This window comes from Phyllobates terribilis, unplaced genomic scaffold, assembly GCF_046119375.1.
Source record: "Phyllobates terribilis strain yellow unplaced genomic scaffold, ASM4611937v1 Scaffold_2__4_contigs__length_985480577, whole genome shotgun sequence".
Taxonomy (NCBI): domain Eukaryota; kingdom Metazoa; phylum Chordata; class Amphibia; order Anura; family Dendrobatidae; genus Phyllobates; species Phyllobates terribilis.
In genome coordinates this window covers 967,703,717-967,775,805 of record NW_027362762.1, presented here as the reverse complement: position 1 = coordinate 967,775,805, position 72,089 = coordinate 967,703,717, and positions in this window count along the sequence as shown.

Sequence of the window (72,089 nt, the reverse complement as noted above, 5' to 3'; positions counted from 1 at the left end):
AACCACTGCGCCACCGTGCCGCCCAGGGTAAGAAAAATAGACAAGCAAGAGCTACTGTGGCGCCCCTACGGGTTCAGTCGCCACAGAGGTACTGCATCTCACCCAGAGGTGTGGTATCCCACTCTCAGGTAAGGATGGAGTGCTGCCCGGGACCCTAACACCTGCATCCAACACTACACTAATCCAGACCAGCAGGAGGGGCAAGATGAATTGCTGCGCTGCTGAGCCCTGTCCCTGGCTGGAGTGGGGGGAACCAAGAGAAGGGGAACCATGTAGTGGGTGTGGGTGGAGGAAGAAGTTCAGGGGAGCACTTGAGAAGGAGGATATAAAAAGGGGAAGCCATCTTGGGAGTAGTGAGAACAGTCTGAGGGAACAGTGAGGAGAGAGTGTGTGGAGCTCTGCAGGAGCTCTGCTCAGGAGGAGGGCCTAGTGAGAGAGGCCCAGGACAGACTGAAGAGAGGAGCAGGAAGGAAGGCTCCAGAACAGAAAGGATCCCAGGGGCACGGGCAGCGCGGATGCTACCCGTGCACCCGAACCCACCAGGAGTGGAAGGATCAGGCTGCAGAGAGGGGACCGGCCCCTAAACTAGCAGAGTTCTTCAAGTCTCAACTAGATAACTGGAGGGTGCAGCATTTCAGGTGCTGCAGCCAAAAGCCACATCTAATCGCTAAAAAGGTGGCCATAGAGGACCAAGGGGACAGAGAAGACGTCGCCCGACAAGGTCCGCGGTCACTGGCTTGGGACACTGGGTGTGAGGTGCAGGGAGACGGCCAGAAGGAACACACAGAAGGGGGTCCCGCTATGTACTCCGGAGGTACCTGAGGGTTGGCTGAACCCCTCCCTGAGTAAGCACAGGACGACGTGGGAAGTTACCCTGGCCCTGGTAACTTGGAGTCTAAAAAAATCATGAGTAAAACCCTGAAGACTGCACCCCACAGGTCTCTGCGAATTATTACTGCGCCATCATCCCCTGCACCACCCTGCACAACAGCAACATCTATTACATCCCCACTACTCTGCCCTGGAGCTAAGCTCTACCTGTGGAGAGCTGAACCAACTCTGCTGTATTAACAACAGCTCCAGAGAGGACCTGCTCCGCAGCGGCGGCTCCCTTTGGCCGCATACCACAGGTGGCATCGCGAACATTAAATACAAAAACTATAAATAGCCCCTTTTATTGACCGCCCTGGGTCACGGACCGGATCACCGCCACTGTGACATCTCCCCTAGCAACGACCGGCCCGGCTACCGAGTACCCCACGACCCAGGGGGTGCGTCACTACCATCAGCCTATTAGTGGATGATGCTCAATTAATCCACATAAGGAATGAGGATACAGCAAAGGGAATGTGGGAAGCACTAAGAAAGCTACATGAAAGACGCAGCTTAAATCACAAGTTATTTCTAAGAAAGCTTTACAGTATGAGACTAATTGCAGACAATGACATGCAGAAGCATATATTCTCTATTATGGAACTGATATCACAGCTGAGATCAATTGGTGAAGATATTAAGGAAAGCCATGTAGCAGCAATATTATTGTGCAGTTTACTGGATTCATATACAGCTTTGATAAATGCACTAGAGACAAGACCTGAAACAGACATTACATTAGAGTTTGTGAAGACCAGACTCATAGATGAATATCAAAGAAGGAAAGAACAAACACATGATTCTTCTACTGGAAAAGATAATGGAAATGCTCTTAAAGCTACAGAATCAAAAAGACCCTATAATAAAGAGACAAGAGAATGTTTCAGATGTAAGAAAAAAGGACATTTAAAGAAAGACTGTATTATATGGAAAGCAGAACAACAGAAATTACATCATAAAAAGAATACACAGAAGGTGAAAAACACAATTTCTGATTCATGTGAAAATAATTGGAATGGCACATTTAAAGTGACTGATAAGAAATCATCGTTGGGTTGGTTTATTGACTCAGGAGCAAAAAGTCACATGACAAGTAATAAAAATTTCTTTACTGAACTTAATTTAAATAAGAAGGAAGCCATTTATCTTGCAGATGGAAGCAAAATAACTGCAGAAGGTGTTGGACAAGGAATGCTAAACTGTTCTAACAAGTTTGGGCATGATTCAAAAATATTTGTACAGGATGTGTTATATGTTCCAGGATTAGAAGGAGGATTGTTATCTGTAAAAAGTCTAACAGCTAAAGGACTTACTGTACAATTCAAAGATGATGAGTGTATAATCCTAGCAGGAAACAAAGTAATAACAAATGTCAAGGCAGATGAACAATTATATCATCTAGACACATTAAAGGAACAGATGAAGTTGTGTACACATGATCACAAGAATTGTATTCACATGTGGCATAGACGTCTAGGACACAGACATCCTGAAAGTATAATGGAGCTACAAAGGAAATAATTGACAAAGGATCTATTGATATCTGATTGCTCAATTACCGTAAGATGTGAATGTTGTATAAAAAGTGAAACGAAACGCACAAGACCACTTGATTTGGTGCATACTGACGTATGTGGACCCATGAAAGTGAATACATCAGGAGGCAATAGATATATGGTGACTTTTATAGATGACTACACAGTCAGATACTTGATCAAGAACAAAAGCGAAGTTTTCAATAAACTAGTAGACTACATGACAAAGTCAAATAACAAATTTCAGAGGAAGCCAATTGTCTTTAGAAGTGATAATTGAGGTGAATTCACAGGACACCAAATAGAAAACTACTTAAGAAAAAATGGTATAGTGCATCAAAAGACTATTCGATACACACCTGAACAAATGGGAGTAGCAGTAATGAAAAACAGAACTCTGAAATGATAAGGTGTATGCTGACAAATTCCAAACTATCAGAGAAATATTGGGGTGAGGCAGCAATGACAGCTACATATCTACAGAACCGACTTTTTTCTAGAAAACTGAAAAAAAAACATATGAACTGTGGCAAGGTATGAAACCAAGTGTCAATCATTTAAGAGTTTTTGGTTGTAAAGTTTTTATATTCATTCCAACAGAAAAACGTTCCAAACTTCAAAATAGGTCCATGGAAGGAATATTTATTGGATATAGTGAAAATTGCAAAGGATATAGAATCCTAGATCCCAAAACAGACAAGAGTTATGGTGAGAACAAGGGGGACATTCATTGAGGATCTAAATGAAGACACTATAATTTCCCTGGAAACAAAAAATGAGAAAAACAGCAATGATATAGCTGAAGGAATATCTGATGAAAAAGAAGTTGAAATTAATAAAAAACAGAATTCTGAAAGTGAAGAGAAACAACTACAAACAGACACAGAACCAAGACGTTTAATAAGAGAAAACAAAGGAAAACCACCAATACGCCTTTCATACAAGGCAAGTACAAGTAAAATTTATGAGCCCACCTCTTGAGAAGAGATATCTCGGCTTCCTGAAGAAGAAGCCAATAAATGCATAGAGGCAACAGAAATAGAAATAAAATCCATGCATGACTCAAAAACATGGACACTAACAGAATTACCAGAAGGAAGAAAAGATATAGGATGTAAATGGGTTTTTAAAGTAAAGTACCGAACAGATGGCACAGCTGAACGATACCGAGCAAGACTCGTAGCTAAAGGTTATTCTCAAAAATATGGAGAAGACTATGATGAAACATTTGCTCCAGTTGTCAAACATACTACAATAAGAACTTTGTTTGCAGTTGCAGCAATGAAACAAATGGAACTGAAACATCTGGATGTAAAGACAGCATTTTTGAATGGAAGTTTAACAGAAGATATTTACATGGAACAACCTCCAGGATTCAAAGTTGAAAGTAACCCAAACATGGTTTGCAAATTACAGAAAAGTATATACGGTTTAAAACAAGCTGCTAAAGCGTGGAATGATAAAATCACGGAGGTGCTCACAAATGAAAAATTTAAAAGAAGCAAAGCTGATCCTTGCCTGTATACAAAAACACTAATGGACAGATGGATCTATGTACTCATATATGTTGATGACATTTTAGTTTGTTTTGAAAAAGAAAGGGATAAAGATGACATACTAAAAATCCTGAATCAACATTTCGAGATCAAAGACTTAGGAAATGTGAAACAGTACTTAGGAATACAGATAGAAAGAGAATAAGATGGAAGTTTCCTACTTGATCAAAATCACGATTCAAGACATAACCGAAACTTTTGGATTGAAGGATGCAAAATCAGCAAAGTCTAGAATGGAAACTAATTATCTTAAGGAGATGAGTAGTGAAAAAAATGTGTTACCAAATAATGAAGAGTGCAGAATGGCGATAGGAAAATTACTGTATCTAGCGACTGTTAAAAGGCCAGATATTGCAGCAGCAGTAGGAATTCTGAGCAGAAAAGTGTCCAAGCCAAATAAAGCGGATTGGAATGCTGTGAAGAGAGTAATACGTTATTTGAAAGGAACCAGCAATGTTAAACTGAAACTGCCTACAAGTGATAAATGCATTTTAACGGGACACGTTGATGCAGATTGGGCTGGAGATCCAACTGACAGAAAATCTACCAGTGGCTATCTTTTCTTTCTCTCAGGTGGACCAATTAGTTGGACTAGTAAAAAACAATCAACAGTAACACTGTCGTCAACAGAAGCAGAATATGTTGCAGCAGCACATGCGAGTCAAGAAGTTCTATGGTTAAGACAATTGCTAACAGACCTAGGACAAGCACAGTTGTAACCAATAAAAATAAATGAGGACAATCAGGGATGTCTTGTTCTTGCTCAGATGGAAAGAGTTAACCCAAGAACCAAGCACATTGATGTGAAGTATCATTTCTTGAGGGACCATCAGGAACAAGGAATCCTGAAATTAGAATATTGTCCAACTGAAGATATGACATCAGACATTTTCACAAAGGCATTGAATGCTGAAAAACATCAGAGACTAATGAAGAAATTGGGTTTGACTGAATAAGTTCTTATTGTTGAGAAAGGGTGTTGGTATATGCAACAGTTGTGGACTTCTTTGTTTGTGTGAAGGAGGACTTTATGCTGATCTGACAGTAGATGGCGGTGTTGTGTAAAGTTTCCTTGTTTACTGTCTTGTAAAAGAAAAAAGGTCTCTCTTGTATTTTCTGTTTTGTTCTTACTTCCTGGTGCAGTACTGTGTGACTGTGTGTTTTTTCCTTTACCTCATGTTCTGAGAAGTAAAAGCTTGTTATCCCATGTAATCTGCTCTGTGAAGTTTCTACCGCAACTGTGGGTATCCAGAAGCTGTGCAACAGGACTCACTTTGTCTAACACTAGTCCTGCTTGATTCCACAGGATTTCTTTCTGATCTCTGTGTGTCTGATCCTGGAACCCACAGCGATCCCAATAGTGGGAATCCAGAACTCAGGAACTGGGCTGGACAGAGTCTTGAATTGAGTAGAGGTATGGATCCTCGATCTCCACTCAATTTATGATCTCCTTCCTTGGACCACATTTTAGGAGGTACTAACCACTGAAAACAGGGAAACTATTCATAAAATCAGTTTTATACTGGGAACACCCCACAAAATTGGCCAAATACCGGGAATAACCAACAAGACCTGCAGTATACTGGGAACACCCTGTTAGACCTGCTGTATTTCAAGTACACACAAGACCGACTGTACTAAGGGAACACCCAAGCAACCTGCAGTATACTGTCACCACCCCACAAGATCTGCATTATACAATTTATATATCACAATACCTGGAGTATACCAGTACCAACCAAGAAGATCAGTCGCATACTGGGAACACCTCACAGGCTCACCATATAGCAGGTATACCCCACAAGTCCTGTAAAATAGCAGAAACATACCACAAGAGCTACCGTAAACCATGGAAACCCCACAAGAGCCGCTGTATATAAGGAACACCCCACAAGACCTACTGTATAATGAGAAAATCCTACAAGTCCCTTTGTTTAGTGGGAATATTCCACAAGACCTGCAGAATACCAGTAATGTCCCACAAGACCCGCCATATCCTGGTCACACCTCAGAGCACCCATCGTATTCTGGTCAAAAGACCTTCTGTATAATGGTAAAACAACACAAGACCTACCTTTAACTGGGAACACCCCACAAGACCTGTCATGTACTGCGAACACCCCACAAGATCTGCCATACAAAGGAAACCCCCGCATGACCAGCTGTATGTCAAGAAAACCCTAAAAAATCTGCCGCATACCAGGAACACCCTACGAGACCTGCCATATACTGGAAACACCCTAAAAGACCTGCTATACACCAAGAAAACCCCCACAAGACCTGCCATACACCGGGAACCTCCCACAAGACCTGCTCTATACACAAAACATCACAAGATCTGGCAACCTACACTACTGCAGTATGCTATATTTAGTTTATGTAAGAGTGCAGTGATATAAAAGATAAGTTCATACAATGATTAGTTGTGAAGTTATAAAACTCAAATGAGTCCCCCTACTATACTAACTGAACTGTGAGTGACTTCAGTTTGTCCGCTCCGTCTCCTACTTGTAATAGGTGTCTGGAAAAATTACAAGCAGGAGGCAGAGAGATAGGCTGAAGCTGCAGCACACAAAAATACACTGACTCCACAAGATACATCACATAGGATACACTGAGACTATGCTGTACATGCATCACAAAGGATACACCGAGAATGCCAAATACAGTGGCTTATGAAAGTATTCACTCCTCAGCATTTTTCGAGTTTTGCGGCCTCACAACCTGGAATTTCACTATTTTTTTTGAAGGTTTGCATCAGTTCATGTAAAGAACATGCCTATAACAGTCTACATTTGGTGTTTTTTTGTGAAGCAAACAACAAATAGGACTAAATAACTGAAAACTTCAGTGTGCATAACTATTCACCCCTTAAAGTCAGTACTTTGTAGAGCCTCCTTTTGCAGCAATTACAGCTGCAAGACGCTTTGGAGAAGTCTCTATGAGGTTTTCACATCTGGCCACTGGGATTTTTGCCTATTCCTCAAGGCAAAACTGCTCCTGCTCCTTCAAGTTAGATGGTTTCTTCTGGTGAACAACAATCTTCAAGTCTGACCACAGATTATCCATTGGATTAAGATCTGGGCTGTGACTCGGCCACTCCAGAACTTTTACATGTTTCCCCTTAAACCACTCGAGTGTTGCTTTAGCAGTATGCTTTGGGTCATTGTCTTGTTGGAAGGTGAATCTCCATCTCAGTCTCAAATCACTGACAGACTGAAACAGGTTTTGCTCAAGAATATCCCTGCATTTCGCACCATCCATCATCCCCTTGACTCTGACCATTTTCTCTGTCCCTGCTGTCGAAAAACATCACCACAGCATGATGCTGCCACCACCATGTTTCACTTTGGGGATGTTGTTCTTAGGGTGATGAGCTGTGTTGGTTTGGCGCCAGACATAGCATTTACCTTGGTGGCCAAAAAGTTCAATTTTGGTCTCATCTGACCACAGCACCTTCCTCCGTACATTTGGGGAGTCTCCCACATGTCTTTTGGCAAACTTAAATCAAACCTTAACATTTTTGTGTCTAATTAAAGGCTTTTTTCTGCCCACTCTTTCATAAAGGCCTCCTCTATGGAGTGTACGGCTTATTGTTCTCGTATGGACAGATACTCCAGTCTCGGCTTGGGAACTCTGCAGATCCTTCAGGGTCACCTTTGGCCTCTGTGCTGCCTCTCTGATTAATGACCTCCTTGCCTGGGCTGAGAGTTTTGGTGGGCGGCCTCTCTTGGCAGGTTTGTTGTGGCACCATGTTCTTTCCATTTGATGATGATGGATTTGATGGTGCTCAGAAATTGGGAGATTTTTTATAACCCAACCCTGACCTGTACTTCTCAACAACTGTGTCCCTGACTTGTTTTTAGATCTCCTTGGTCTTCGTGGTGTTGTTTGGAGACCTCCTCAGTCTTCGTGGTGTTGTTTGGAGATCTCCTTGGTCTTCATGGTGTTGTTTGGAGATCTCCTTGGCCTTCATGGTGTTGTTTGGAGATCTCTTTGGTCTTTATGGTGTTGTTTGGAGATCTCCTTGGTCTTTATGGTGTTGTTTGGAGATCTCCTTGGTCTTCATGGTGTTGTTTGGAGATCTCCTTGGTCTTCATAGTGTTGTTTGGAGATCTCCTTGGTCTTCATGGTGTTGTTTGGAGATCTCCTTGGTCTTCATGGTGTTGTTTGGAGATCTCCTTGGTCTTCATGGTGTTGTTTGGAGATCTCCTCGGTCTTCATGGTGTTGTTTGGAGATCTCCTCAGTCTTCGTGGTGGTGTTTGGAGATCTCCTTGGTCTTCATAGTGTTGTTTGGAGATCTCCTTGGTCTTCATGGTGTTGTTTGGAGATCTCCTTGGTCTTCATGGTGTTGTTTGGAGATCTCCTTGGTCTTCATGGTGTTTGGTTAGTGGTGCCTCTTGTTAATGGTGTTGCAGCCACTGTGGACTTTCAAAAAAGGTAAAGTGTATATACTGACAGACATGTGACACTTAGATTGCACAGGTGGATGTCCTGTCACTAAGGCTATGTTCACACATCATGTTTTTTTCAGCATTTTTTGATGCGTTTTTTTATGCAAATTTTCATCTACGTTTCACAGTACCAGCAAAGTCTATGAGATTCCAGAAATCTCATGCACACATCATGTTTTTTTTTGTTCAGGATTTTGTGCTTTGCATATTTTTTTGCAAAATAGAGCATGTCACTTCTTTCTGCGTTTTTTCACCCATTGGAAGTAATGGGTGGTGAAAAAAATGTAGGAAAAACGCACCAAAAATGCAGGTGTCAAGTTTTTTCAGCGTTTTTGCAGCGTTTTTTGTGCCTAAACCAGAATGAGATTTTTTTTCACTGAACTTTATGTACATGCATTTCAGAGACAAAAGGACAGTAAAAACAACGCTGAAAAAACGTACCAAAACAAACAAGCAAACAAACAAGACAACAGCAACAAAAATCCTGAAAAACCTCCTGGCAAGAGATCAGGTTTTGCTGCAGAAAAAGAACGCTGAAAAAATCATGATGTGTGAACATAGCCTAAGCATGAGACTTATGAAGGTAACTGCTTGCACCAGAAATTTTTAGTGGCTTCATCGCAATGGGAGTGAATACATACGCACATGCTAATTCTTAGTTATTTGGGCCCATAAAATTGAATTTATGCCGATATTTTTCTCACTTCACCAACTTAGACCATTTAGTGCTGATGCACCAAAAACAAATCAGATTGCAAAAATATTTACACACAGGTTGTAATGTAACAAAATACGGTAGGTAAAAAGCCAAGGGGCGTGAATACTTTCACAAGCCGCTGTACAATTGCATAGGATGCACCAAGACTCTGTTGTATACATCACATAGGATACAATGAGACTCTGCTGTCCATACATCACGAAGGATACACCGAGACTGCTGATGAAACAACCACAATTTCCCCAAAAAGTTGGGACGTTGTGTAACATGTAAAGAAAACAAGAATGCAATGATTTGGAAATCTTTTTTTTTCTTTAGATGTGTCGCTGCCATCAATTTCTAAATTAGATACATTTTTTCAAATGAAATGGAAAAATGTCCAATGTTCAACTTCTGACCTGTGTCCTATATTCTGCTGTGAATAAAATAAGGTGATAATCATTGCATTCTTGTTTCTTTACATTTTACAGTGCATGATAACTTTTTTGGAATTGGGGTTGTACATCACAAAGGATATACTGAGACAGTTGTAGACATCACATTGGATACACTGGGCCTGCTATATACACATCACAAAGGATATACTGAGACTGTTGTAGACATCACATTGGATACACTGGGCCTGCTATATACACATCACAAAGGATATACTGAGACTGTTGTAGACATCACATTGGATACACTGGGCCTGCTATATACACATCACAAAGGATATACTGAGACAGTTGTAGACATCACATTGGATACACTGGGCCTGCTATATACACATCACAAAGGATATACTGAGACTGTTGTAGACATCACATTGGATACACTGGGCCTGCTATATACACATCACAAAGGATATACTGAGACTGTTGTACACATCACATTGGATACACTGGGCCTGCTATATACACATCACAAAGGATATACTGAGACTGTTGTAGACATCACATTGGATACACTGGGCCTGCTATATACACATCACAAAGGATATACTGAGACTGTTGTAGACATCACATTGGATACACTGGGTCTGCTATATACACATCACAAAGGATATACTGAGACTGTTGTAGACATCACATTGGATACACTGGGCCTGCTATATATACATCACATAGGATATACTGAGACTGTTGTAGACATCACATTGGATACACTGGGCCTGCTATATACACATCACAAAGGATATACTGAGACTGTTGTAGACATCACATTGGATACACTGGGCCTGCTATATACACATCACAAAGGATATACTGAGACTGTTGTAGACATCACATTGGATACACTGGGCCTGCTATATACACATCACAAAGGATATACTGAGACTGTTGTAGACATCACATTGGATACACTGGGCCTGCTATATACACATCACGAAGGATATACTGAGACTGTTGTAGACATCACATTGGATACACTGGGCCTGCTATATACACATCACAAAGGATATACTGAGACTGTTGTAGACATCACATTGGATACACTGGGCCTGCTATATACACATCACAAAGGATATACTGAGACTGTTGTAGACATCACATTGGATACACTGGGCCTGCTATATACACATCACAAAGGATATACTGAGACTGTTGTAGACATCACATTGGATACACTGGGCCTGCTATATACACATCACAAAGGATATACTGAGACTGTTGTATACATCACATTGGATACACTGGGTCTGCTATATACACATCACAAAGGATATACTGAGACTGTTGTAGACATCACATTGGATACACTGGGCCTGCTATATATACATCACATAGGATATACTGAGACTGTTGTAGACATCACATTGGATACACTGGGCCTGCTATATACACATCACAAAGGATATACTGAGACTGTTGTAGACATCACATTGGATACACTGAGCCTGCTATATATACATCACATAGGATACACTGAGACTACTGTTTACTCATCACATAGGATACACAAAGGCTGCTGTATATACTGTGTGTGTATATATATATATGTATATGTGTGTATACAGTATATATATATATATATCAGTGTATATTTATGACACAGGATACACTAAGACTGTTCAGTGTGATTACTTTACATTGATGTGTGAACATTAGAGATGGGTGAATTGTTTCTAACCCAAGCAAACCGGTGCTTGAATTTTTAAGAATCAGCAGCAATTTTCACATAATCAGGTACAGTGCAGCCAATCAGATGAACAATCACATGTATAAAAGTTGAGGCAGGGAATGCAGCAGCTACTTTGTGATGTATGTGGATACTGAGAAGACATCACAATTCACAGCTTAGTAATAAGTAGGGAGAGAAAGCCATAAAGCACTGCAAAACTGTATAGCTTGTGTGTAACAACAGTGAAGATGATTAGTGTGCGAGGAAAAGAGAATAAGTCAGATGTAATTGATTGTAACAAAGAGATAGGAGATTCACTATGTCTGTGTGGCGCCCCTGAGGGTTCAGTCGCCACAGAGGTACTGCACCTCACCCAGAGGTGTGGCATCTCCTTCTCTCAGATAAGGATGGAGTACTGCCCAGGACCCCAACACCAGCACTCAACACTACACTGCTCCAGGCCGGCTGGAAGGGCAAGATGTACTGCTTTCTGCTGCCCCGTCCCTGGCTGGAGTGGGGGAACCAAAGTGAGGGGGAACCATGTAGTGGGTGTGCGTGCAGGACGCAGACCAGGGGAGCACTTGAAGAAGATACATATACAGTACAGATCAAAAGTTTGGACACACCTTCTCATTTAAAGATTTTTCTGTATTTTCATGACTTTGAAAATTGTACATTCACACTGAAGGCATCAAAACTATGAATTACCACATGTGGAATTATATACTTAACAAAAAAGTGTGAAACAACTGAAAATATGTCTTATATTCTAGGTTCTTCACAGTAGCCACCTTTTGCTTTGATGACTGCTTTGCACACTCTTGGCATTCTCTTGATGAGCTTCAAGAGGTAGTCACCGGAAATGGTCTTCACTTCACAGGTATGCCCTGTCAGGTTTAATAAGAGGGATTTCTTGCCTTATAAATGGGGTTGGGACCATCAGTTGTGTTGTGCAGAAGTCTGGTGGATACACGGCTGATAGTCCTCCTGAATAGACTGTTAGAATTTGTATTATGGCAAGAAAAAAGCAGCTAAGTAAAGAAAAACGAGTGGCCATCATTACTTTAAGAAATGAAGGTCAGTCAGTCCGAAAAATTGGGCAAACTTTGAAAGTGTCCCCAAGTGCAGTTGCAAAAACCATTAAGCGCTACAAAGAAACTGGCTCACATGAGGACCGCCCCAGGAAAGGAAGACCAAGAGTCACCTCTGCTTCTGAGGATAAGTTTATCCGAGTCACCAGCCTCAGAAATCGCAGGTTAACAGCAGCTCAGATTAGAGACCAGGTCAATGCCACACAGAGTTCTAGCAGCAGACACATCTCTACAACAACTGTTAAGAGGAGACTTTGTGCAGCAGGCCTTCATGGTAAAATAGCTGCTAGGAAACCACTGCTAAGGACAGGCAACAAGCAGAAGAGACTTGTTTGGGCTAAAGAACACAAGGAATGGACATTAGACCAGTGGGAATCTGTGCTTTGGTCTGATGAGTCCAAATTTGAGATCTTTGGTTCCAACCACCGTGTCTTTGTGAGACGCAGAAAAGGTGAACGGATGGACTCTACATGCCTGGTTCCACCGTGAAGCATGGAGGAGGAGGTGTGATGGTGTGGGGGGGCTTTGCTGGTGACACTGTTGGGGATTTATTCAAAATTGAAGGCATACTGAACCAGCATGGCTACCACAGCATCTTGCAGCAGCATGCTATTCCATCCGGTTTGCGTTTAGTTGGACCATCATTTATTCTTCAACAGGACAATGACCCCAAACACCTCCAGGCTGTGTAAGGGCTATTTGACCAAGAAGGAGAGTGATGGGGGGCTACGCCAGATGACCTGGCCTCCACAGTCACCAGACCTGAACCCAATCGAGATGGTTTGGGGTGAGCTGGACCGCAGAGTGAAGGCAAAAGGGCCAACAAGTGCTAAGCATCTCTGGGAACTCCTTCAAGATTGTTGGAAGACCATTTCCGGTGACTACCTCTTGAAGCTCATCAAGAGAATGCCAAGAGTGTGCAAAGCAGTCATCAAAGCAAAAGGTGGCTACTGTGAAGACCCTAGAATATAAGACATATTTTCAGTTGTTTCACACTTTTTTGTTAAGTATATAATTCCACATGTGATAATTCATAGTTTTGATGCCTTCAGTGTGAATGTACAATTTTCATAGTCATGAAAATACAGAAAAATCTTTAAATGAGAAGGTGTGTCCAAACTTTTGGTCTGTACTGTACACATCACAAAGGATATACTGAGACTGTTGTAGACATCACATTGGATACACTGGGTCTGCTATATACACATCACAAAGGATATACTGAGACTGTTGTAGACATCACATTGGATACACTGGGTCTGCTATATACACATCACAAAGGATATACTGAGACTGTTGTAGACATCACATTGGATACACTGGGCCTGCTATATACACATCACAAAGGATATACTGAGACTGTTGTAGACATCACATTGGATACACTGGGCCTGCTATATACACATCACAAAGGATATACTGAGACTGTTGTAGACATCACATTGGATACACTGGGCCTGCTATATACACATCACAAAGGATATACTGAGACTGTTGTAGACATCACATTGGATACACTGGGCCTGCTATATACACATCACAAAGGATATACTGAGACTGTTGTAGACATCACATTGGATACACTGGGCCTGCTATATACACATCACAAAGGATATACTGAGACTGTTGTAGACATCACATTGGATACACTGGGCCTGCTATATACACATCACAAAGGATATACTGAGACTGTTGTAGACATCACATTGGATACACTGGGCCTGCTATATACACATCACAAAGGATATACTGAGACTGTTGTAGACATCACATTGGATACACTGGGCCTGCTATATACACATCACAAAGGATATACTGAGACTGTTGTAGACATCACATTGGATACACTGGGCCTGCTATATACACATCACAAAGGATATACTGAGACTTTTGTAGACATCACATTGGATACACTGGGCCTGCTATATACACATCACAAAGGATATACTGAGACTGTTGTAGACATCACATTGGATACACTGGGTCTGCTATATACACATCACAAAGGATATACTGAGACTGTTGTATACATCACATTGGATACACTGGGCCTGCTATATACACATCACAAAGGATATACTGAGACTGTTGTAGACATCACATTGGATACACTGGGCCTGCTATATACACATCACAAAGGATATACTGAGACTGTTGTAGACATCACATTGGATACACTGGGCCTGCTATATACACATCACAAAGGATATACTGAGACTGTTGTAGACATCACATTGGATACACTGGGCCTGCTATATACACATCACAAAGGATATACTGAGACTGTTGTAGACATCACATTGGATACACTGGGTCTGCTATATACACATCACAAAGGATATACTGAGACTGTTGTAGACATCACATTGGATACACTGGGCCTGCTATATATACATCACATAGGATATACTGAGACTGTTGTAGACATCACATTGGATACACTGGGCCTGCTATATACACATCACAAAGGATATACTGAGACTGTTGTAGACATCACATTGGATACACTGGGCCTGCTATATACACATCACAAAGGATATACTGAGACTGTTGTAGACATCACATTGGATACACTGGGCCTGCTATATACACATCACAAAGGATATACTGAGACTGTTGTAGACATCACATTGGATACACTGGGCCTGCTATATACACATCACGAAGGATATACTGAGACTGTTGTAGACATCACATTGGATACACTGGGCCTGCTATATACACATCACAAAGGATATACTGAGACTGTTGTAGACATCACATTGGATACACTGGGCCTGCTATATACACATCACAAAGGATATACTGAGACTGTTGTAGACATCACATTGGATACACTGGGCCTGCTATATACACATCACAAAGGATATACTGAGACTGTTGTAGACATCACATTGGATACACTGGGCCTGCTATATACACATCACAAAGGATATACTGAGACTGTTGTATACATCACATTGGATACACTGGGTCTGCTATATACACATCACAAAGGATATACTGAGACTGTTGTAGACATCACATTGGATACACTGGGCCTGCTATATATACATCACATAGGATATACTGAGACTGTTGTAGACATCACATTGGATACACTGGGCCTGCTATATACACATCACAAAGGATATACTGAGACTGTTGTAGACATCACATTGGATACACTGAGCCTGCTATATATACATCACATAGGATACACTGAGACTACTGTTTACTCATCACATAGGATACACAAAGGCTGCTGTATATACTGTGTGTGTATATATATATATGTATATGTGTGTATACAGTATATATATATATATATCAGTGTATATTTATGACACAGGATACACTAAGACTGTTCAGTGTGATTACTTTACATTGATGTGTGAACATTAGAGATGGGTGAATTGTTTCTAACCCAAGCAAACCGGTGCTTGAATTTTTAAGAATCAGCAGCAATTTTCACATAATCAGGTACAGTGCAGCCAATCAGATGAACAATCACATGTATAAAAGTTGAGGCAGGGAATGCAGCAGCTACTTTGTGATGTATGTGGATACTGAGAAGACATCACAATTCACAGCTTAGTAATAAGTAGGGAGAGAAAGCCATAAAGCACTGCAAAACTGTATAGCTTGTGTGTAACAACAGTGAAGATGATTAGTGTGCGAGGAAAAGAGAATAAGTCAGATGTAATTGATTGTAACAAAGAGATAGGAGATTCACTATGTCTGTGTGGCGCCCCTGAGGGTTCAGTCGCCACAGAGGTACTGCACCTCACCCAGAGGTGTGGCATCTCCTTCTCTCAGATAAGGATGGAGTACTGCCCAGGACCCCAACACCAGCACTCAACACTACACTGCTCCAGGCCGGCTGGAAGGGCAAGATGTACTGCTTTCTGCTGCCCCGTCCCTGGCTGGAGTGGGGGAACCAAAGTGAGGGGGAACCATGTAGTGGGTGTGCGTGGAGGACGCAGACCAGGGGAGCACTTGAAGAAGATACATATACAGTACAGATCAAAAGTTTGGACACACCTTCTCATTTAAAGATTTTTCTGTATTTTCATGACTTTGAAAATTGTACATTCACACTGAAGGCATCAAAACTATGAATTACCACATGTGGAATTATATACTTAACAAAAAAGTGTGAAACAACTGAAAATATGTCTTATATTCTAGGTTCTTCACAGTAGCCACCTTTTGCTTTGATGACTGCTTTGCACACTCTTGGCATTCTCTTGATGAGCTTCAAGAGCTAGTCACCGGAAATGGTCTTCACTTCACAGGTGTGCCCTGTCAGGTTTAATAAGTGGGATTTCTTGCCTTATAAATGGGGTTGGGACCATCAGTTGTGTTGTGCAGAAGTCTGGTGGATACACGGCTGATAGTCCTCCTGAATAGACTGTTAGAATTTGTATTATGGCAAGAAAAAAGCAGCTAAGTAAAGAAAAACGAGTGGCCATCATTACTTTAAGAAATGAAGGTCAGTCAGTCCGAAAAATTGGGCAAACTTTGAAAGTGTCCCCAAGTGCAGTTGCAAAAACCATCAAGCGCTACAAAGAAACTGGCTCACATGAGGACCGCCCCAGGAAAGGAAGACCAAGAGTCACCTCTGCTTCTGAGGATAAGTTTATCCGAGTCACCAGCCTCAGAAATCGCAGGTTAACAGCAGCTCAGATTAGAGACCAGGTCAATGCCACACAGAGTTCTAGCAGCAGACACATCTCTACAACAACTGTTAAGAGGAGACTTTGTGCAGCAGGCCTTCATGGTAAAATAGCTGCTAGGAAACCACTGCTAAGGACAGGCAACAAGCAGAAGAGACTTGTTTGGGCTAAAGAACACAAGGAATGGACATTAGACCAGTGGAAATCTGTGCTTTGGTCTGATGAGTCCAAATTTGAGATCTTTGGTTCCAACCACCGTGTCTTTGTGCGACTCAGAAAAGGTGAACGGATGGACTCTACATGCCTGGTTCCCACCGTGAAGCATGGAGGAAGAGGTGTGATGGTGTGGGGGGGCTTTGCTGGTGACACTGTTGGGGATTTATTCAAAATTGAAGGCATACTGAACCAGCATGGCTACCACAGCATCTTGCAGCGGCATGCTATTCCATCCGGTTTGCGTTTAGTTGGACCATCATTTATTCTTCAACAGGACAATGACCCCAAACACCTCCAGGCTGTGTAAGGGCTATTTGACCAAGAAGGGGAGTGATGGGGTGCTACGCCAGATGACCTGGCCTCCACAGTCACCAGACCTGAACCCAATCGAGATGGTTTGGGGTGAGCTGGACCGCAGAGTGAAGGCAAAAGGGCCACCAAGTGCTAAGCATCTCTGGGAACTCCTTCAAGATTGTTAGAAGACCATTTCCGGTGACTACCTCTTGAAGCTCATCAAGAGAATGCCAAGAGTGTGCAAAGCAGTCATCAAAGCAAAAGGTGGCTACTGTGAAGAACCTAGAATATAAGACATATTTTCAGTTGTTTCACACTTTTTTGGTAAGTATATAATTCCACATGTGTTAATTCATAGTTTTGATGCCTTCAGTGTGAATGTACAATTATCATAGTCAAGAAAATACAGAAAAATCTTTAAATAAGAAGGTGTGTCCAAACTTTTGGTCTGTACTGTATGTCTAGGGAAGCCATCTTTTTTGAGAGTCGTACGGAGGGAGAGAGAGTGTGAGGATGAAGGGAGCGGAGGCTCTGCAGGAGCTCTGCTCGGGAGGCAGGCTCGGCCTGTCATGCCCAAGACTGAGAGAGGAGTGGGAGCAGGAGAAAAGCTCCAGGAACTGAAGGGATCCCAGGGGGTACGGTGAGTGCAGGACGGCACCCGTACGCCCGAATCTGCCAGGCGGTAGAGGCATCAGGCCGCAAGAAGGGAACCGGTCCCTGGAGGAGCCGAGTTACTTTAAGTCTCAGCTAGAAAACCGGAGGCTTCTGCACTTTCAGGGTGCAGTCGCCACATCCGCACCTAAGCCGCCGAAAAGGTCACCAAGCAAGGTCCGGGAACTCCAGGTTGCCCAGAGGGATCCGAAGGTACCTGATCGGGACTTTGTGTGGCGGGGCGCAGGGCAGGAGGGAGAGACCCAGCGCGGGAAGTCGGCTAAGAAAGGAACATACAGAGAGGGGTCCCGTTAAGTGCTCTTGAGATACTTGAGGGAGTGCTGAACCCCTGCCTGATGAACGCAGCACGACGTGGGAGGCTGACACCTGTACAGTGCCACCTGAAGAACCTAAATAACTGTGAGTAAACTCGGATGACTGCACCCCACTGTTTCTGTCAGTTATTTGTACCACGTTATCGCTCCTGCACTACAACGCCCAGCATCACCATCTGCACCTACACTGCCCTGGAGCTGAGCTCTGCCTGTGGAGAGCCGCACCAACCCAGCTGCCCTAACATCTGCCCCAGAGGTCTGCAGCAGCGCCGGTACCCATTACCAGGAACCACGAGACAAAACTGTTATTCATCCCTCCAAGTAACAAACCCCTTTTAAAGAGTGACCCCAGGGTACGGGCCCGGGAGCCGACCGCCGTGACATCCCAAGAAGGTAAAGGCCCGGGTACCGAGTCCCCCATATCTCCCTGGGCGAGTCATCTGTACCGCAGAGCAAAGGAAGACATAGCTGGCAGATGCCGTTTACATGATCAGCGTGGTTATAGGGCTACAACTGCTCAAATTCACGCACACATTTCACTGGCAGTAATATTGCTCCTTCTTCTGTGTATCTGCAGCTGCTATATGGACAGGGTGTGGCGCTATTATTTGGCCCCCCGTACAGCGCTTTTATTGGTATATTGGTCCTAGTGGCTTCTGTTCTGCGACAAGATGGTAATAATATTTATTATTTGGTAATAGTTCTTTTTAGAAGTATATTACAAGGACGGGTTATCAAAGCCGGGTAATACAGTATGGACTGTTTATTATGAGAGCAGAGACACTATGGATTCTTTACGGTCAGAGCAGGGACACTATGGATTCTTTACGGTCAGAGCAGGGACACTATGGATTCTTTACGGTCAGAGCAGAGACACTATGGATTCTTTACGGTCAGAGCAGAGACATTATGGATTCTTTACGGTCAGAGCAGAGACACTATGGATTCTTTACTGTCAGAGCAGGGGCCCTATGGATTCTTTACGGTCAGAGCAGAGACATTATGGATTCTTTACGGTCAGAGCAGAGACATTATGGATTCTTTACGGTCAGAGCAGGGACACTATGGATTCTTTACGGTCAGAGCAGAGACACTATGGACTCTTTACAGTCAGAGCAGGGACACTATGGATTCTTTACGGTCAGAGCAGAGACATTATGGATTCTTTACGGTCAGAGCAGAGACATTATGGATTCTTTACGGTCAGAGCAGGGACACTATGGATTCTTTACGGTCAGAGCAGAGACACTATGGACTCTTTACAGTCAGAGCAGGGACACTATGGATTCTTTACGGTCAGAGCAGAGACATTATGGATTCTTTACGGTCAGAGCAGAGACATTATGGATTCTTTACGGTCAGAGCAGAGACACTATGGACTCTTTACAGTCAGAGCAGGGACACTATGGATTCTTTACTGTCAGAGCAGGGACACTATGGATTCTTTACTGTCAGAGCAGGGACACTATGGATTCTTTACTGTCAGAGCAGGGACACCATGGATTCTTTACTGTCAGAGCAGAGACACTATGGATTCTTTACTGTCAGAGCAGAGACACTATGGATTCTTTACTGTCAGAGCAGGGACACTATGGATTCTTTACTGTCAGAGCAGGGACAGTTTGGATTCTTTACTGTCAGAGCAGGGACACTATGGATTCTTTACAGTCAGAGCAGGGGCACTATGGATTCTTTACTGTAAGAGCAGGGACACTATGGATTCTTTACGGTCAGAGCAGGGACACTATGGATTCTTTACTGTCAGAGCAGAGACACTATAGATTCTTTACTGTCAGAGCAGAGACACTATGGATTCTTTACTGTCAGAGCAGAGACACTATGGATTCTTTACGGTCACAGCAGGGACACTATGGATTCTTTACTGTAAGAGCAGGGACACTATGGATTCTTTACGGTCAGAGCAGGAACACTAGGATTCTTTACTGTAAGAGCAGGGACACTATGGATTCTTTACAGTCAGAGCAGAGACACTATGGATTCTTTACTGTAAGAGCAGGGGCACTATGGATTCTTTACTGTAAGAGCAGGGACACTATGGTTTCTTTACTGTCAGAGCATAGACACTATGGATTCTTTACTGTAAGAGCGGGGGCACTATGGATTCTTTACAGTCAGAGCAGGGACACTAGGGATTCTTTACAGTCAGAGCAGGGGCACTATGGATTCTTTACTGTAAGAGCAGGGACACTATGGATTCTTTACGGTCAGAGCAGGGACACTATGGATTCTTTACTGTCAGAGCAGAGACACTATAGATTCTTTACTGTCAGAACAGAGACACTATGGATTCTTTACTGTCAGAGCAGGGACACTATGGATTCTTTACGGTCACAGCAGGGACACTATGGATTCTTTACTGTAAGAGCAGGGACACTATGGATTCTTTACGGTCAGAGCAGGAACACTAGGATTCTTTACTGTAAGAGCAGGGACACTATGGATTCTTTACAGTCAGAGCAGAGACACTATGGATTCTTTACTGTAAGAGCAGGGGCACTATGGATTCTTTACTGTAAGAGCAGGGACACTATGGTTTCTTTACTGTCAGAGCATAGACACTATGGATTCTTTACTGTAAGAGCGGGGGCACTATGGATTCTTTACAGTCAGAGCAGGGACACTAGGGATTCTTTACAGTCAGAGCAGGGACACTAGGGATTCTTTACAGTCAGAGCAGGGACACTATGGATTCTTTACTGTAACAGAAGGGACACCATGGGTTCTTTATTGTCAGAGCAGAGACACTATGGATTCTTTACTGTCAGAGCAGGGACACTATGGATTCTTTACTGTAACAGCAAGGACACTATGGATTCTTTATTGTCAGAGCAGAGACACTATGGATTCTTTACGGTCAGAGCAGGGACACTATGGATTCTTTACTGTAACAGAAGGGACACCATGGGTTCTTTATTGTCAGAGCAGAGACACTATGGATTCTTTACTGTAAGAGCAGGGACACTATGGATTCTTTACGGTCAGAGCAGGGACACTATGGATTCTTTACTGTCAGAGCAGGGACACTATGGATTCTTTACTGTAACAGCAGGGACACTATGGATTCTTTACTGTAACAGCAGGGACACTATGGATTCTTTACGGTCAGAGCAGGGACACTATGGATTCTTTACTGACAGAGCAGGGACACTATGGATTCTTTACTGTCAGAGCAGGGACACTATGGAGTCTTTACTGTCAGAGCAGGGACACTATGGATTCTTTACTGTCAGAGCAGGGACACTATGGATTCTTTTCTGTCAGAGCAGGGACACTATTGATTCTTTACAGTCAGAGCAGGAACACTATGGATTCTTTACGGTCAGAGCAGGGACACTATGGTATCTTTACGGTCACAGCAGGGACACTATGGATTCTTTACGGTCAGAGCAGGGACACTATGGATTCTTTACGGTCAGAGCAGGGACACTATGGATTCTTTACGGTCAGAGCAGGGACACTATGGATTCTTTACGGTCAGAGCAGGGACACTATGGATTCTTTACGGTCAGAGCAGGGACACTATGGATTCTTTACGGTCAGAGCAGGGACACTATGGATTCTTTACTGTAAGAGCAGGGACACTATGGATTCTTTACTGTAAGAGAAGGGACACTATGGATTCTTTACTGTAAGAGCAGGGACACTATGGATTCTTTACTGTCAGAGCAGGGACACTATGGATTCTTTACTGTAAGAGCAGGGACACTATGGATTCTTTACTGTAAGAGCAGGGACACTATGGATTCTTTACAGTCAGAGCAGGGACACTATGGATTCTTTACAGTCAGAGCAGGGGCACTATGGATTCTTTACTGTAAGAGCAGGGACACTATGGATTCTTTACTGTCAGAGCAGGGACACTATGGATTCTTTACTGTCAGAGCAGAGACACTATGGATTCTTTACTGTCAGAGCAGAGACACTATGGATTCTTTACTGTCAGAGCAGGGACACTATGGATTCTTTACTGTCAGAGCAGGGACAGTTTGGATTCTTTACTGTCAGAGCAGGGACACTATGGATTCTTTACAGTCAGAGCAGGGGCACTATGGATTCTTTACTGTAAGAGCAGGGACACTATGGATTCTTTACGGTCAGAGCAGGGACACTATGGATTCTTTACTGTAAGAGCAGAGACACTATGGATTCTTTACTGTCAGAGCAGAGACACTATGGATTCTTTACTGTCAGAGCAGGGACACTATGGATTCTTTACAGTCAGAGCAGGGGCACTATGGATTCTTTACTGTAAGAGCAGAGACACTATGGATTCTTTACTGTCAGAGCAGGGACACTATGGATTCTTTACGGTCACAGCAGGGACACTATGGATTCTTTACTGTAAGAGCAGGGACACTATGGATTCTTTACGGTCAGAGCAGGAACACTAGGATTCTTTACTGTAAGAGCAGGGACACTATGGATTCTTTACAGTCAGAGCAGGGACACTATGGATTCTTTACTGTAAGAGCAAAGGCACTATGGATTCTTTACTGTAAGAGCAGGGACACTATGGTTTCTTTACTGTCAGAGAATAGACACTATGGATTCTTTACTGTAAGAGCAGGGGCACTATGGATTCTTTACAGTCAGACCAGGGACACTAGGGATTCTTTACAGTCAGAGCAGGGACACTATGGATTCTTTACTGTAAGAGCAGAGACACTATGGATTCTTTACTGTCAGAGCAGAGACACTATGGATTCTTTACTGTCAGAGCAGGGACACTATGGATTCTTTACTGTCAGAGCAGGGACACTTTGGATTCTTTACCGTCAGAGCAGGGACACTATGGATTCTTTACAGTCAGAGCAGGGGCACTATGGATTCTTTACTGTAAGAGCAGGGACACTATGGATTCTTTACTGTCAGAGCAGAGACACTATGGATTCTTTACTGTCAGAGCAGGGACACTATGGATTCTTTACGGTCACAGCAGGGACACTATGGATTCTTTACTGTAAGAGCAGGGACACTATGGATTCTTTACGGTCAGAGCAGGAACACTAGGATTCTTTACTGTAAGAGCAGGGACACTATGGATTCTTTACAGTCAGAACAGGGACACTATGGATTCTTTACTGTAAGAGCAGGGGCACTATGGATTCTTTACTGTAAGAGCAGGGACACTATGGTTTCTTTACTGTCAGAGCATAGACACTATGGATTCTTTACTGTAAGAGCAGGGGCACTATGGATTCTTTACAGTCAGAGCAGGGACACTAGGGATTCTTTACAGTCAGAGCAGGAACACTATGGATTCTTTACTGTAACAGAAGGGACACCATGGGTTCTTTATTGTCAGAGCAGAGACACTATGGATTCTTTACTGTAAGAGCAGGGACACTATGGATTCTTTACTGTCAGAGCAGGGACACTGTGGATTCTTTACTGTAACAGCAAGGACACTATGGATTCTTTACGGTCAGAGCAGGGACACTATGGATTCTTTAATGTAACAGAATGGACACCATGGGTTCTTTATTGTCAGAGCAGAGACACTATGGATTCTTTACTGTAAGAGCAGGGACACTATGGATTCTTTACGGTCACAGCAGGGACACTATGGATTCTTTACTGTCAGAGCAGGGACACTATGGATTCTTTACTGTCAGAGCAGGGACACTATGGATTCTTTACTGTAACAGCAGGGACACTATGGATTCTTTACTGTAACAGCAGGGACACTATGGATTCTTTATGGTCACAGCAGGGACACTATGGATTCTTTACGGTCAGAGCAGGGACACTATGGATTCTTTACGGTCAGAGCAGGGACACTATGGATTCTTTACTGTCAGAGCAGGGAAACTATGGATTCTTTACTGTCAGAGCAGGGACACTATGGATTCTTTACTGTCAGAGCAGGGACACGATGGATTCTTTTCTGTCAGAGCAGGGACACTATTGATTCTTTACGGTCAGAGCAGGAACACTATGGATTCTTTACAGTCAGAGCAGGGACACTATGGTATCTTTACGGTCACAGCAGGGACACTATGGATTCTTTATGGTCAGAGCAGGGACACTATGGATTCTTTACGGTCAGAGCAGGGACACTATGGATTCTTTACGGTCAGAGCAGGGACACTATGGATTCTTTACGGTCAGAGCAGGGACACTATGGATTCTTTACGGTCAGAGCAGGGACACTATGGATTCTTTACGGTCAGAGCAGGGACACTATGGATTCTTTACTGTAAGAGCAGGGACACTATGGATTCTTTACTGTAAGAGCAGGGACACTATGGATTCTTTACTGTCAGAGCAGGGACACTATGGATTCTTTACTGTAAGAGCAGGGACACTATGGATTCTTTACTGTAAGAGCAGGGACACTATGGATTCTTTACAGTCAGAGCAGGGACACTATGGATTCTTTACAGTCAGAGCAGGGACACTATGGATTCTTTACAGTCAGAGCAGGGGCACTATGGATTCTTTACTGTAAGAGCAGGGACACTATGGATTCTTTACAGTCAGAGCAGGGACACTATGGATTCTTTACAGTCAGAGCAGGGACACTATGGATTCCTTACGGTAAGAGCAGGGACACTATGGATTCTTTACTGTAAGAGCAGGGGCACTATGGATTCTTTACAGTCAGAGCAGGGACACTAGGGATTCTTTACAGTCAGAGCAGGGACACTATGGATTCTTTACTGTAACAGAAGGGACACCATGGGTTCTTTATTGTCAGAGCAGAGACACTATGGATTCTTTACTGTAACAGCAGGGACACTATGGATTCTTTACTGTCAGAGCAGGGACACTATGGATTCTTTACTGTAACAGCAAGGACACTATGGATTCTTTACGGTCAGAGCATGGACACAATGATTATTTACTGTCAGAGCAGGGACACTATGGATTCTTTACGGTCAGAGCAGGGACACTATGGATTCTTTACTGTCAGAGCAGGGACACTATGGATTCTTTACTGTCAGAGCAGGGACACTATGGATTCTTTACAGTCAGAGCAGGGACACTATGGATTCTTTACTGTCAGAGCAGGGACACTATGGATTCTTTACAGTCAGAGCAGGGACACTATGGATTCTTTACTGAAACAGCAGGGATACTATGGATTCTTTACTGTAACAGCAGGGACACTATGGATTCTTTACGGTCAGAGCAGGGACACTATGGATTCTTTACTGTCAGAGCAGGGACACTATGGATTCTTTACTGTCAGAGCAGGGACACTATTGATTCTTTTCTGTCAGAGCAGGGACACTATTGATTCTTTACGGTCAGAGCAGGAACACTATGGATTCTTTATGGTCAGAGCAGGGACACTATGGTATCTTTACGGTCACAGCAGGGACACTATGGATTCTTTATGGTCACAGCAGGGACACTATGGATTCTTTACTGTAACAGCAGGGATACTATGGATTCTTTACGGTCAGAGCAGGGACACTATGGATTCTTTACGGTCAGAGCAGGGACACTATGGATTCTTTACGGTCAGAGCAGGGACACTATGGATTCTTTACTGTAAGAGCAGGGACACTATGGATTCTTTACTGTCAGAGCAGGGACACTATGGATTCTTTACTGTAAGAGCAGGGACACTATGGATTCTTTACTGTAAGAGCAGGGACACTATGGATTCTTTACAGTCAGAGCAGGGACACTATGGATTCTTTACAGTTAGAGCAGGGGCACTATGGATTCTTTACTGTAAGAGCAGGGACACTATGGATTCTTTACGGTCAGAGCAGGGACACTATGGATTCTTTACGGTCAGAGCAGGGACACTATGGATTCTTTACAGTCAGAGCAGGGACACTATGGATTCTTTACGGTAAGAGCAGGGACACTATGGATTCTTTACTGTAAGAGCAGGGGCACTATGGATTCTTTACAGTCAGAGAAGGGACACTATGGATTCTTTACTGTCAGAGCAGGGACACTATGGATTCTTTACTATAACAGCAAGGACACTATGGAATCTTTACGGTCAGAGCATGGACACAATGATTATTTACTGTCAGAGCAGGGACACTATGGATTCTTTACGGTCAGAGCAGGGACACTATGGATTCTTTACTGTCAGAGCAGGGACACTATGGATTCTTTACTGTAACAGCAGGGACACTATGGATTTTTTACTGACAGAGCAGGGACACTATGGATTCTTTACTGTCAGAGCAGCGACACTATGGATTCTTTACTGTCAGAGCAGGGACACTATGGATTCTTTACTGTAACAGCAGGGACACTATGGATTCTTTACGGTCAGAGCAGGGACACTATGGATTCTTTACGGTCAGAGCATGGACACAATGATTCTTTACTGTCAGAGCAGGGACACTATGGATTCTTTACTGTCAGAGCAGGGACACTATGGATTCTTTACGGTCAGAGCAGGGACACTATGGATTCCTTACTGTAACAGCAGGGACACTATGGATTCTTTACGGTCAGAGCAGGGACACTATGGATTCTTTACGGTCAGAGCACGGACACTATGGATTCTTTATGGTCAGAGCAGGGATACTATGGATTCTTTACTGTAACAGCAGGGGCACTATGGATTCTTTACTGTATGAGCAGGGGCACTATGGATTCTTTACGGTCACAGCAGGGACACTATGGATTCTTTACTGTAAGAGCAGGGGCACTATGGATTCTTTACTGTAACAGCAGGGACACTATGGATTCTTTACTGTAAGAGCAGGGGCACTATGGATTCTTTACAGTCAGAGCAAGGACACTATGGATTCTTTACAGTCAGAGCAGGGACACTATGGATTCTTTACTCTAACAGAAGGGACACTATGGGTTCTTTATTGTCAGAGGAGAGACACTATGGATTCTTTACTGTAAGAGCAGGGACACTATGGATTCTTTACGGTCAGAGCAGGGACACTATGGATTCTTTACTGTAACAGCAGGGACACTATGGATTCTTTACGGTCAGAGCAGGGACACTATGGATTCTTTACGGTCAGAGCAGGGACACTATGGATTCTTTACGGTCAGAGCAGGGACACTATGGATTCTTTATGGTCAGAGCAGGGACACTATGGATTCTATACGGTCAGAGCAGGGACACTATGGATTCTTTACTGTAAGAGCAGGGACACTATGGATTCTTTACTGTCAGAGCAGGGACACTATGGATTCTTTACTGTAAGAGCAGGGACACTATGGATTCTTTACTGTAAGAGCAGGGACACTATGGATTCTTTACAGTCAGAGCAGGGACACTATGGATTCTTTACAGTCAGAGCAGGGACACTATGGATTCTATACGGTCAGAGCAGGGACACTATGGATTCTTTACTGTAAGAGCAGGGACACTATGGATTCTTTGCGGTCAGAGCAGGGACACTATGGATTCTTTACTGTCAGAGCAGGGACACTATGGATTCTTTACTGTAACAGCAGGGACACTATGGATTCTTTATGGTCAGAGCAGGGACACTATGGATTCTTTACGGTCAGAGCAGGGACACTATGGATTCTTTACGGTCAGAGCACGGACACTATGGATTCTTTATGGTCAGAGCAGGGATACTATGGATTCTTTACTGTAACAGCAGGGGCACTATGGATTCTTTACTGTATGAGCAGGGGCACTATGGATTCTTTACGGTCACAGCAGGGACACTATGGATTCTTTACTGTAAGAGCAGGGGCACTATGGATTCTTTACAGTCAGAGCAAGGACACTATGGATTCTTTACAGTCAGAGCAGGGACACTATGGATTCTTTACTGTAACAGAAGGGACACTATGGGTTCTTTATTGTCAGAGCAGAGACAATATGGATTCTTTACTGTAAGAGCAGGGACACTGGATTCTTTACGGTCAGAGCAGGGACACTATGGATTCTTTACTGTAACAGCAGGGACACTATGGATTATTTACTGTAAGAGCACGGATACTATGGATTCTTTACGGTCAGAGCAGGGACATTATGGATTCTTTACTGTAACAGCAGGGACACTATGGATTCTTTACGGTCAGAGCAGGGATACTATGAATTCTTTACGGTCAGAGCAGGGATACTATGGATTCTTTATGGTCAGAGCAGGGACACTATGGATTCTTTACGGTCAGAGCAGGGACACTATGGATTCTTTACGGTCAGAGCAGGGACACTATGGATTCTTTACTGTAAGAGCAGGGATACTATGGATTCTTTACGGTCAGAGCAGGGACACTATGGATTCTTTACGGTCAGAGCAGGGACACTATGGATTTTTTACTGTCAGAGCAGGGACACTATGGATTCTTTACTGTCAGAGCGGGGACACTATGGATTCTTTACTGTAACAGCAGGGACACTATGGATTCTTTACTGTCAGAGCAGGGACACTATGGATTCTTTACAGTCAGAGCAGGGACACTATGGATTCTTTACTGTAAGAGCAGGGACACTATGGATTCTTTACTGTAACAGCAGGGACACTATGGATTATTTACTGTCAGAGCAGGGACACTATGGATTCTTTACAGTCAGAGCAGGGACACTATGGATTCTTTACTGTAAGAGCAGGGACACTATGGATTCTTTACTGTAAGAGCAGGGACACTATGGATTCTTTACTGTCAGAGCAGAGACACTATGGATTCTTTACTGTCAGAGCAGAGACACTATGGATTCTTTACAGTCAGAGCAGGGACACTATGGATTCTATACGGTCAGAGCAGGGACACTATGGATTCTTTACTGTAAGAGCAGGGACACTATGGAAACTTTACTGTAAGAGCAGGGACACTATGGATTCTTTACTGTCAGAGCAGGGACACTATGGATTCTTTACTGTAAGAGCAGGGACACTATGGATTCTTTACTGTAAGAGCAGGGACACTATGGATTCTTTACAGTCAGAGCAGGGACACTATGGATTCTTTACTGTCAGAGCAGGGACACTATGGATTCTTTACTGTCAGAGCAGAGACACTATGGATTCTTTACTGTCAGAGCAGGGACACTATGGATTCTTTACTGTCAGAGCAGGGACAGTTTGGATTCTTTACTGTCAGAGCAGGGACACTATGGATTCTTTACAGTCAGAGCAGGGACACTATGGATTCTTTACGGTCAGAGCAGGGACACTATGGATTCTTTACGGTCAGAGCAGGGACACTATGGATTCTTTACGGTCAGAGCAGGGACACTATGGATTCTTTACTGTAAGAGCAGGGACACTATGGATTCTTTACTGTAAGAGCAGGGACACTATGGATTCTTTACTGTCAGAGCAGGGACACTATGGATTCTTTACTGTAAGGGCAGGGACACTATGGATTCTTTACTGTAAGAGCAGGGACACTATGGATTCTTTACAGTCAGAGCAGGGACACTATGGATTCTTTACAGTCAGAGCAGGGGCACTATGGATTCTTTACTGTAAGAGCAGGGGCACTATGGATTCTTTACAGTCAGAGCAGGGACACTAGGGATTCTTTACAGTCAGAGCAGGGACACTATGGATTCTTTACTGTAACAGAAGGGACACCATGGGTTCTTTATTGTCAGAGCAGAGACACTATGGATTCTTTACTGTAACAGCAGGGACACTATGGATTCTTTACTGTCAGAGCAGGGACACTATGGATTCTTTACTGTAACAGCAAGGACACTATGGATTCTTTACGGTCAGAGCATGGACACAATGATTATTTACTGTCAGAGCAGGGACACTATGGATTCTTTACGGTCAGAGCAGGGACACTATGGATTCTTTACTGTAAGAGCAGGGGCACTATGGATTCTTTACAGTCAGAGCAGGGACACTAGGGATTCTTTACAGTCAGAGCAGGGACACTATGGATTCTTTACTGTAACAGAAGGGACACCATGGGTTCTTTATTGTCAGAGCAGAGACACTATGGATTCTTTACTGTAACAGCAGGGACACTATGGATTCTTTACTGTAACAGCAGGGACACTATGGATTCTTTACGGTCAGAGCAGGGACACTATGGATTCTTTACTGTCAGAGCAGGGACACTATGGATTCTTTACTGTCAGAGCAGGGACACTATTGATTCTTTTCTGGCAGAGCAGGGACACTATTGATTCTTTACGGTCAGAGCAGGAACACTATGGATTCTTTATGGTCAGAGCAGGGACACTATGGTATCTTTACGGTCACAGCAGGGACACTATGGATTCTTTATGGTCAGAGCAGGGACACTATGGATTCTTTACTGTAACAGCAGGGACACTATGGATTCTTTACGGTCAGAGCAGGGACACCATGGATTCTTTACGGTCAGAGCAGGGACACTATGGATTCTTTACTGTAAGAGCAGAGACACTATGGATTCTTTACGGTCAGAGCACGGACACTATGGATTCTTTATGGTCAGAGCAGGGACACTATGGATTCTTTACTGTAACAGCAGGGACACTATGGATTCTTTATGGTCAGAGCAGGGACACTATGGATTCTTTACGGTCAGAGCAGGGACACTATGGATTCTTTACGGTCAGAGCACGGACACTATGGATTCTTTATGGTCAGAGCAGGGATACTATGGATTCTTTACTGTAACAGCAGGGGCACTATGGATTCTTTACTGTATGAGCAGGGGCACTATGGATTCTTTACGGTCACAGCAGGGACACTATGGATTCTTTACTGTAAGAGCAGGGGCACTATGGATTCTTTACAGTCAGAGCAAGGACACTATGGATTCTTTACAGTCAGAGCAGGGACACTATGGATTCTTTACTGTAACAGAAGGGACACTATGGGTTCTTTATTGTCAGAGCAGAGACACTATGGATTCTTTACTGTAAGAGCAGGGACACTATGGATTCTTTACGGTCAGAGCAGGGACACTATGGATTCTTTACTGTAACAGCAGGGACACTATGGATTATTTACTGTAAGAGCACGGATACTATGGATTCTTTACGGTCAGAGCAGGGACATTATGGATTCTTTACTGTAACAGCAGGGACACTATGAATTCTTTACGGTCAGAGCAGGGATACTATGAATTCTTTACGGTCAGAGCAGGGATACTATGGATTCTTTACGGTCAGAGCAGGGACACTATGGATTCTTTACGGTCAGAGCAGGGACACTATGGATTCTTTACGGTCAGAGCAGGGACACTATGGATTCTTTACTGTAAGAGCAGGGATACTATGGATTCTTTACGGTCAGAGCAGGGACACTATGGATTCTTTACGGTCAGAGCAGGGACACTATGGATTTTCTACTGTCAGAGCAGGGACACTATGGATTCTTTACTGTCAGAGCGGGGACACTATGGATTCTTTACTGTAACAGCAGGGACACTATGGATTCTTTACTGTCAGAGCAGGGACACTATGGATTCTTTACAGTCAGAGCAGGGACACTATGGATTCTTTACTGTAAGAGCAGGGACACTATGGATTCTTTACTGTAAGAGCAGGGACACTATGGATTATTTACTGTCAGAGCAGGGACACTATGGATTCTTTACAGTCAGAGCAGGGACACTATGGATTCTTTACTGTAAGAGCAGGGACACTATGGATTCTTTACTGTAAGAGCAGGGACACTATGGATTCTTTACTGTCAGAGCAGAGACACTATGGATTCTTTACTGTCAGAGCAGAGACACTATGGATTCTTTACAGTCAGAGCAGGGACACTATGGATTCTATACGGTCAGAGCAGGGACACTATGGATTCTTTACTGTAAGAGCAGGGACACTATGGAAACTTTACTGTAAGAGCAGGGACACTATGGATTCTTTACTGTCAGAGCAGGGACACTATGGATTCTTTACTGTAAGAGCAGGGACACTATGGATTCTTTACTGTAAGAGCAGGGACACTATGGATTCTTTACAGTCAGAGCAGGGACACTATGGATTCTTTACAGTCAGAGCAGGGACACTATGGATTCTTTACAGTCAGAGCAGGGGCACTATGGATTCTTTACTGTAAGAGCAGGGACACTATGGATTCTTTACTGTCAGAGCAGGGACACTATGGATTCTTTACTGTCAGAGCAGAGACACTATGGATTCTTTACTGTCAGAGCAGGGACACTATGGATTCTTTACTGTCAGAGCAGGGACAGTTTGGATTCTTTACTGTAAGAGCAGGGACACTATGGATTCTTTACTGTCAGAGCAGAGACACTATGGATTCTTTACAGTCAGAGCAGGGACACTATGGATTCTATACGGTCAGAGCAGGGACACTATGGATTCTTTACTGTAAGAGCAGGGACACTATGGAAACTTTACTGTAAGAGCAGGGACACTATGGATTCTTTACTGTCAGAGCAGGGACACTATGGATTCTTTACTGTAAGAGCAGGGACACTATGGATTCTTTACTGTAAGAGCAGGGACACTATGGATTCTTTACAGTCAGAGCAGGGACACTATGGATTCTTTACAGTCAGAGCAGGGACACTATGGATTCTTTACAGTCAGAGCAGGGGCACTATGGATTCTTTACTGTAAGAGCAGGGACACTATGGATTCTTTACTGTCAGAGCAGGGACACTATGGATTCTTTACTGTCAGAGCAGGGACACTATGGATTCTTTACTGTAAGAGCAGGGACACTATGGATTCTTTACTGTAAGAGCAGGGACACTATGGATTCTTTACAGTCAGAGCAGGGACACTATGGATTCTTTACAGTCAGAGCAGGGACACTATGGATTCTATACGGTCAGAGCAGGGACACTATGGATTCTTTACTGTAAGAGCAGGGACACTATGGATTCTTTGCGGTCAGAGCAGGGACACTATGGATTCTTTACTGTCAGAGCAGGGACACTATGGATTCTTTACTGTAACAGCAGGGACACTATGGATTCTTTATGGTCAGAGCAGGGACACTATGGATTCTTTACGGTCAGAGCAGGGACACTATGGATTCTTTACGGTCAGAGCACGGACACTATGGATTCTTTATGGTCAGAGCAGGGATACTATGGATTCTTTACTGTAACAGCAGGGGCACTATGGATTCTTTACTGTATGAGCAGGGGCACTATGGATTCTTTACGGTCACAGCAGGGACACTATGGATTCTTTACTGTAAGAGCAGGGGCACTATGGATTCTTTACAGTCAGAGCAAGGACACTATGGATTCTTTACAGTCAGAGCAGGGACACTATGGATTCTTTACTGTAACAGAAGGGACACTATGGGTTCTTTATTGTCAGAGCAGAGACAATATGGATTCTTTACTGTAAGAGCAGGGACACTATGGATTCTTTACGGTCAGAGCAGGGACACTATGGATTCTTTACTGTAACAGCAGGGACACTATGGATTATTTACTGTAAGAGCACGGATACTATGGATTCTTTACGGTCAGAGCAGGGACATTATGGATTCTTTACTGTAACAGCAGGGACACTATGGATTCTTTACGGTCAGAGCAGGGATACTATGAATTCTTTACGGTCAGAGCAGGGATACTATGGATTCTTTATGGTCAGAGCAGGGACACTATGGATTCTTTACGGTCAGAGCAGGGACACTATGGATTCTTTACGGTCAGAGCAGGGACACTATGGATTCTTTACTGTAAGAGCAGGGATACTATGGATTCTTTACGGTCAGAGCAGGGACACTATGGATTCTTTACGGTCAGAGCAGGGACACTATGGATTTTTTACTGTCAGAGCAGGGACACTATGGATTCTTTACTGTCAGAGCGGGGACACTATGGATTCTTTACTGTAACAGCAGGGACACTATGGATTCTTTACTGTCAGAGCAGGGACACTATGGATTCTTTACAGTCAGAGCAGGGACACTATGGATTCTTTACTGTAAGAGCAGGGACACTATGGATTCTTTACTGTAACAGCAGGGACACTATGGATTATTTACTGTCAGAGCAGGGACACTATGGATTCTTTACAGTCAGAGCAGGGACACTATGGATTCTTTACTGTAAGAGCAGGGACACTATGGATTCTTTACTGTAAGAGCAGGGACACTATGGATTCTTTACTGTCAGAGCAGAGACACTATGGATTCTTTACTGTCAGAGCAGAGACACTATGGATTCTTTACAGTCAGAGCAGGGACACTATGGATTCTATACGGTCAGAGCAGGGACACTATGGATTCTTTACTGTAAGAGCAGGGACACTATGGAAACTTTACTGTAAGAGCAGGGACACTATGGATTCTTTACTGTCAGAGCAGGGACACTATGGATTCTTTACTGTAAGAGCAGGGACACTATGGATTCTTTACTGTAAGAGCAGGGACACTATGGATTCTTTACAGTCAGAGCAGGGACACTATGGATTCTTTACTGTCAGAGCAGGGACACTATGGATTCTTTACTGTCAGAGCAGAGACACTATGGATTCTTTACTGTCAGAGCAGGGACACTATGGATTCTTTACTGTCAGAGCAGGGACAGTTTGGATTCTTTACTGTCAGAGCAGGGACACTATGGATTCTTTACAGTCAGAGCAGGGACACTATGGATTCTTTACGGTCAGAGCAGGGACACTATGGATTCTTTACGGTCAGAGCAGGGACACTATGGATTCTTTACGGTCAGAGCAGGGACACTATGGATTCTTTACTGTAAGAGCAGGGACACTATGGATTCTTTACTGTAAGAGCAGGGACACTATGGATTCTTTACTGTCAGAGCAGGGACACTATGGATTCTTTACTGTAAGGGCAGGGACACTATGGATTCTTTACTGTAAGAGCAGGGACACTATGGATTCTTTACAGTCAGAGCAGGGACACTATGGATTCTTTACAGTCAGAGCAGGGGCACTATGGATTCTTTACTGTAAGAGCAGGGGCACTATGGATTCTTTACAGTCAGAGCAGGGACACTAGGGATTCTTTACAGTCAGAGCAGGGACACTATGGATTCTTTACTGTAACAGAAGGGACACCATGGGTTCTTTATTGTCAGAGCAGAGACACTATGGATTCTTTACTGTAACAGCAGGGACACTATGGATTCTTTACTGTCAGAGCAGGGACACTATGGATTCTTTACTGTAACAGCAAGGACACTATGGATTCTTTACGGTCAGAGCATGGACACAATGATTATTTACTGTCAGAGCAGGGACACTATGGATTCTTTACGGTCAGAGCAGGGACACTATGGATTCTTTACTGTAAGAGCAGGGGCACTATGGATTCTTTACAGTCAGAGCAGGGACACTAGGGATTCTTTACAGTCAGAGCAGGGACACTATGGATTCTTTACTGTAACAGAAGGGACACCATGGGTTCTTTATTGTCAGAGCAGAGACACTATGGATTCTTTACTGTAACAGCAGGGACACTATGGATTCTTTACTGTAACAGCAGGGACACTATGGATTCTTTACGGTCAGAGCAGGGACACTATGGATTCTTTACTGTCAGAGCAGGGACACTATGGATTCTTTACTGTCAGAGCAGGGACACTATTGATTCTTTTCTGGCAGAGCAGGGACACTATTGATTCTTTACGGTCAGAGCAGGAACACTATGGATTCTTTATGGTCAGAGCAGGGACACTATGGATTCTTTACTGTAACAGCAGGGACACTATGGATTCTTTACGGTCAGAGCAGGGACACCATGGATTCTTTACGGTCAGAGCAGGGACACTATGGATTCTTTACTGTAAGAGCAGAGACACTATGGATTCTTTACGGTCAGAGCACGGACACTATGGATTCTTTATGGTCAGAGCAGGGACACTATGGATTCTTTACTGTAACAGCAGGGACACTATGGATTCTTTATGGTCAGAGCAGGGACACTATGGATTCTTTACGGTCAGAGCAGGGACACTATGGATTCTTTACGGTCAGAGCACGGACACTATGGATTCTTTATGGTCAGAGCAGGGATACTATGGATTCTTTACTGTAACAGCAGGGGCACTATGGATTCTTTACTGTATGAGCAGGGGCACTATGGATTCTTTACGGTCACAGCAGGGACACTATGGATTCTTTACTGTAAGAGCAGGGGCACTATGGATTCTTTACAGTCAGAGCAAGGACACTATGGATTCTTTACAGTCAGAGCAGGGACACTATGGATTCTTTACTGTAACAGAAGGGACACTATGGGTTCTTTATTGTCAGAGCAGAGACACTATGGATTCTTTACTGTAAGAGCAGGGACACTATGGATTCTTTACGGTCAGAGCAGGGACACTATGGATTCTTTACTGTAACAGCAGGGACACTATGGATTATTTACTGTAAGAGCACGGATACTATGGATTCTTTACGGTCAGAGCAGGGACATTATGGATTCTTTACTGTAACAGCAGGGACACTATGAATTCTTTACGGTCAGAGCAGGGATACTATGAATTCTTTACGGTCAGAGCAGGGATACTATGGATTCTTTACGGTCAGAGCAGGGACACTATGGATTCTTTACGGTCAGAGCAGGGACACTATGGATTCTTTACGGTCAGAGCAGGGACACTATGGATTCTTTACTGTAAGAGCAGGGATACTATGGATTCTTTACGGTCAGAGCAGGGACACTATGGATTCTTTACGGTCAGAGCAGGGACACTATGGATTTTCTACTGTCAGAGCAGGGACACTATGGATTCTTTACTGTCAGAGCGGGGACACTATGGATTCTTTACTGTAACAGCAGGGACACTATGGATTCTTTACTGTCAGAGCAGGGACACTATGGATTCTTTACAGTCAGAGCAGGGACACTATGGATTCTTTACTGTAAGAGCAGGGACACTATGGATTCTTTACTGTAAGAGCAGGGACACTATGGATTATTTACTGTCAGAGCAGGGACACTATGGATTCTTTACAGTCAGAGCAGGGACACTATGGATTCTTTACTGTAAGAGCAGGGACACTATGGATTCTTTACTGTAAGAGCAGGGACACTATGGATTCTTTACTGTCAGAGCAGAGACACTATGGATTCTTTACTGTCAGAGCAGAGACACTATGGATTCTTTACAGTCAGAGCAGGGACACTATGGATTCTATACGGTCAGAGCAGGGACACTATGGATTCTTTACTGTAAGAGCAGGGACACTATGGAAACTTTACTGTAAGAGCAGGGACACTATGGATTCTTTACTGTCAGAGCAGGGACACTATGGATTCTTTACTGTAAGAGCAGGGACACTATGGATTCTTTACTGTAAGAGCAGGGACACTATGGATTCTTTACAGTCAGAGCAGGGACACTATGGATTCTTTACAGTCAGAGCAGGGACACTATGGATTCTTTACAGTCAGAGCAGGGGCACTATGGATTCTTTACTGTAAGAGCAGGGACACTATGGATTCTTTACTGTCAGAGCAGGGACACTATGGATTCTTTACTGTCAGAGCAGAGACACTATGGATTCTTTACTGTCAGAGCAGGGACACTATGGATTCTTTACTGTCAGAGCAGGGACAGTTTGGATTCTTTACTGTAAGAGCAGGGACACTATGGATTCTTTACTGTCAGAGCAGAGACACTATGGATTCTTTACAGTCAGAGCAGGGACACTATGGATTCTATACGGTCAGAGCAGGGACACTATGGATTCTTTACTGTAAGAGCAGGGACACTATGGAAACTTTACTGTAAGAGCAGGGACACTATGGATTCTTTACTGTCAGAGCAGGGACACTATGGATTCTTTACTGTAAGAGCAGGGACACTATGGATTCTTTACTGTAAGAGCAGGGACACTATGGATTCTTTACAGTCAGAGCAGGGACACTATGGATTCTTTACAGTCAGAGCAGGGACACTATGGATTCTTTACAGTCAGAGCAGGGGCACTATGGATTCTTTACTGTAAGAGCAGGGACACTATGGATTCTTTACTGTCAGAGCAGGGACACTATGGATTCTTTACTGTCAGAGCAGAGACACTATGGATTCTTTACTGTCAGAGCAGGGACACTATGGATTCTTTACTGTCAGAGCAGGGACAGTTTGGATTCTTTACTGTCAGAGCAGGGACACTATGGATTCTTTACAGTCAGAGCAGGGACACTATGGATTCTTTACTGTAAGAGCAGGGGCACTATGGATTCTTTACTGTAAGAGCAGGGACACTATGGATTCTTTACTGTCAGAGCAGGGACACTATGGATTCTTTACTGTAAGGGCAGGGACACTATGGATTCTTTACTGTAAGAGCAGGGACACTAGGGATTCTTTACAGTCAGAGCAGGGACACTATGGATTCTTTACTGTAACAGAAGGGACACCATGGGTTCTTTATTGTCAGAGCAGAGACACTATGGATTCTTTACTGTAACAGCAGGGACACTATGGATTCTTTACTGTCAGAGCAGGGACACTATGGATTCTTTACTGTAACAGCAAGGACACTATGGATTCTTTACGGTCAGAGCATGGACACAATGATTATTTACTGTCAGAGCAGGGACACTATGGATTCTTTACGGTCAGAGCAGGGACACTATGGATTCTTTACTGTAAGAGCAGGGGCACTATGGATTCTTTACAGTCAGAGCAGGGACACTAGGGATTCTTTACAGTCAGAGCAGGGACACTATGGATTCTTTACTGTAACAGAAGGGACACCATGGGTTCTTTATTGTCAGAGCAGAGACACTATGGATTCTTTACTGTAACAGCAGGGACACTATGGATTCTTTACTGTAACAGCAGGGACACTATGGATTCTTTACGGTCAGAGCAGGGACACTATGGATTCTTTACTGTCAGAGCAGGGACACTATGGATTCTTTACTGTCAGAGCAGGGACACTATTGATTCTTTTCTGGCAGAGCAGGGACACTATTGATTCTTTACGGTCAGAGCAGGAACACTATGGATTCTTTATGGTCAGAGCAGGGACACTATGGTATCTTTACGGTCACAGCAGGGACACTATGGATTCTTTATGGTCAGAGCAGGGACACTATGGATTCTTTACTCTAACAGCAGGGACACTATGGATTCTTTACGGTCAGAGCAGGGACACCATGGATTCTTTACGGTCAGAGCAGGGACACTATGGATTCTTTACTGTAAGAGCAGAGACACTATGGATTCTTTACGGTCAGAGCACGGACACTATGGATTCTTTATGGTCAGAGCAGGGACACTATGGATTCTTTACTGTAACAGCAGGGACACTATGGATTCTTTATGGTCAGAGCAGGGACACTATGGATTCTTTACGGTCAGAGCAGGGACACTATGGATTCTTTACGGTCAGAGCACGGACACTATGGATTCTTTATGGTCAGAGCAGGGATACTATGGATTCTTTACTGTAACAGCAGGGGCACTATGGATTCTTTACTGTATGAGCAGGGGCACTATGGATTCTTTACGGTCACAGCAGGGACACTATGGATTCTTTACTGTAAGAGCAGGGGCACTATGGATTCTTTACAGTCAGAGCAAGGACACTATGGATTCTTTACAGTCAGAGCAGGGACACTATGGATTCTTTACTGTAACAGAAGGGACACTATGGGTTCTTTATTGTCAGAGCAGAGACACTATGGATTCTTTACTGTAAGAGCAGGGACACTATGGATTCTTTACGGTCAGAGCAGGGACACTATGGATTCTTTACTGTAACAGCAGGGACACTATGGATTATTTACTGTAAGAGCACGGATACTATGGATTCTTTACGGTCAGAGCAGGGACATTATGGATTCTTTACTGTAACAGCAGGGACACTATGAATTCTTTACGGTCAGAGCAGGGATACTATGAATTCTTTACGGTCAGAGCAGGGATACTATGGATTCTTTACGGTCAGAGCAGGGACACTATGGATTCTTTACGGTCAGAGCAGGGACACTATGGATTCTTTACGGTCAGAGCAGGGACACTATGGATTCTTTACTGTAAGAGCAGGGATACTATGGATTCTTTACGGTCAGAGCAGGGACACTATGGATTCTTTACGGTCAGAGCAGGGACACTATGGATTTTTTACTGTCAGAGCAGGGACACTATGGATTCTTTACTGTCAGAGCGGGGACACTATGGATTCTTTACTGTAACAGCAGGGACACTATGGATTCTTTACTGTCAGAGCAGGGACACTATGGATTCTTTACAGTCAGAGCAGGGACACTATGGATTCTTTACTGTAAGAGCAGGGACACTATGGATTCTTTACTGTAAGAGCAGGGACACTATGGATTATTTACTGTCAGAGCAGGGACACTATGGATTCTTTACAGTCAGAGCAGGGACACTATGGATTCTTTACTGTCAGAGCAGGGACACTATGGATTCTTTACTGTCAGAGCAGGGACAGTTTGGATTCTTTACTGTCAGAGCAGGGACACTATGGATTCTTTACAGTCAGAGCAGGGACACTATGGATTCTTTACAGTCAGAGCAGGGACACTATGGATTCTTTACTGTAACAGAAGGGACACCATGGGTTCTTTATTGTCAGAGCAGAGACACTATGGATTCTTTACTGTAACAGCAGGGACACTATGGATTCTTTACTGTCAGAGCAGGGACACTATGGATTCTTTACTGTAAGGGCAGGGACACTATGGATTCTTTACTGTAAGAGCAGGTACACTATGGATTCTTTACAGTCAGAGCAGGGACACTATGGATTCTTTACAGTCAGAGCAGGGGCACTATGGATTCTTTACTGTAAGAGCAGGGGCACTATGGATTCTTTACAGTCAGAGCAGGGACACTAGGGATTCTTTACAGTCAGAGCAGGGACACTATGGATTCTTTACTGTAACAGAAGGGACACCATGGGTTCTTTATTGTCAGAGCAGAGACACTATGGATTCTTTACTGTAACAGCAGGGACACTATGGATTCTTTACTGTCAGAGCAGGGACACTATGGATTCTTTACTGTAACAGCAAGGACACTATGGATTCTTTACGGTCAGAGCATGGACACAATGATTATTTACTGTCAGAGCAGGGACACTATGGATTCTTTACGGTCAGAGCAGGGACACTATGGATTCTTTACTGTAAGAGCAGGGGCACTATGGATTCTTTACAGTCAGAGCAGGGACACTAGGGATTCTTTACAGTCAGAGCAGGGACACTATGGATTCTTTACTGTAACAGAAGGGACACCATGGGTTCTTTATTGTCAGAGCAGAGACACTATGGATTCTTTACTGTAACAGCAGGGACACTATGGATTCTTTACTGTAACAGCAGGGACACTATGGATTCTTTACGGTCAGAGCAGGGACACTATGGATTCTTTACTGTCAGAGCAGGGACACTATGGATTCTTTACTGTCAGAGCAGGGACACTATTGATTCTTTTCTGGCAGAGCAGGGACACTATTGATTCTTTACGGTCAGAGCAGGAACACTATGGATTCTTTATGGTCAGAGCAGGGACACTATGGTATCTTTACGGTCACAGCAGGGACACTATGGATTCTTTATGGTCAGAGCAGGGACACTATGGATTCTTTACTGTAACAGCAGGGACACTATGGATTCTTTACGGTCAGAGCAGGGACACCATGGATTCTTTACGGTCAGAGCAGGGACACTATGGATTCTTTACTGTAAGAGCAGGGACACTATGGATTCTTTACTGTCAGAGCAGGGACACTATGGATTCTTTACTGTCAGAGCAGGGACACTATGGATTCTTTACGGTCAGAGCAGGGACACTATGGATTCTTTATTGTAAGAGCAGGGACACTATGGATTCTTTACTGTAAGAGCAGGGACACTATGGATTCTTTACTGTCAGAGCAGGGACACTATGGATTCTTTACTGTAAGAGCAGGGACACTATGGATTCTTTACTGTAAGAGCAGGGACACTATGGATTCTTTACAGTCAGAGCAGGGACACTATGGATTCTTTACAGTCAGAGCAGGGGCACTATGGATTCTTTACTGTAAGAGCAGGGGCACTATGGATTCTTTACAGTCAGAGCAGGGACACTAGGGATTCTTTACAGTCAGAGCAGGGACACTATGGATTCTTTACTGTAACAGAAGGGACACCATGGGTTCTTTATTGTCAGAGCAGAGACACTATGGATTCTTTACTGTAACAGCAGGGACACTATGGATTCTTTACTGTCAGAGCAGGGACACTATGGATTCTTTACTGTAACAGCAAGGACACTATGGATTCTTTACGGTCAGAGCATGGACACAATGATTATTTACTGTCAGAGCAGGGACACTATGGATTCTTTACGGTCAGAGCAGGGACACTATGGATTCTTTACTGTAAGAGCAGGGGCACTATGGATTCTTTACAGTCAGAGCAGGGACACTAGGGATTCTTTACAGTCAGAGCAGGGACACTATGGATTCTTTACTGTAACAGAAGGGACACCATGGGTCCTTTATTGTCAGAGCAGAGACACTATGGATTCTTTAACGTAACAGCAGGGACACTATGGATTCTTTACTGTAACAGCAGGGACACTATGGATTCTTTACGGTCAGAGCAGGGACACTATGGATTCTTTACTGTCAGAGCAGGGACACTATGGATTCTTTACTGTCAGAGCAGGGACACTATTGATTCTTTTCTGGCAGAGCAGGGACACTATTGATTCTTTACGGTCAGAGCAGGAACACTATGGATTCTTTATGGTCAGAGCAGGGACACTATGGTATCTTTACGGTCACAGCAGGGACACTATGGATTCTTTATGGTCAGAGCAGGGACACTATGGATTCTTTACTGTAACAGCAGGGACACTATGGATTCTTTACGGTCAGAGCAGGGACACTATGGATTCTTTACGGTCAGAGCAGGGACACTATGGATTCTTTACTGTCAGAGCAGGGACACTATGGATTCTTTACTGTCAGAGCAGGGACACTATGGATTCTTTACTGTAAGAGCAGGGACACTATGGATTCTTTACAGTCAGAGCAGGGACACTATGGATTCTTTACAGTCAGAGCAGGGGCACTATGGATTCTTTACTGTAAGAGCAGGGACACTATGGATTCTTTACTGTAAGAGCAGGGACACTATGGATTCTTTACAGTCAGAGCAGGGACACTATGGATTCTTTACAGTCAGAGCAGGGGCACTATGGATTCTTTACGGTCAGAGCAGGGACACTATGGATTCTTTACGGTCAGAGCAGGGACACTATGGATTCTTTACAGTCAGAGCAGGGACACTATGGATTCTTTACGGTAAGAGCAGGGACACTATGGATTCTTTACTGTAAGAGCAGGGGCACTATGGATTCTTTACTGTCAGAGCAGGGACACTATGGATTCTTTACTGTCAGAGCAGGGACACTATGGATTCTTTACTGTAACAGCAAGGACACTATGGATTCTTTACGGTCAGAGCATGGACACAATGATTATTTACTGTCAGAGCAGGGACACTATGGATTCTTTACGGTCAGAGCAGGGACACTATGGATTCTTTACTGTCAGAGCAGGGACACTATGGATTCTTTACTGTAACAGCAGGGACACTATGGATTCTTTACTGTCAGAGCAGGGACACTATGGATTCTTTACTGTCAGAGCAGCGACACTATGGATTCTTTACTGTCAGAGCAGGGACACTATGGATTCTTTACTGTAACAGCAGGGACACTATGGATTCTTTACGGTCAGAGCAGGGACACTATGGATTCTTTACGGTCAGAGCATGGACACAATGATTCTTTACTGTCAGAGCAGGGACACTATGGATTCTTTACGGTCAGAGCAGGGACACTATGGATTCTTTACTGTTAGAGCAGGGACACTATGGATTCTTTACTGTAACAGCAGGGACACTATGGATTCTTTACTCTAACAGCAGGGACACTATGGATTCTTTATGGTCAGAGCAGGGACACTATGGATTCTTTACGGTCAGAGCAGGGACACTATGGATTCTTTACTGTAAGAGCAGGGACACTATGGATTCTTTACTGTCAGAGCAGGGACACTATGGATTCTTTACTGTCAGAGCAGAGACACTATGGATTCTTTACTGTCAGAGCAGGGACACTATGGATTCTTTACTGTCAGAGCAGGGACACTATGGATTCTTTACAGTCAGAGCAGGGACACTATGGATTCTTTACGGTCAGAGCAGGGACACTATGGATTCTTTACGGTCAGAGCAAGGACACTATGGATTCTTTACGGTCAGAGCAGGGACACTATGGATTCTTTACGGTCAGAGCAGGGACACTATGGATTCTTTACTGTAAGAGCAGGGACACTATGGATTCTTTACTGTAAGAGCAGGGACACTATGGATTCTTTACTGTCAGAGCAGGGACACTATGGATTCTTTACTGTAAGGGCAGGGACACTATGGATTCTTTACTGTAAGAGCAGGGACACTATGGATTCTTTACAGTCAGAGCAGGGACACTATGGATTCTTTACAGTCAGAGCAGGGGCACTATGGATTCTTTACTGTAAGAGCAGGGGCACTATGGATTCTTTACAGTCAGAGCAGGGACACTAGGGATTCTTTACAGTCAGAGCAGGGACACTATGGATTCTTTACTGTAACAGAAGGGACACCATGGGTTCTTTATTGTCAGAGCAGAGACACTATGGATTCTTTACTGTAACAGCAGGGACACTATGGATTCTTTACTGTCAGAGCAGGGACACTATGGATTCTTTACTGTAACAGCAAGGACACTATGGATTCTTTACGGTCAGAGCATGGACACAATGATTATTTACTGTCAGAGCAGGGACACTATGGATTCTTTACGGTCAGAGCAGGGACACTATGGATTCTTTACTGTAAGAGCAGGGGCACTATGGATTCTTTACAGTCAGAGCAGGGACACTAGGGATTCTTTACAGTCAGAGCAGGGACACTATGGATTCTTTACTGTAACAGAAGGGACACCATGGGTTCTTTATTGTCAGAGCAGAGACACTATGGATTCTTTACTGTAACAGCAGGGACACTATGGATTCTTTACTGTAACAGCAGGGACACTATGGATTCTTTACGGTCAGAGCAGGGACACTATGGATTCTTTACTGTCAGAGCAGGGACACTATGGATTCTTTACTGTCAGAGCAGGGACACTATTGATTATTTTCTGGCAGAGCAGGGACACTATTGATTCTTTACGGTCAGAGCAGGAACACTATGGATTCTTTATGGTCAGAGCAGGGACACTATGGTATCTTTACGGTCACAGCAGGGACACTATGGATTCTTTATGGTCAGAGCAGGGACACTATGGATTCTTTACTGTAACAGCAGGGACACTATGGATTCTTTACGGTCAGAGCAGGGACACCATGGATTCTTTACGGTCAGAGCAGGGACACTATGGATTCTTTACTGTAAGAGCAGGGACACTATGGATTCTTTACTGTCAGAGCAGGGACACTATGGATTCTTTACTGTCAGAGCAGGGACACTATGGATTCTTTACGGTCAGAGCAGGGACACTATGGATTCTTTACTGTAAGAGCAGGGACACTATGGATTCTTTACTGTAAGAGCAGGGACACTATGGATTCTTTACTGTCAGAGCAGGGACACTATGGATTCTTTACTGTAAGAGCAGGGACACTATGGATTCTTTACTGTAAGAGCAGGGACACTATGGATTCTTTACAGTCAGAGCAGGGACACTATGGATTCTTTACAGTCAGAGCAGGGGCACTATGGATTCTTTACTGTAAGAGCAGGGGCACTATGGATTCTTTACAGTCAGAGCAGGGACACTAGGGATTCTTTACAGTCAGAGCAGGGACACTATGGATTCTTTACTGTAACAGAAGGGACACCATGGGTTCTTTATTGTCAGAGCAGAGACACTATGGATTCTTTACTGTAACAGCAGGGACACTATGGATTCTTTACTGTCAGAGCAGGGACACTATGGATTCTTTACTGTAACAGCAAGGACACTATGGATTCTTTACGGTCAGAGCATGGACACAATGATTATTTACTGTCAGAGCAGGGACACTATGGATTCTTTACGGTCAGAGCAGGGACACTATGGATTCTTTACTGTAAGAGCAGGGGCACTATGGATTCTTTACAGTCAGAGCAGGGACACTAGGGATTCTTTACAGTCAGAGCAGGGACACTATGGATTCTTTACTGTAACAGAAGGGACACCATGGGTTCTTTATTGTCAGAGCAGAGACACTATGGATTCTTTAACGTAACAGCAGGGACACTATGGATTCTTTACTGTAACAGCAGGGACACTATGGATTCTTTACGGTCAGAGCAGGGACACTATGGATTCTTTACTGTCAGAGCAGGGACACTATGGATTCTTTACTGTCAGAGCAGGGACACTATTGATTCTTTTCTGGCAGAGCAGGGACACTATTGATTCTTTACGGTCAGAGCAGGAACACTATGGATTCTTTATGGTCAGAGCAGGGACACTATGGTATCTTTACGGTCACAGCAGGGACACTATGGATTCTTTATGGTCAGAGCAGGGACACTATGGATTCTTTACTGTAACAGCAGGGACACTATGGATTCTTTACGGTCAGAGCAGGGACACTATGGATTCTTTACGGTCAGAGCAGGGACACTATGGATTCTTTACTGTAAGAGCAGGGACACTATGGATTCTTTACTGTCAGAGCAGGGACACTATGGATTCTTTACTGTCAGAGCAGGGACACTATGGATTCTTTACTGTAAGAGCAGGGACACTATGGATTCTTTACAGTCAGAGCAGGGACACTATGGATTCTTTACAGTCAGAGCAGGGGCACTATGGATTCTTTACTGTAAGAGCAGGGACACTATGGATTCTTTACGGTCAGAGCAGGGACACTATGGATTCTTTACGGTCAGAGCAGGGACACTATGGATTCTTTACAGTCAGAGCAGGGACACTATGGATTCTTTACGGTAAGAGCAGGGACACTATGGATTCTTTACTGTAAGAGCAGGGGCACTATGGATTCTTTACTGTCAGAGCAGGGACACTATGGATTCTTTACTGTCAGAGCAGGGACACTATGGATTCTTTACTGTAACAGCAAGGACACTATGGATTCTTTACGGTCAGAGCATGGACACAATGATTATTTACTGTCAGAGCAGGGACACTATGGATTCTTTACGGTCAGAGCAGGGACACTATGGATTCTTTACTGTCAGAGCAGGGACACTATGGATTCTTTACTGTAACAGCAGGGACACTATGGATTCTTTACTGTCAGAGCAGGGACACTATGGATTCTTTACTGTCAGAGCAGCGACACTATGGATTCTTTACTGTCAGAGCAGGGACACTATGGATTCTTTACTGTAACAGCAGGGACACTATGGATTCTTTACGGTCAGAGCAGGGACACTATGGATTCTTTACGGTCAGAGCATGGACACAATGATTCTTTACTGTCAGAGCAGGGACACTATGGATTCTTTACGGTCAGAGCAGGGACACTATGGATTCTTTACTGTCAGAGCAGGGACACTATGGATTCTTTACTGTAACAGCAGGGACACTATGGATTCTTTACTCTAACAGCAGGGACACTATGGATTCTTTATGGTCAGAGCAGGGACACTATAGATTCTTTACGGTCAGAGCAGGGACACTATGGATTCTTTACTGTAACAGCAGGGACACTATGGATTCTTTACGGTCAGAGCAGGGACACTATGGATTCTTTACGTTCAGAGCACGGACACTATGGATTCTTTATGGTCAGAGCAGGGATACTATGGATTCTTTACTGTAACAGCAGGGGCACTATGGATTCTTTACTGTATGAGCAGGGGCACTATGGATTCTTTACGGTCACAGCAGGGACACTATGGATTCTTTATGGTCAGAGCAGGGACACTATGGATTCTTTACTGTAACAGCAGGGATACTATGGATTCTTTACGGTCAGAGCAGGGACACTATGGATTCTTTACGGGCAGAGCAGGGACACTATGGATTCTTTACGGTCAGAGCAGGGACACTATGGATTCTTTACTGTAAGAGCAGGGACACTATGGATTCTTTACTGTCAGAGCAGGGACACTATGGATTCTTTACTGTAAGAGCAGGGACACTATGGATTCTTTACTGTAACAGCAGGGATACTATGGATTCTTTACGGTCAGAGCAGGGACACTATGGATTCTTTACGGGCAGAGCAGGGACACTATGGATTCTTTACGGTCAGAGCAGGGACACTATGGATTCTTTACTGTAAGAGCAGGGACACTATGGATTCTTTACTGTCAGAGCAGGGACACTATGGATTCTTTACTGTAAGAGCAGGGACACTATGGATTCTTTACTGTAAGAGCAGGGACACTATGGATTCTTTACAGTCAGAGCAGGGACACTATGGATTCTTTACGGTCAGAGCAGGGACACTATGGATTCTTTACAGTCAGAGCAGGGACACTATGGATTCTTTACGGTAAGAGCAGGGACACTATGGATTCTTTACTGTAAGAGCAGGGGCACTATGGATTCTTTACAGTCAGAGAAGGGACACTATGGATTCTTTACTGTCAGAGCAGGGACACTATGGATTCTTTACTATAACAGCAAGGACACTATGGATTCTTTACGGTCAGAGCATGGACACAATGATTATTTACTGTCAGAGCAGGGACACTATGGATTCTTTACGGTCAGAGCAGGGACACTATGGATTCTTTACTGTCAGAGCAGGGACACTATGGATTCTTTACTGTAACAGCAGGGACACTATGGATTTTTTACTGTCAGAGCAGGGACACTATGGATTCTTTACTGTCAGAGCAGCGACACTATGGATTCTTTACTGTCAGAGCAGGGACACTATGGATTCTTTACTGTAACAGCAGGGACACTATGGATTCTTTACGGTCAGAGCAGGGACACTATGGATTCTTTACGGTCAGAGCATGGACACAATGATTCTTTACTGTCAGAGCAGGGACACTATGGATTCTTTACTGTCAGAGCAGGGACACTATGGATTCTTTACTGTAACAGCAGGGACACTATGGATTCTCTACTGTAACAGCAGGGACACTATGGATTCTTTATGGTCAGAGCAGGGACACTATGGATTCTTTACGGTCAGAGCAGGGACACTATGGATTCTTTACTGTAACAGCAGGGACACTATGGATTCTTTACGGTCAGAGCAGGGACACTATGGATTCTTTACGGTCAGAGCACGGACACTATGGATTCTTTATGGTCAGAGCAGGGATACTATGGATTCTTTACTGTAACAGCAGGGGCACTATGGATTCTTTACTGTATGAGCAGGGGCACTATGGATTCTTTACGGTCACAGCAGGGACACTATGGATTCTTTACTGTAAGAGCAGGGGCACTATGGATTCTTTACTGTAACAGCAGGGACACTATGGATTCTTTACTGTAAGAGCAGGGGCACTATGGATTCCTTACAGTCAGAGCAAGGACACTATGGATTCTTTACAGTCAGAGCAGGGACACTATGGATTCTTTACTCTAACAGAAGGGACACTATGGGTTCTTTATTGTCAGAGGAGAGACACTATGGATTCTTTACTGTAAGAGCAGGGACACTATGGATTCTTTACGGTCAGAGCAGGGACACTATGGATTCTTTACTGTAACAGCAGGGACACTATGGATTCTTTACTGTAAGAGCACGGATACTATGGATTCTTTACGGTCAGAGCAGGGACATTATGGATTCTTTACTGTAACAGCAGGGACACTATGAATTCTTTACGGTCAGAGCAGGGATACTATGGATTCTTTACGGTCAGAGCAGGGACACTATGGATTCTTTACGGTCAGAGCAGGGACACTATGGATTCTTTACGGTCAGAGCAGGGACACTATGGATTCTTTACTGTAAGAGCAGGGATACTATGGATTCTTTACGGTCAGAGCAGGGACACTATGGATTCTTTACTGTAACAGCAGGGACACTATGGATTCTTTACTGTAAGAGCAGGGATACTATGGATTCTTTACGGTCAGAGCAGGGACACTATGGATTCTTTACTGTAAGAGCAGGGATACTATGGATTCTTTACGGTCAGAGTAGGGACACTATGGATTCTTTACTGTAACAGCAGGGACACTATGGATTCTTTACTGTCAGAGCAATGACACCATGGATTCTTTACAGTCAGAGCAGGGACACTATGGATTCTTTACTGTAAGAGCAGGGACACTATGGATTCTTTACTGTCAGAGCAGAGACACTATGGATTCTTTACTGTCAGAGCAGAGACACTATGGATTCTTTACAATCAGAGCAGGGACACTATGGATTCTTTACGGTCAGAGCAGGGGCCCTATGGATTCTTTACTGTAAGAGCAGGGACACTATGGATTCTTTACGGTCAGAGCAGGGACACTATGGATTCTTTACGGTCAGAGCAGGGACACTATGGATTCTTTACGGTCAGAGCAGGGACACTATGGATTCGTTATGGTCAGAGCAGGGACACTATGGATTCTATACGGTCAGAGCAGGGACACTATGGATTCTTTACTGTAAGAGCAGGGACACTATGGATTCTTTACTGTCAGAGCAGGGACACTATGGATTCTTTACAGTCAGAGCAGGGACACTATGGATTCTTTACAGTCAGAGCAGGGACACTATGGATTCTATACGGTCAGAGCAGGGACACTATGGATTCTTTACTGTAAGAGCAGGGACACTATGGATTCTTTGCGGTCAGAGCAGGGACACTATGGATTCTTTACTGTCAGAGCAGGGACACTATGGATTCTTTACTGTAACAGCAGGGACACTATGGATTCTTTATGGTCAGAGCAGGGACACTATGGATTCTTTACGGTCAGAGCAGGGACACTATGGATTCTTTACGGTCAGAGCACGGACACTATGGATTCTTTATGGTCAGAGCAGGGATACTATGGATTCTTTACTGTAACAGCAGGGGCACTATGGATTCTTTACTGTATGAGCAGGGGCACTATGGATTCTTTACGGTCACAGCAGGGACACTATGGATTCTTTACTGTAAGAGCAGGGGCACTATGGATTCTTTACAGTCAGAGCAGGGACACTATGGATTCTTTACTGTAACAGAAGGGACACTATGTGTTCTTTATTGTCAGAGCAGAGACACTATGGATTCTTTACTGTAAGAGCAGGGACACTATGGATTCTTTACGGTCAGAGCAGGGACACTATGGATTCTTTACTGTAACAGCAGGGACACTATGGATTATTTACTGTAAGAGCACGGATACTATGGATTCTTTACGGTCAGAGCAGGGACATTATGGATTCTTTACTGTAACAGCAGGGACACTATGAATTCTTTACGGTCAGAGCAGGGATACTATGAATTCTTTACGGTCACAGCAGGGATACTATGGATTCTTTGCGGTCAGAGCAGGGACACTATGGATTCTTTACGGTCAGAGCAGGGACACTATGGATTCTTTACGGTCAGAGCAGGGACACTATGGATTCTTTACTGTAAGAGCAGGGATACTATGGATTCTTTACGGTCAGAGCAGGGACAGTATGGATTCTTTACGGTCAGAGCAGGGACACTGTGGATTTTTTACTGTCAGAGCAGGGACACTATGGATTCTTTACTGTCAGAGCGGGGACACTATGGATTCTTTACTGTAACAGCAGGGACACTATGGATTCTTTACTGTCAGAGCAGGGACACTATGGATTCTTTACAGTCAGAGCAGGGACACTATGGATTCTTTACTGTAAGAGCAGGGACACTATGGATTCTTTACTGTAAGAGCAGGGACACTATGGATTATTTACTGTCAGAGCAGGGACACTATGGATTCTTTACTGTCAGAGCAGGGACACTATGGATTCTTTACTGTCAGAGCAGAGACACTATGGATTCTTTACTGTCAGAGCAGAGACACTATGGATTCTTTACAGTCAGAGCAGGGACACTATGGATTCTATACGGTCAGAGCAGGGACACTATGGATTCTTTACTGTAAGAGCAGGGACACTATGGAAACTTTACTGTAAGAGCAGGGACACTATGGATTCTTTACTGTCAGAGCAGGGACACTATGGATTCTTTACTGTAAGAGCAGGGACACTATGGATTCTTTACTGTAAGAGCAGGGACACTATGGATTCTTTACAGTCAGAGCAGGGACACTATGGATTCTTTACAGTCAGAGCAGGGACACTATGGATTCTTTACAGTCAGAGCAGGGGCACTATGGATTCTTTACTGTAAGAGCAGGGACACTATGGATTCTTTACTGTCAGAGCAGGGACACTATGGATTCTTTACTGTCAGAGCAGAGACACTATGGATTCTTTACTGTCAGAGCAGGGACACTATGGATTCTTTACTGTCAGAGCAGGGACAGTTTGGATTCTTTACTGTCAGAGCAGGGACACTATGGATTCTTTACAGTCAGAGCAGGGACACTATGGATTCTTTACGGTCAGAGCAGGGACACTATGGATTCTTTACGGTCAGAGCAGGGACACTATGGATTCTTTACGGTCAGAGCAGGGACACTATGGATTCTTTACGGTCAGAGCAGGGACACTATGGATTCTTTACTGTAAGAGCAGGGACACTATGGATTCTTTACTGTAAGAGCAGGGACACTATGGATTCTTTACTGTCAGAGCAGGGACACTATGGATTCTTTACTGTAAGGGCAGGGACACTATGGATTCTTTACTGTAAGAGCAGGGACACTATGGATTCTTTACAGTCAGAGCAGGGACACTATGGATTCTTTACAGTCAGAGCAGGGGCACTATGGATTCTTTACTGTAAGAGCAGGGGCACTATGGATTCTTTACAGTCAGAGCAGGGACACTAGGGATTCTTTACAGTCAGAGCAGGGACACTATGGATTCTTTACTGTAACAGAAGGGACACCATGGGTTCTTTATTGTCAGAGCAGAGACACTATGGATTCTTTACTATAACAGCAGGGACACTATGGATTCTTTACTGTCAGAGCAGGGACACTATGGATTCTTTACTGTAACAGCAAGGACACTATGGATTCTTTACGGTCAGAGCATGGACACAATGATTATTTACTGTCAGAGCAGGGACACTATGGATTCTTTACGGTCAGAGCAGGGACACTATGGATTCTTTACTGTAAGAGCAGGGGCACTATGGATTCTTTACAGTCAGAGCAGGGACACTAGGGATTCTTTACAGTCAGAGCAGGGACACTATGGATTCTTTACTGTAACAGAAGGGACACCATGGGTTCTTTATTGTCAGAGCAGAGACACTATGGATTCTTTACTGTAACAGCAGGGACACTATGGATTCTTTACTGTAACAGCAGGGACACTATGGATTCTTTACGGTCAGAGCAGGGACACTATGGATTCTTTACTGTCAGAGCAGGGACACTATGGATTCTTTACTGTCAGAGCAGGGACACTATTGATTCTTTTCTGGAAGAGCAGGGACACTATTGATTCTTTACGTTCAGAGCAGGAACACTATGGATTCTTTATGGTCAGAGCAGGGACACTATGGATTCTTTATGGTCAGAGCAGGGACACTATGGATTCTTTACTGTAACAGCAGGGACACTATGGATTCTTTACGGTCAGAGCAGGGACACCATGGATTCTTTACGGTCAGAGCAGGGACACTATGGATTCTTTACTGTAAGAGCAGGGACACTATGGATTCTTTACTGTCAGAGCAGGGACACTATGGATTCTTTACTGTCAGAGCAGGGACACTATGGATTCTTTACGGTCAGAGCAGGGACACTATGGATTCTTTACTGTAAGAGCAGGGACACTATGGATTCTTTACTGTAAGAGCAGGGACACTATGGATTCTTTACTGTCAGAGCAGGGACACTATGGATTCTTTACTGTAAGAGCAGGGACACTATGGATTCTTTACTGTAAGAGCAGGGACACTATGGATTCTTTACAGTCAGAGCAGGGACACTATGGATTCTTTACAGTCAGAGCAGGGGCACTATGGATTCTTTACTGTAAGAGCAGGGGCACTATGGATTCTTTACAGTCAGAGCAGGGACACTAGGGATTCTTTACAGTCAGAGCAGGGACACTATGGATTCTTTACTGTAACAGAAGGGACACCATGGGTTCTTTATTGTCAGAGCAGAGACACTATGGATTCTTTACTGTAACAGCAGGGACACTATGGATTCTTTACTGTCAGAGCAGGGACACTATGGATTCTTTACTGTAACAGCAAGGACACTATGGATTCTTTACGGTCAGAGCATGGACACAATGATTATTTACTGTCAGAGCAGGGACACTATGGATTCTTTACGGTCAGAGCAGGGACACTATGGATTCTTTACTGTAAGAGCAGGGGCACTATGGATTCTTTACAGTCAGAGCAGGGACACTAGGGATTCTTTACAGTCAGAGCAGGGACACTATGGATTCTTTACTGTAACAGAAGGGACACCATGGGTTCTTTATTGTCAGAGCAGAGACACTATGGATTCTTTAACGTAACAGCAGGGACACTATGGATTCTTTACTGTAACAGCAGGGACACTATGGATTCTTTACGGTCAGAGCAGGGACACTATGGATTCTTTACTGTCAGAGCAGGGACACTATGCATTCTTTACTGTCAGAGCAGGGACACTATTGATTCTTTTCTGGCAGAGCAGGGACACTATTGATTCTTTACGGTCAGAGCAGGAACACTATGGATTCTTTATGGTCAGAGCAGGGACACTATGGTATCTTTACGGTCACAGCAGGGACACTATGGATTCTTTATGGTCAGAGCAGGGACACTATGGATTCTTTACTGTAACAGCAGGGACACTATGGATTCTTTACAGTCAGAGCAGGGACACTATGGATTCTTTACGGTCAGAGCAGGGACACTATGGATTCTTTACTGTAAGAGCAGGGACACTATGGATTCTTTACTGTCAGAGCAGGGACACTATGGATTCTTTACAGTCAGAGCAGGGACACTATGGATTATTTACAGTCAGAGTAGGGGCACTATGGATTCTTTACTGTAAGAGCAGGGACACTATGGATTCTTTACGGTCAGAGCAGGGACACTATGGATTCTTTACGGTCAGAGCAGGGACACTATGGATTCTTTACAGTCAGAGCAGGGACACTATGGATTCTTTACGGTAAGAGCAGGGACACTATGGATTCTTTACTGTAAGAGCAGGGGCACTATGGATTCTTTACTGTCAGAGCAGGGACACTATGGATTCTTTACTGTCAGAGCAGGGACACTATGGATTCTTTACTGTAACAGCAAGGACACTATGGATTCTTTACGGTCAGAGCATGGACACAATGATTATTTACTGTCAGAGCAGGGACACTATGGATTCTTTACGGTCAGAGCAGGGACACTATGGATTCTTTACTGTCAGAGCAGGGACACTATGGATTCTTTACTGTAACAGCAGGGACACTATGGATTCTTTACTGTCAGAGCAGGGACACTATGGATTCTTTACTGTCAGAGCAGCGACACTATGGATTCTTTACTGTCAGAGCAGGGACACTATGGATTCTTTACTGTAACAGCAGGGACACTATGGATTCTTTACGGTCAGAGCAGGGACACTATGGATTCTTTACGGTCAGAGCATGGACACAATGATTCTTTACTGTCAGAGCAGGGACACTATGGATTCTTTACGGTCAGAGCAGGGACACTATGGATTCTTTACTGTCAGAGCAGGGACACTATGGATTCTTTACTGTAACAGCAGGGACACTATGGATTCTTTACTCTAACAGCAGGGACACTATGGATTCTTTATGGTCAGAGCAGGGACACTATGGATTCTTTACTGTAACAGCAGGGACACTATGGATTCTTTACGGTCAGAGCAGGGACACTATGGATTCTTTACGGTCAGAGCACGGACACTATGGATTCTTTATGGTCAGAGCAGGGATACTATGGATTCTTTACTGTAACAGCAGGGGCACTATGGATTCTTTACTGTATGAGCAGGGGCACTATGGATTCTTTACGGTCACAGCAGGGACACTATGGATTCTTTACTGTAAGAGCAGGGGCACTATGGATTCTTTACTGTAACAGCAGGGGCACTATGGATTCTTTACAGTCAGAGCAAGGACACTATGGATTCTTTACAGTCAGAGCAGGGACACTATGGATTCTTTACTGTAAGAGCAGGGACACTATGGATTCTTTACTGTCAGAGCAGGGACACTATGGATTCTTTACTGTCAGAGCAGAGACACTATGGATTCTTTACTGTCAGAGCAGGGACACTATGGATTCTTTACTGTCAGAGCAGGGACAGTTTGGATTCTTTACTGTCAGAGCAGGGACACTATGGATTCTTTACAGTCAGAGCAGGGACACTATGGATTCTTTACGGTCAGAGCAGGGACACTATGGATTCTTTACGGTCAGAGCAGGGACACTATGGATTCTTTACGGTCAGAGCAGGGACACTATGGATTCTTTACTGTAAGAGCAGGGACACTATGGATTCTTTACTGTAAGAGCAGGGACACTATGGATTCTTTACTGTCAGAGCAGGGACACTATGGATTCTTTACTGTAAGAGCAGGGACACTATGGATTCTTTACAGTCAGAGCAGGGACACTATGGATTCTTTACAGTCAGAGCAGGGGCACTATGGATTCTTTACTGTAAGAGCAGGGGCACTATGGATTCTTTACAGTCAGAGCAGGGACACTAGGGATTCTTTACAGTCAGAGCAGGGACACTATGGATTCTTTACTGTAACAGAAGGGACACCATGGGTTCTTTATTGTCAGAGCAGAGACACTATGGATTCTTTACTGTAACAGCAGGGACACTATGGATTCTTTACTGTCAGAGCAGGGACACTATGGATTCTTTACTGTAACAGCAAGGACACTATGGATTCTTTACGGTCAGAGCATGGACACAATGATTATTTACTGTCAGAGCAGGGACACTATGGATTCTTTACGGTCAGAGCAGGGACACTATGGATTCTTTACTGTAAGAGCAGGGGCACTATGGATTCTTTACAGTCAGAGCAGGGACACTAGGGATTCTTTACAGTCAGAGCAGGGACACTATGGATTCTTTACTGTAACAGAAGGGACACCATGGGTTCTTTATTGTCAGAGCAGAGACACTATGGATTCTTTACTGTAACAGCAGGGACACTATGGATTCTTTACTGTAACAGCAGGGACACTATGGATTCTTTACGGTCAGAGCAGGGACACTATGGATTCTTTACTGTCAGAGCAGGGACACTATGGATTCTTTACTGTCAGAGCAGGGACACTATTGATTCTTTTCTGGCAGAGCAGGGACACTATTGATTCTTTACGGTCAGAGCAGGTACACTATGGATTCTTTATGGTCAGAGCAGGGACACTATGGTATCTTTACGGTCACAGCAGGGACACTATGGATTCTTTATGGTCAGAGCAGGGACACTATGGATTCTTTACTGTAACAGCAGGGACACTATGGATTCTTTACGGTCAGAGCAGGGACACCATGGATTCTTTACGGTCAGAGCAGGGACACTATGGATTCTTTACTGTAAGAGCAGGGACACTATGGATTCTTTACTGTCAGAGCAGGGACACTATGGATTCTTTACTGTCAGAGCAGGGACACTATGGATTCTTTACGGTCAGAGCAGGGACACTATGGATTCTTTACTGTAAGAGCAGGGACACTATGGATTCTTTACAGTCAGAGCAGGGACACTATGGATTCTTTACAGTCAGAGCAGGGACACTATGGATTCTTTACAGTCAGAGCAGGGGCACTATGGATTCTTTACTGTAAGAGCAGGGACACTATGGATTCTTTACAGTCAGAGCAGGGACACTATGGATTCTTTACGGTAAGAGCAGGGACACTATGGATTCTTTACTGTCAGAGCAGAGACACTATGGATTCTTTACAGTCAGAGCAGGGACACTATGGATTCTTTACGGTCAGAGCAGGGGCACTATGGATTCTTTACTGTAAGAGCAGGGACACTATGGATTCTTTACAGTCAGAGCAGGGACACTATGGATTCTTTACAGTCAGAGCAGGGACACTATGGATTCTTTACGGTCAGAGCAGGGGCCCTATGGATTCTTTACTGTAAGAGCAGCGACACTATGGATTATTTACGGTCAGAGCAGGGACACTATGGATTCTTTACGGTCAGAGCAGGGACACTATGGATTCTTTACAGTCAGAGCAGGGGCCCTATGGATTCTTTACTGTAAGAGCAGGGACACTATGGATTCTTTACGGTCAGAGCAGGGACACTATGGATTCTTTACAGTCAGAGCAGGGACACTGTGGAACGTTCTACAATACCATGTTATATTCGATCATCTAAACAAGGCCAAGGAGGGACTGGATGACTTTCATAAAAATACAGAATATTATTACAGGTTGTGGGTATTAGATTCTGCAGTGGGAGGATGATGCAGGGAACTAGTCTGATTGTCATATATAAAGTTGGGGAGGAATTTCCCCCTAATATGGGGCAATTAGCATCTTCATGGTGGGGTGTTTGCCTTCCACTGGTTATAGGCTGAACTTTCAACCTTTAAACTGTGAATCTATGAAACTTATTATGGCTACATTTTCTGTGAGATATCAGTGACCACCACAGTGCCTCCATAACAATGAGAACAACAGTGCCCCCATAACACTGACAGCCACAGTGCTCCCATAATAACAGTGATATCCACAGTGCTCCCATAATAACAGTGATATCCACAGTGCTCCCATAATAACAGTGATATCCACAGTGCTCCCATAATAACAGTGACATCCACAGTGCCCCCATAATAACAGTGATATCCACAGTGCTCCCATAATAACAGTAACATCCACAGTGCTCCCATAATAACAGTGATATCCACAGTGCCCCCATAATAACAGTGATGTCCACAGTGCTCCCATAATAACAGTGACATCCACAGTGCCCCCATAATAACAGTGACATCCACAGTGCTCCCATAATAACAGTGACATCCACAGTGCTCCCATAATAACAGTGATATCCACAGTGCTCCCATAATAACAGTGATATCCACAGTGCTGCCATAATAACAGCGACATCCACAGTGCTCCCATAATAACAGTGACATCCACAGTGCTCCCATAATAACAGTGATATCCACAGTGCCCCCATAATAACAGTGATGTCCACAGTGCTCCCATAATAACAGTGACATCCACAGTGCCCCCATAATAACAGTGACATCCACAGTGCTCCCATAATAACAGTGACATCCACAGTGCTCCCATAATAACAGTGACATCCACAGTGCTCCCATAATAACAGCGACATCCACAGTGCCCCCATAATAACAGTGACATCCACAGTGCTCCCATAATAACAGTGACATCCACAGTGCTCCATAATAACAGCGACATCCACAGTGCTCCCATAATAACAGCGACATCCACAGTGCTCCATAATAACAGCAACATCCACAGTGCTCCCATAATAACAGTGATATCCACAGTGCCCCCATAATAACAGTGATATCCACAGTGCTCCCATAATAACAGTGACATCCACAGTGCTCCCATAATAACAGTGACATCCACAGTGCTCCATAATAACAGCGACATCCACAGTGCTCCCATAATAACAGCGACATCCACAGTGCTCCCATAATAACAGTGACATCCACAGTGCTCCCATAATAACAGTGACATCCACAGTGCTCCATAATAACAGTGATATCCACAGTGCTCCCATAATAACAGCGACATCCACAGTGCTCCCATAATAACAGCGACATCCACAGTGCTCCCATAATAACAGCGACATCCACAGTGCTCCCATAATAACAGCGACATCCACAGTGCTCCCATAATAACAGCGACATCCACAGTGCTCCCATAATAACAGTGACACCACAGTGCTCCCATAATAACAGTGACATCCACAGTGCTCCCATAATAACAGCGACATCCACAGTGCTCCCATAATAACAGTGACATCCACAGTGCTCCCATAATAACAGTGATATCCACAGTGCTCCCATAATAACAGTGATATCCACAGTGCTCCCATAATAACAGCGATATCCACAGTGCTCCCATAATAACAGTGACATCCACAGTGCCCCTATAATAATAGTGATATCCACAGTGCCCCCATAATAACAGTGACATCCACAGTGCCCCTATAATAACAGTGACATCCACAGTGCTCCCATAATAACAGTGACATCCACAGTGCTCCCATAATAACAGTGATATCCACAGTGCTCCCATAATAACAGTGACATCCACAGTGCTCCCATAATAACAGTGATATCCACAGTGCTCCCATAATAACAGTGATATCCACAGTGCTCCCATAATAACAGCGATATCCACAGTGCCCCCATAATAACAGTGACATCCACAGTGCTCCCATAATAACAGCGATATCCACAGTGCTCCCATAATAACAGTGACATCCACAGTGCTCCCATAATAACAGTGATATCCACAGTGCTCCCATAATAACAGTGACATCCACAGTGCCCCTATAATAATAGTGATATCCACAGTGCCCCCATAATAACAGTGACATCCACAGTGCCCCTATAATAACAGTGACATCCACAGTGCCCCTATAATAACAGTGACATCCACAGTGCTCCCATAATAACAGTGACATCCACAGTGCTCCCATAATAACAGTGATATCCACAGTGCTCCCATAATAACAGTGACATCCACAGTGCCCCTATAATAACAGTGATATCCACAGTGCTCCCATAATAACAGTGACATCCACAGTGCTCCCATAATAACAGTGACATCCACAGTGCCCCATAATAACAGTGATATCCACAGTGCTCCCATAATAACAGTGACATCCACAGTGCCCCTATAATAATAGTGATATCCACAGTGCCCCCATAATAACAGTGACATCCACAGTGCCCCTATAATAACAGTGACATCCACAGTGCCCCTATAATAACAGTGACATCCACAGTGCTCCCATAATAACAGTGACATCCACAGTGCTCCCATAATAACAGTGATATCCACAGTGCTCCCATAATAACAGTGACATCCACAGTGCCCCTATAATAATAGTGATATCCACAGTGCCCCCATAATAACAGTGACATCCACAGTGCTCCCATAATAACAGTGATATCCACAGTGCTCCCATAATAACAGTGACATCCACAGTGCCCCTATAATAACAGTGATATCCACAGTGCTCCCATAATAACAGTGACATCCACAGTGCTCCATAATAACAGCGACATCCACAGTGCTCCCATAATAACAGCGACATCCACAGTGCCCCCATAATAACAGTGACATCCACAGTGCCCCTATAATAATAGTGATATCCACAGTGCCCCCATAATAACAGTGACATCCACAGTGCTCCCATAATAACAGTGATATCCACAGTGCTCCCATAATAACAGTGACATCCACAGTGCCCCTATAATAACAGTGATATCCACAGTGCTCCCATAATAACAGTGACATCCACAGTGCTCCATAATAACAGTGACATCCACAGTGCTCCCATAATAACAGCGACATCCACAGTGCCCCCATAATAACAGCGACATCCACAGTGCTCCCATAATAACAGCGACATCCACAGTGCCCCCATAATAACAGCGACATCCACAGTGCCCCCATAATAACAGTGATATCCACAGTGCTCCCATAATAACAGTGACATCCACAGTGCTCCCATAATAACAGCGATATCCACAGTGCTCCCATAATAACAGCGATATCCACAGTGCTCCCATAATAACAGTGACATCCACAGTGCCCCTATAATAACAGTGATATCCACAGTGCTCCCATAATAACAGTGACATCCACAGTGCACCCATAATAACAGTGACATCCACAGTGCTCCCATAATAACAGTGACATCCACAGTGCTCCCATAATAACAGTGACATCCACAGTGCTCCCATAATAACAGTGATATCCACAGTGCTCCCATAATAACAGTGACATCCACAGTGCTCCCATAATAACAGTGATATCCACAGTGCCCCCATAATAACAGTGACATCCACAGTGCTCCCATAATAACAGTGACATCCACAGTGCTCCCATAATAACAGTGATATCCACAGTGCTCCCATAATAACAGTGACATCCACAGTGCCCCTATAATAATAGTGATATCCACAGTGCCCCCATAATAACAGTGACATCCACAGTGCTCCCATAATAACAGTGATATCCACAGTGCTCCCATAATAACAGTGACATCCACAGTGCTCCCATAATAACAGTGATATCCACAGTGCCCCATAATGACAGCGATATCCACAGTGCTCCCATAATAACAGTGACATCCACAGTGCTCCCATAATAACAGTGATATCCACAGTGCCCCCATAATAACAGCGATATCCACAGTGCTCCCATAATAACAGCGATATCCACAGTGCCCCCATAATAACAGCGACATCCACAGTGCTCCCATAATAACAGCGACATCCACAGTGCTCCCATAATAACAGTGATATCCACAGTGCCCCCATAATAACAGCGATATCCACAGTGCCCCCATAATAACAGCGACATCCACAGTGCTCCCATAATAACAGCGATATCCACAGTGCTCCCATAATAACAGTGACATCCACAGTGCTCCCATAATAACAGCGACATCCACAGTGCTCCCATAATAACAGCGATATCCACAGTGCCCCATAATAACAGTGATATCCACAGTGCTCCCATAATAACAGCGACATCCACAGTGCCCCATAATAACAGTGACATCCACAGTGCTCCCATAATAACAGCGATATCCACAGTGCTCCCATAATAACAGCGACATCCACAGTGCTCCCATAATAACAGCGATATCCACAGTGCCCCATAATAACAGTGACATCCACAGTGCTCCCATAATAACAGCGACATCCACAGTGCTCCCATAATAACAGCGACATCCACAGTGCTCCCATAATAACAGCGATATCCACAGTGCCCCATAATAACAGTGACATCCACAGTGCTCCCATAATAACAGCGATATCCACAGTGCCCCATAATAACAGTGACATCCACAGTGCTCCCATAATAACAGCGACATCCACAGTGCTCCCATAATAACAGCGATATCCACAGTGCCCCATAATAACAGTGACATCCACAGTGCTCCCATAATAACAGCGACATCCACAGTGCTCCCATAATAACAGCGACATCCACAGTGCTCCCATAATAACAGCGATATCCACAGTGCTCCCATAATAACAGTGACATCCACAGTGCTCCCATAATAACAGTGATATCCACAGTGCTCCCATAATAACAGTGACATCCACAGTGCTCCCATAATAACAGTGATATCCACAGTGCTCCCATAATAACAGCGACATCCACAGTGCTCCCATAATAACAGTGACATCCACAGTGCTCCCATAATAACAGTGATATCCACAGTGCTCCCATAATAACAGTGACATCCACAGTGCTCCCATAATAACAGCGACATCCACAGTGCCCCCATAATAACAGTGACATCCACAGTGCCCCATAATAACAGTGATATCCACAGTGCTCCCATAATAACAGTGACATCCACAGTGCTCCCATAATAACAGTGATGTCCACAGTGCTCCCATAATAACAGTGACATCCACAGTGCTCCCATAATAACAGTGATGTCCACAGTGCTCCCATAATAACAGTGATATCCACAGTGCTCCCATAATAACAGTGACATCCACAGTGCTCCCATAATAACAGTGATGTCCACAGTGCTCCCATAATAACAGTGACATCCACAGTGCTCCCATAATAACAGTGACATCCACAGTGCCCCCATAATAACAGTGATATCCACAGTGCTCCCATAATAACAGTGACATCCACAGTGCCCCCATAATAACAGCGACATCCACAGTGCTCCCATAATAACAGTGATGTCCACAGTGCCCCCATAATAACAGCGATATCCACAGTGCCCCCATAATAACAGTGATGTCCACAGTGCCCCCATAATAACAGTGACATCCACAGTGCTCCCATAATAACAGTGACATCCACAGTGCTCCCATAATAACAGTGATATCCACAGTGCTCCATAATAACAGTGATATCCACAGTGCTCCCATAATAACAGTGACATCCACAGTGCTCCCATAATAACAGTGATATCCACAGTGCTCCCATAATAACAGTGACATCCACAGTGCTCCATAATAACAGTGACATCCACAGTGCTCCCATAATAACAGTGATATCCACAGTGCTCCCATAATAACAGTGATGTCCACAGTGCTCCCATAATAACAGTGACATCCACAGTGCCCCCATAATAACAGTGACATCCACAGTGCTCCCATAATAACAGTGATATCCACAGTGCTCCCATAATAACAGTGACATCCACAGTGCTCCATAATAACAGTGACATCCACAGTGCTCCCATAATAACAGTGACATCCACAGTGCTCCCATAATAACAGTGACATCCACAGTGCCCCCATAATAACAGTGACATCCACAGTGCTCCCATAATAACAGTGACATCCACAGTGCTCCCATAATAACAGTGATATCCACAGTGCTCCCATAATAACAGTGACATCCACAGTGCTCCATAATAACAGTGACATCCACAGTGCTCCCATAATAACAGTGATATCCACAGTGCTCCCATAATAACAGTGACATCCACAGTGCTCCCATAATAACAGTGACATCCACAGTGCCCCCATAATAACAGTGATATCCACAGTGCTCCCATAATAACAGTGACATCCACAGTGCTCCATAATAACAGTGACATCCACAGTGCTCCCATAATAACAGTGATATCCACAGTGCCCCCATAATAACAGTGACATCCACAGTGCCCCCATAATAACAGTGATATCCACAGTGCTCCCATAATAACAGTGACATCCACAGTGCTCCCATAATAACAGTGACATCCACAGTGCCCCCATAATAACAGTGATATCCACAGTGCTCCCATAATAACAGTGACATCCACAGTGCTCCATAATAACAGTGACATCCACAGTGCCCCCATAATAACAGTGATGTCCACAGTGCTCCCATAATAACAGTGATATCCACAGTGCTCCCATAATAACAGTGATATCCACAGTGCTCCCATAATAACAGTGACATCCACAGTGCCCCCATAATAACAGTGACATCCACAGTGCTCCCATAATAACAGCGACATCCACAGTGCTCCCATAATAACAGTGATGTCCACAGTGCTCCCATAATAACAGTGACATCCACAGTGCTCCCATAATAACAGTGATATCCACAGTGCTCCCATAATAACAGTGACATCCACAGTGCCCCCATAATAACAGTGACATCCACAGTGCCCCCATAATAACAGCGACATCCACAGTGCTCCCATAATAACAGTGACATCCACAGTGCCCCCATAATAACAGCGACATCCACAGTGCTCCCATAATAACAGTGACATCCACAGTGCTCCCATAATAACAGTGATGTCCACAGTGCTCCCATAATAACAGTGACATCCACAGTGCCCCCATAATAACAGCGACATCCACAGTGCTCCCATAATAACAGTGATGTCCACAGTGCTCCCATAATAACAGTGATATCCACAGTGCCCCCATAATAACAGTGACATCCACAGTGCCCCCATAATAACAGCGACATCCACAGTGCTCCCATAATAACAGTGATGTCCACAGTGCTCCCATAATAACAGTGACATCCACAGTGCTGCCATAATAACAGTGATGTCCACAGTGCTCCCATAATAACAGTGACATCCACAGTGCCCCCATAATAACAGCGACATCCACAGTGCTCCCATAATAACAGTGATGTCCACAGTGCTCCCATAATAACAGTGACATCCACAGTGCTCCCATAATAACAGTGATGTCCACAGTGCTCCCATAATAACAGCGACATCCACAGTGCTCCCATAATAACAGTGATGTCCACAGTGCTCCCATAATAACAGTGATGTCCACAGTGCTCCCATAATAACAGCGACATCCACAGTGCTCCCATAATAACAGTGATGTCCACAGTGCTCCCATAATAACAGTGATGTCCACAGTGCTCCCATAATAACAGCGACATCCACAGTGCTCCCATAATAACAGTGATGTCCACAGTGCTCCCATAATAACAGTGATGTCCACAGTGCTCCCATAATAACAGCGACATCCACAGTGCTCCCATAATAACAGTGATGTCCACAGTGCTCCCATAATAACAGTGACATCCACAGTGCTCCCATAATAACAGTGATGTCCACAGTGCTCCCATAATAACAGCGACATCCACAGTGCTCCCATAATAACAGTGATGTCCACAGTGCTCCCATAATAACAGTGACATCCACAGTGCTCCCATAATAACAGTGATGTCCACAGTGCTCCCATAATAACAGTGATATCCACAGTGCCCCCATAATAACAGTGACATCCACAGTGCTCCCATAATAACAGTGATGTCCACAGTGCTCCCATAATAACAGTGACATCCACAGTGCCCCCATAATAACAGCGACATCCACAGTGCTCCCATAATAACAGTGATGTCCACAGTGCTCCCATAATAACAGTGATATCCACAGTGCTCCCATAATAACAGTGACATCCACAGTGCTCCCATAATAACAGCGACATCCACAGTGCTCCCATAATAACAGTGACATCCACAGTGCTCCCATAATAACAGTGATATCCACAGTGCCCCCATAATAACAGTGACATCCACAGTGCTCCCATAATAACAGCGACATCCACAGTGCTCCCATAATAACAGTGACATCCACAGTGCTCCCATAAGAACAGTGATATCCACAGTGCTCCCATAATAACAGTGATATCCACAGTGCCCCCATAATAACAGCGACATCCACAGTGCTCCCATAATAACAGCGACATCCACAGTGCTCCCACAATAACAGTGATGTCCACAGTGCTCCCATAAGAACAGTGATATCCACAGTGCTCCCATAATAACAGTGACATCCACAGTGCTCCCATAATAACAGCGATATCCACAGTGCTCCCATAATAACAGTGACATCCACAGTGCTCCCATAATAACAGTGATATCCACAGTGCTCCCATAATAACAGTGACATCCACAGTGCCCCCATAATAACAGCGACATCCACAGTGCTCCCATAATAACAGCGATATCCACAGTGCTCCCATAATAACAGTGACATCCACAGTGCTCCCATAATAACAGTGATATCCACAGTGCTCCCATAATAACAGTGATATCCACAGTGCCCCCATAATAACAGCGACATCCACAGTGCTCCCATAATAACAGTGACATCCACAGTGCCCCCATAATAACAGTGACATCCACAGTGCCCCCATAATAACAGCGACATCCACAGTGCTCCCATAATAACAGCGATATCCACAGTGCTCCCATAATAACAGTGACATCCACAGTGCTCCCATAATAACAGTGATATCCACAGTGCTCCCATAATAACAGTGATATCCACAGTGCCCCCATAATAACAGCGACATCCACAGTGCTCCCATAATAACAGTGACATCCACAGTGCTCCTATAATAACAGTGACATCCACAGTGCTCCCATAATAACAGTGACATCCACAGTGCTCCCATAATAACAGCGATATCCACAGTGCTCCCATAATAACAGTGACATCCACAGTGCCCCCATAATAACAGTGACATCCACAGTGCTCCCATAATAACAGTGATGTCCACAGTGCTCCCATAATAACAGTGATGTCCACAGTGCTCCCATAATAACAGTGATATCCACAGTGCTCCCATAATAACAGTGATATCCACAGTGCTCCCATAATAACAGTGACATCCACAGTGCTCCCATAATAACAGTGACATCCACAGTGCTCCCATAATAACAGTGACATCCACAGTGCTCCCATAATAACAGTGACATCCACAGTGCTCCCATAATAACAGTGATGTCCACAGTGCTCCCATAATAACAGTGATGTCCACAGTGCTCCCATAATAACAGTGATATCCACAGTGCTCCCATAATAACAGTGATATCCACAGTGCTCCCATAATAACAGTGACATCCACAGTGCTCCCATAATAACAGTGATATCCACAGTGCTCCCATAATAACAGTGACATCCACAGTGCTCCCATAATAACAGTGACATCCACAGTGCTCCCATAATAACAGTGACATCCACAGTGCTCCCATAATAACAGTGACATCCACAGTGCTCCCATAATAACAGTGATATCCACAGTGCTCCCATAATAACAGTGATATCCACAGTGCTCCCATAATAACAGCGATATCCACAGTGCTCCCATAATAACAGTGATATCCACAGTGCTCCCATAATAACAGTGACATCCACAGTGCTCCCATAATAACAGTGATATCCACAGTGCCCCCATAATAACAGTGACATCCACAGTGCTCCCATAATAACAGCGACATCCACAGTGCTCCCATAATAACAGTGACATCCACAGTGCTCCCATAATAACAGTGACATCCACAGTGCTCCCATAATAACAGCGACATCCACAGTGCTCCCATAATAACAGCGATATCCACAGTGCTCCCATAATAACAGTGACATACACAGTGCTCCCATAATAACAGTGATGTCCACAGTGCTCCCATAATAACAGTGATATCCACAGTGCCCCCATAATAACAGCGACATCCACAGTGCCCCCATAATAACAGTGACATCCACAGTGCTCCCATAATAACAGTGATATCCACAGTGCTCCCATAATAACAGTGACATCCACAGTGCTCCCATAATAACAGTGATATCCACAGTGCTCCATAATAACAGTGACATCCACAGTGCTCCCATAATAACAGTGATATCCACAGTGCTCCCATAATAACAGTGACATCCACAGTGCTCCCATAATAACAGTGATATCCACAGTGCTCCCATAATAACAGTGACATCCACAGTGCTCCCATAATAACAGTGACATCCACAGTGCTCCCATAATAACAGTGACATCCACAGTGCTCCCATAATAACAGTGACATCCACAGTGCTCCATAATAACAGTGATATCCACAGTGCTCCCATAATAACAGCGACATCCACAGTGCTCCCATAATAACAGTGACATCCACAGTGCTCCCATAATAACAGTGACATCCACAGTGCTCCCATAATAACAGTGACATCCACAGTGCTCCCATAATAACAGCGACATCCACAGTGCTCCCATAATAACAGTGACATCCACAGTGCTCCCATAATAACAGTGACATCCACAGTGCTCCCATAATAACAGTGACATCCACAGTGCTCCCATAATAACAGCGACATCCACAGTGCCCCCATAATAACAGTGACATCCACAGTGCTCCCATAATAACAGTGACATCCACAGTGCTCCCATAATAACAGTGATATCCACAGTGCTCCATAATAACAGTGACATCCACAGTGCTCCCATAATAACAGTGACATCCACAGTGCTCCCATAATAACAGTGACATCCACAGTGCTCCCATAATAACAGTGATATCCACAGTGCTCCATAATAACAGTGACATCCACAGTGCTCCCATAATAACAGTGACATCCACAGTGCTCCATAATAACAGTGATATCCACAGTGCTCCCATAATAACAGTGATATCCACAGTGCTCCATAATAACAGTGACATCCACAGTGCTCCCATAATAACAGTGACATCCACAGTGCTCCATAATAACAGTGATATCCACAGTGCTCCCATAATAACAGTGATATCCACAGTGCTCCATAATAACAGTGACATCCACAGTGCTCCCATAATAACAGTGACATCCACAGTGCTCCCATAATAACAGTGATATCCACAGTGCTCCCATAATAACAGTGATATCCACAGTGCTCCATAATAACAGCGACATCCACAGTGCCCCCATAATAACAGTGACATCCACAGTGCTCCCATAATAACAGTGACATCCACAGTGCTCCCATAATAACAGTGATATCCACAGTGCTCCATAATAATAGCGACATCCACAGTGCTCCCATAATAACAGTGACATCCACAGTGCTCCCATAATAACAGTGACATCCACAGTGCTCCCATAATAACAGTGACATCCACAGTGCTCCCATAATAACAGTGACATCCACAGTGCTCCCATAATAACAGTGATATCCACAGTGCTCCCATAATAACAGTGATATCCACAGTGCTCCATAATAACAGCGACATCCACAGTGCCCCCATAATAACAGTGACATCCACAGTGCTCCCATAATAACAGTGACATCCACAGTGCTCCCATAATAACAGTGATATCCACAGTGCTCCATAATAATAGCGACATCCACAGTGCTCCCATAATAACAGTGACATCCACAGTGCTCCCATAATAACAGTGACATCCACAGTGCTCCCATAATAACAGTGACATCCACAGTGCTCCCATAATAACAGTGACATCCACAGTGCTCCCATAATAACAGTGACATCCACAGTGCTCCCATAATAACAGTGACATCCACAGTGCTCCCATAATAACAGTGACATCCACAGTGCTCCCATAATAACAGTGACATCCACAGTGCTCCCATAATAACAGTGACATCCACAGTGCTCCCATAATAACAGTGACATCCACAGTGCCCCCATAATAACAGTGACATCCACAGTGCTCCCATAATAACAGTGATATCCACAGTGCTCCCATAATAACAGTGACATCCACAGTGCTCCCATAATAACAGTGACATCCACAGTGCTCCCATAATAACAGTGACATCCACAGTGCTCCCATAATAACAGTGATATCCACAGTGCTCCCATAATAACAGTGACATCCACAGTGCTCCCATAATAACAGTGATATCCACAGTGCTCCATAATAACAGTGACATCCACAGTGCTCCCATAATAACAGTGACATCCACAGTGCTCCCATAATAACAGTGACATCCACAGTGCTCCCATAATAACAGTGACATCCACAGTGCTCCCATAATAACAGTGACATCCACAGTGCTCCCATAATAACAGTGACATCCACAGTGCTCCCATAATAACAGCGACATCCACAGTGCTCCCATAATAACAGTGACATCCACAGTGCTCCCATAATAACAGTGACATCCACAGTGCTCCCATAATAACAGTGACATCCACAGTGCTCCCATAATAACAGTGACATCCACAGTGCTCCCATAATAACAGTGACATCCACAGTGCTCCCATAATAACAGCGACATCCACAGTGCCCCCATAATAACAGTGACATCCACAGTGCTCCCATAATAACAGTGACATCCACAGTGCTCCCATAATAACAGTGATATCCACAGTGCTCCATAATAACAGTGACATCCACAGTGCTCCCATAATAACAGTGACATCCACAGTGCTCCCATAATAACAGTGATATCCACAGTGCTCCCATAATAACAGTGATATCCACAGTGCTCCATAATAACAGCGACATCCACAGTGCCCCCATAATAACAGTGACATCCACAGTGCTCCCATAATAACAGTGACATCCACAGTGCTCCCATAATAACAGTGATATCCACAGTGCTCCCATAATAACAGCGACATCCACAGTGCTCCCATAATAACAGTGACATCCACAGTGCTCCCATAATAACAGTGACATCCACAGTGCTCCCATAATAACAGCGACATCCACAGTGCCCCCAGAATAACAGTGACATCCACAGTGCTCCCATAATAACAGTGACATCCACAGTGCTCCCATAATAACAGTGACATCCACAGTGC